This window comes from Tripterygium wilfordii, chromosome 1 (genome assembly GCF_013401445.1).
Source record: "Tripterygium wilfordii isolate XIE 37 chromosome 1, ASM1340144v1, whole genome shotgun sequence".
NCBI classification, from domain to species: domain Eukaryota; kingdom Viridiplantae; phylum Streptophyta; class Magnoliopsida; order Celastrales; family Celastraceae; genus Tripterygium; species Tripterygium wilfordii.
In genome coordinates, this window is record NC_052232.1 from 3,502,512 (window position 1) to 3,568,275 (window position 65,764).

General features: G+C 35.6%; 5 protein-coding genes and 1 long non-coding RNA gene across 7 annotated transcripts; 4 read left to right on the forward strand and 2 right to left on the reverse strand.

Annotated features, from left to right (window-relative positions):
- Positions 1 to 2,119: 2,119 nt before the first annotated feature.
- LOC120000786 (transcriptional corepressor LEUNIG_HOMOLOG-like) lies at positions 2,120 to 14,885 on the reverse strand. 2 transcript variants are annotated; one of them, XM_038848928.1, is made up of 18 exons: positions 14,622 to 14,885; positions 14,406 to 14,462; positions 14,195 to 14,292; positions 13,472 to 13,581; positions 13,093 to 13,373; positions 12,941 to 13,013; positions 12,744 to 12,855; positions 10,174 to 10,223; positions 9,792 to 10,070; positions 8,039 to 8,110; positions 7,553 to 7,783; positions 6,736 to 6,877; positions 6,542 to 6,651; positions 5,955 to 6,104; positions 3,675 to 3,830; positions 3,453 to 3,569; positions 3,124 to 3,321; positions 2,120 to 2,639 (listed from the first exon to the last, which is right to left on the reverse strand). In XM_038848928.1, the coding sequence occupies exons 2-18, from the start codon at positions 14,435 to 14,437 to the stop codon at positions 2,496 to 2,498; spliced, it is 2,355 nt and encodes a 784-aa protein (XP_038704856.1). In that variant the 5' UTR covers positions 14,438 to 14,462; positions 14,622 to 14,885; the 3' UTR covers positions 2,120 to 2,495. The 2 variants fall into 2 exon arrangements, with proteins under 2 accessions (XP_038704856.1, XP_038704848.1); XM_038848920.1 differs by having other exon boundaries at positions 14,617 to 14,884.
- Positions 14,886 to 27,415: 12,530 nt separating this feature from the next.
- Positions 27,416 to 31,985, reverse strand: LOC119995588. The gene is made up of 5 exons (XM_038842102.1): positions 31,917 to 31,985; positions 31,742 to 31,834; positions 30,751 to 31,611; positions 30,212 to 30,573; positions 27,416 to 28,577 (listed from the first exon to the last, which is right to left on the reverse strand). Exons 1-5 carry the CDS (start codon positions 31,983 to 31,985, stop codon positions 27,416 to 27,418), a joined length of 2,547 nt encoding a protein of 848 aa, XP_038698030.1.
- A 485-nt stretch (positions 31,986 to 32,470) lies between these two features.
- LOC119998711 (26S proteasome non-ATPase regulatory subunit 1 homolog A-like) lies at positions 32,471 to 40,509 on the forward strand. Its single transcript, XM_038846089.1, has 13 exons — positions 32,471 to 32,715; positions 35,295 to 35,364; positions 35,610 to 35,715; positions 36,016 to 36,124; positions 36,202 to 36,370; positions 36,697 to 37,172; positions 37,273 to 37,408; positions 37,541 to 37,789; positions 37,868 to 38,088; positions 38,179 to 38,437; positions 38,611 to 38,843; positions 38,943 to 39,462; positions 39,743 to 40,509. Exons 1-13 carry the CDS (start codon positions 32,570 to 32,572, stop codon positions 40,064 to 40,066), a joined length of 3,018 nt encoding a protein of 1,005 aa, XP_038702017.1. The 5' UTR covers positions 32,471 to 32,569; the 3' UTR covers positions 40,067 to 40,509.
- A 5,861-nt stretch (positions 40,510 to 46,370) lies between these two features.
- LOC120003431 (transcription factor FAMA-like) lies at positions 46,371 to 48,293 on the forward strand. Its single transcript, XM_038852424.1, has 4 exons — positions 46,371 to 46,541; positions 46,649 to 47,356; positions 47,432 to 47,887; positions 47,997 to 48,293. Exons 1-4 carry the CDS (start codon positions 46,518 to 46,520, stop codon positions 48,087 to 48,089), a joined length of 1,281 nt encoding a protein of 426 aa, XP_038708352.1. The 5' UTR covers positions 46,371 to 46,517; the 3' UTR covers positions 48,090 to 48,293.
- A 2,576-nt stretch (positions 48,294 to 50,869) lies between these two features.
- On the forward strand, positions 50,870 to 52,367 carry LOC119995591 (probable pectinesterase 29). Its single transcript, XM_038842107.1, has 5 exons — positions 50,870 to 51,048; positions 51,152 to 51,311; positions 51,393 to 51,599; positions 51,699 to 51,946; positions 52,208 to 52,367. Exons 1-5 carry the CDS (start codon positions 50,870 to 50,872, stop codon positions 52,365 to 52,367), a joined length of 954 nt encoding a protein of 317 aa, XP_038698035.1.
- An 8,141-nt stretch (positions 52,368 to 60,508) lies between these two features.
- Positions 60,509 to 61,934, forward strand: LOC119998877. The gene is made up of 3 exons (XR_005468309.1): positions 60,509 to 60,979; positions 61,070 to 61,193; positions 61,282 to 61,934. It is a non-coding gene; the product is annotated as an uncharacterized LOC119998877 (long non-coding RNA).
- The last annotated feature ends 3,830 nt before the right edge of the window (positions 61,935 to 65,764 follow it).

Here is a 65,764-nt window from a genome sequence, read left to right on the forward strand (position 1 = left end):
CAATGTCATATTACGTCTTCTTAGTTATGAACAGTGCTTGATATTATTGCCACTGCAATCAGTGCCTCCACCGTCGCATGAACATGTTACTATCACAATCGGGTTCATTAATAATAACCACTTTGTCCATGTTACCTTGACAGAGGGTTACCCGATGCCTCCCATTATGATTCAATGGTTTAGGTACATGTACGATTGCGCAGCTGCATGGGTTACACCGTATGCAGAACAACTTGCATCATACATTCATTTTGGACAAGTGCACAAGTGAACTTAATTTTGGACACAATTTCCAAAAGACAAATTAATATAAAAAAACACATTAATTATCTAAACAAAAAGACATTGTCATGTCAATAATAGGCAAGAAGCAGTGTCAGAGATCCAAAAACATCATGCATCCCTTCTTATGCCGGGTCAACCTTCTAGAATGATGTGTACAAGTGTGGTAGAGCTGGACCCCACATTTCATGTTTCTGACAAAGGGGGTGCAACAAGTAAAAAGGAGGGTGCAAAAATAAACGATGATTTTTTTTACCCCTTTTGTGGAGTTTATCAGCACAGATATTTGCGCATGTCAGTACTCAATAGAGCACTCATTGGGTATTTGTATTTTTCTCCAACAAGGAGTTGTGTTTTTGTTGGGCAAAATATAACATTTGGTCCCTCAACTATATCCCTAGTTTCACTTTCGTCCTCAAACTTTTTTTACTCTTAACTTCGTATTTCAACTATTGAAAAGTATATATTTCATCCTTCAAGTTAGAGAGTGGCCGGAAAAATCCAACGTTACATCTATTTGACATATCGGAGTAATCCTAGCTAACAAACTTTGACAAATGGGAATGATATTATCACTAAACTATTAATGTCTAGCACTTTTAGTATTTAAACTAGACAACAAAATAGTTTGGGAATTTTGAAGAGTCGGGTATTTTGGGGATTTTGTAAGATGACAAGTGCAAAATTCAAGCCAAGTGGGATGACAGGTGCAAAAATTATGTCAACTGGAATGTCACGTATGAATTTTCTGATGTCGGAATCATTTGAAGGACGAACGGGGTACCTTTGAATAGTTGAGGCATGATTTTAAAAATAAAAAATGTTTAAGGACAAAAATGAAATAAGTGTATAGTTGAGGGACCAAATGTCTATTTTTGCCATTTTTGTTGTTAGCAACTATTGCAACATATTTGAAATATAAGGATCCCAATCAAGAAATGAGAGGAAATGAGCGTCCCACTGAGCATGTCAAGTTGTGGCGTCCAACTAAGCATGTCAAGTTGTAGACAATAATTCATGCAAAATTTAAAATTGTAAAAAATTTCAAAACAATTTTTATTAGATGGAAAGTTGGGTTCGCATTCCTTTGATTCGCACACTTCTCTGTGCGCTATCCCATTACTAACGATTGGGATATATTTGACTTGATTTGAACTTGAGTTTGATTTTATTTGATTTTGGATTTGACATCTCTTTTACTTCAATCGGATATGATCTCTATTTGAAAGTGTTGATTTAAGGTTGATGTCATTGAGGCGTTTACTGGATTTGATGCCTTCGGTGTTTGGGAGGAGTTAACTTGATTTGGTGCCTATACATACATACATACATATACACACACTAAAATTCTCCTATACGACTATTAAATGTGGATCACTTTTTAAGAGTGTAGATAAGTAAAATGACAAATAAGGTAAAAAAAAAGTAATCGTTACAAAGTTTGAAAACTAAAAGCTTTATTTCAATTTCAATAGTATGTAATCAAAATAGAGGCTTATAGGAAATGTCGTACTAGAATTCGTCCACGAATTGTTCTTCACCTTCTTGATGAAGGCTTTATTCAGATCACTATTTCAATTTTCTTTTCCATTTTCGATGATAAAAAAAACTATTCGGGTTCTCACAAGAGATGTCAATTCCCAGTTGTAACTTGATACCATGTGTAAACATGATAAAAAAAACTATTCGGGTTCTCACAAGAGATGTCAGTTCCCAGTTGTAACTTGATACCATGTGTAAGCATAGTCTAGATAAACCACGCTTGATACTATTCATTATAATGAAAATATATAGTCTGGATAAATCAATAAACTCGCGCAATAACTCACAAATCATTCGCGCATGAGAAAATGTATATAGTAATGTGTGGAATTCGAAAGGACTATTGTAGTAAAGGATGAGTCCTTAAAATTGAGGTACATACCCTTTAGTAAATAGCACAACTTTCGCCATATTATCCATTCTAGTTCAACAAAACGATCCACACGCATAAAAGAAAATAACTGGAGCATTATGCATAATCAACTTCAAGAAATGAAACATAACCAAACCGTCAATTTTCCTCTTCGGAAACATTGTGCTCCCCTTATTGCATGATTAAGAAAGTAGGTAAATGAAAATGTGGAAAGTCGAGAATTGAATTTGATGGAGTTTGAGCATTACTTTGCCACGCCTAAAACTTGCAGAATTTGAAGCAACAAATGGAAGCAAACTCATTTCCAGATCTTAACAGATGTGTCGTGACTCGCAGAGGCAACAATGCTTGTTACTGGTGACTGCGCCAGAGCTGCTATCACACATTCGTGTGCTGGAACTGTCAGGAACTTGTTGTCAGCCATGCTCCACACCTCCATTGACTGTATAGACAAAGTTACCAAGCAAGGAAAGAAAAGAATAGTTATCATTTATATGTATGTTAGAATCAGAATAGTCGACATCAGAAAGTTCCATAAAGTATTGCCGTTGTTTATTATGTAAAAATAAAACAAGGCTCTCAAGTTGCCTGGACAAAACAGGGCAAAAAGATGTCTAGTATATTGTTTACTACAAAATATGGAACTGACACCAAAATCATTAGTTAAATTCAATCAAAAAAATTATTCTTAGGATGATGACGCACATATGCAAGAATACAGAGGACTACACAAAATCAAGTATTTATCGTTGGTTGTGCTTTAGGATGTAGTCACAAGGACCGATTTCATCTCTGTTGGAAAACCAAAATGGAAATTAAGACAGCAAAACAGTATACAACACTCTGTTCCAAAGAAAAAAAAATTTGACAGCCAAAATGTATTAGTTAGAACATCAAAATATAAGCGCTGCAATGCTAACTCTCACCTGGTAACCCCCTATTACCAAAAGAGAGGAATAGCTTGGATGGAAAACACATGAATGGAATTTGTTTCCACTGGCATTAACTTCATGAATACAATCTCCCGAGGTCAATGACCAAACTTTGACACACTCTTGACTAACAGATGCCAAATAATCTCCATTTGCATCCCAACAAATGGAATTAACCTGTGTGGAATGGCCCTGAAAAAGAAGAAAGCTTTATGGTCTACTCAGGAATTCAAGACAAAAAGTAATACCCACGAACATAACAATGAGCAAGGGGTGGTGTTTGGTTCTTTTGAACTTCTGAACCACAGAAAAAAGACTCGCACCCTTAACGTGAGCGTCTGTCTATCAGTTTCAACATCAAAGATGGCCACAACATTCTCTGCTGCGCCAGCTAGTAGCTGTCCAAGTCTTGGTTGAAATCTCACTTGTGCAGTAGCTCCCTGATTCACCAAGGAAAATGCCATTTAGAATAGATAAGAATTAGAGTTACCTGGGAATCAGGAACAAAGAAGAAACTAAAGTAACATGCAAGTTTCAATGCTCGCCTTTGATATGCGGGTGCAAGAATACTGACTGATACTCCAGAAGCGAATCTCATTGTTACCATCACAAGAGCAGAAAAGATCATTCTTGTTAGGATGGAAGTCAAGTGACATCACGTGTGATGTATGCCCTGTATAGGTCTGCAACGAATACCTTGGCTGAAAAAACAACCTTGTAAGTACAATAATATATGGTCCAGAAAGCACAACTGGAATTATGGTCCAGAAAGCACAACTGGAATTCGGTGACTTGTGACTGACAAAGTAACTTAGTGCAATTCCCCAAGATGGGCATCCCAAACACAATAAGTATCAGCAGTGTTGCGTAAATCCAGTCCACAATAAATGTAACAATAATAAGACTAAGCAAAAGAGTAAGCAAAAGAAACAAAATGCATGCAACAGAGCATCAGGGCCAGATCATGATAATTTGGGCCACCAGGCAACTTATTATTTTATTTTTCTTATCTTGTCATCTTCAGATTTGGGACATTTTATTTTGTCTTTCCATTATGCATTTTGTTTATTTAACTATAAGGGGAGATTGTAGAAGGAAAATTTATGATGAACGTCTTGATGGTTGAATTGAAGCTCAGGTTGCCTCCTCCTAGTTCTTGCTTCTTTTTCTTCTGCTTCAGAAATAATTGTTTTCTTTCTTGATTCTTCTCTCATCCAGATATATTACTCTTCAAAATAATTTTCTGGCAGATTCTCTGTCGGTGCTGCATCAGAGTAACTATGGAACGATTGAACAAAGTGTCAATATTAGAGATTTTTTTTTATAACGCTGTTGGAGCAATGTTGAGGATATAAAGATAAGAAAGTGAGAAATCAACTTAAGTAGAGACATGATGTGTGAGAAGAAAAAAGAAAGAATATGTAACAGGTAGATGGTTAAAGTAAAAGCAAAAGTGGCAATCTTTTAGGAAAATTTAGAGGTTTTAGGCCTTTTTTTCCTTTTAATACTCCCTCCGTCCCATATTGGTTGTCCTTATTTCTATTTTGGGATGTCCCAAAACTAGTGTCATTTTTCTTCATTAATTAACAATTTTGTTGTTGTATTTCAAAATTACTGTTGTTAACTTTAATTATTCTTGTTTCAAGGGAAAAAAAGTACCCCCATAAATAAGGGCAAATTTGGAATAACATTGTTATTTTGTGTGGTTGAATTGCATTAAATCATGTCTCCATAAAAAGTTGGATTTTCAAAGGATGATAGAGAAATTGGGACGGAGGGAGTAATAAGGTAACTGCGTGCCTTTGACTCCATGTACATTCCCAGGATTGTCCTACTCTCCCCAAACACTCTAGCAAGTCGCAAGGTGAGGTTTTAGGCCTTATGATTGGTCTAATGGGAGGAAAAAGAAGTTTGGCAATAAATGCATCAAATATTTGTCTTAACTGGGCCTCCCTAAAATTTCGGAGATATGAGAGAAAGTAAATAAGTTATTACTATTAAGGAATTTTAGAGAGATTCTAAGCCCTTGGAAAGAAAAATGGAATGACAAAACCTCATAAGATACAAAAATTTGAGTTTCTCGTATCACGTGTGAGACCAAAACAAGAATACAGCAAGGAAATAGAATGAGGCACATGATGCTCACTTATTGATCTCGAGCTGCTTAACTGAACTACCTTATAAACAAATGAATGTGCAGACGAAAGATATTTAAAAAAAGAAAGAAATCAAAAATATTTCAAATAACATCACTTAAATCTTGGAATTCAAAATACCAATAGTGCAAAGAATCTTTTAATTGGAAGGGACTACTCTCTCGTTTATATATTGGGCCAGCAAATAGGTGAGTAGTTATGTCAAAGCGACAATAATTTAAATAGGGTTCCAATCCGAGAATATACAAAAAAGATAAATTACTCTTTCAGAAAGTTAATCTACATGATAAGGCGGTAAGAAATGCAAATACAAACAAACTAGTATTGTTTTGACTAGAAAAAGAGCACACTTAATGTGATGTTAAAAAAAAAAGTAAACAACTCCAGTGCACAAGGCTCCCGAAGTGGGTGGGGTCAGGGCTGGATGTACGCAGGCTAACCCTCACATAAAATGTCTAGAGGTTTTCATCAATTGAACCTATGACCTCTAGGTTGCACCCGTACAACTCTATCACTGGGCCACATGTTCGCCTGTAGTTAATGTTACTGGATGCTAATAAAATATGAATGAAGATGAGACAAGTGATTTTGTCACAAAAATTATTTCTTTGAAAATTATGTTGAATATGAACAAGGGCTAGGAAATTAACGACTGGACTAAAAACTTGCCTCTGCAGAATCCCAGAGTCGTACACTAGCATCGAAGGATGATGTTGCAAGTTGAGTTGAATTTGGTCTGAAACGAACATCAGTGATTATATGAGTGTGTTCTTCTGGAGTGAACTCCGTTTGCAGAGTTTCCATGTTCCAAAGAACAACCTAGTGACAAAAATCATTAGCATGCAAGTATTTATTGGCAAAAACTTGATCATTTAGGGCTTTCAAAATTGTTTCGCATACTGAAATTAAGATATTCCAAACAAGAACTGCCAAAAAAAATATGCAGAACCCAAAACATTTTCAGGCTCAAGCTTCACTATTATTAAACCTACATGTCCCTGTTCATAAATCAATTTACAATGAGCTGTTGATTCTGTGTTAGAAAACTGAAAATAGGATATGCTTCCACGGCACAAGCCAGATGTGATACAAATACATTATAGGAATATTAGGTGCAGAAGATAGTAGCTTTTAATATAATTTTTTTCTTAAAATTATTTTTCAAGTATCAAGCTTCCACTTGCAAATTATTTCTGCCCTATTTGTAGTATGCACGAGAAGCTTCTGCTAATTGGCATGTAACAACGCAATAATACCTTCTTGTCATGCCCAGCACTAGCCAATACCTTCCCATCTGTAGAGAAATGACAGCAGACAACTTTTCCATTGCTTTTACGTATAGAACCAACTTCACTGAAGCTAAAACCTGAAATGGATGGAAGATGACAAAAGCTGTGGTCAGTTAGAAGTTTACACAACAAAGAAAATTTTCTAAGCATATAGTGGTTACCCTTTGAGGCTTCAGCATTATGTTCAGATGGGTTGCGTTTCAACGTGCCAAACACATCCCTTCCATCACCATCATCATGTGAGAGAAAAGATTCCACATTGTCATCCAAGGAACCAACATCTGCAAAATGTTCCAAGTCTTCCTGCAATTACAGGTTACATGATTACGCCATGATCTCAGCACAGAATGCTAATATTCACTGAGGACAAATAGAATCTATGAGGCTGAAAATTCAAAGCAACGAATTCAATAGTTGAATTGGACACATGAATATATGATCAACATTGGTAGCAACCGGATGGATCTACCATAGAACTCATTGACCATGCAGTGCAATCTTGACCATCAAGTTTTGGGTTTCAAACAATACGAACAAGAAAGTTTTGGGTTTTCAAACAAAACAAACAAGAACTTGGGACTTGCAACTAAGACTACAAAATTTTCTTTCCTCCAATAATATATCATATGTTAAAATTTTAAATTTTAAATTTTGAAACTTCTATTTTTTTGATACATGTACTCGGAGAACATCATTTATCTAATTTATTGTTTGTGTATTAGATTAATTTTAATAAACTAGAAAGAGTACTAAAAATTGTATTTCAATTGTATTATGGTTCTAACTCATTCCATAAAATGAACTACTTATATTTAATCACTTATTTTTTAATTCGTTGAAGGACACATGTCATATAAATACTCAAAAGGGACACTTGTCAATGGTGTGCACACTCAAGAAGTACATTTGTCAAACTAATAGAGACTATTTTAAAAGCCTGTGCTTCTAGAGAGAGGAGAGATTTGCAGCTGTACATACCAGAGGGTTTGTGGATGATGCAAGAGCAGCTGCTCCATCAGCAGCATACATCATTAAACCTTTTGACATGTTACTGCTATGCTGCAAATTGCCGGCAATAGCAACGCCCTCACCAGGAGTGTGAGTTGATGGAGTTGATGGTTGAGAGTTTGGAGAAGGACCTACTGTGTTTCCTGTACCAGTACTATTTGCTGGTCCTGAAGATGAAGCTCCTTTCCGTTTTCGGTTATTCTAATACACCATAAGCATGAAATAGTCATTATGTTTCGAACCACTACCGAAGGTTGAAAATTACAAGAAAAAAGTAATCGGGAACTTTTACTTTAATGGTTTTCTTTTTAATATGGCTACAGCGGTATTCAAAGATGTACCTCCCAAGTCCTAACAATGGAACATTGAGTTCCTTACAAATTTTATATTTCATTGGCAAAAGGAAAAAAAAAAATACTCCATATCCTTGTAACAAATGAATGAAGTGAACAGTACCTGTTGTGATTGTTGCTGCTGTAAAGGATCTTGTTGTTGAGAGGAAGATTGTTGCATATGCGGTGCGTTCATCTGCTCAAAGTAAAAAATTACCAAAAAGTTATGTCGCAAATGTAAAATAAAAAAATAAAAACATTAAGAATTGTCAATAATTTAAACCGCAACTTGTTCCCATTGTACCATACCAGCATCACATGACAAACCAGATTCCAAAAAGACGTAGAAAAGAATGAAGTCAGAAATTAAAATTCCCAAGTCAACATAGGAAATGACATGCATATCGTCAGATTATAGAATTGCACATAGTATATGGGATTACGTGCAAAGCATACATAAGTGTACAATGGAAATTATGGGCAATTGCGCACAACTGGGGCAAAGAGACAGCCAGCCACATCTGCATATACTTGAAAAATTTACCAGTCATGATGTGTGCAAGGGGCGTCGTTGCACAAACATTTTGTTTTGATGATCAGGAAGAAATTAGAGATCCAAAGGAAGAAGGGAAGTTGTAAGGAGCTGAAGATCAGATCTAGTTAAGCAAAGATGTAAAGAGACTTCAGGAAAATAGATGTGATGGTGACAAGTGCAAAGGAAATTCATGGGAAAGCTGTGAGGGTCTAAAATACTCAAAATTGAACAGAAAAATATAGAGAAGAATAGACAGTATATCATAGTTAAGCTAAAATAGAAGTTGTTATGAAGTGGATTAGTAATCAAACTCTGCCTATGAGAGAGCAATAGAGAGGAAAGTCACGAGGATGGAAGCAAATGCAAAAGGTAAGAACTAAGAATAGTATAGCAATTGGAGTTTGAATAGTCAAATCCAATTTCTAACTAAATCTCTTAACTACCGAAACACATATCCTCAAGATAATAAGAATTTTATTCTATGTGAGGGCTTCACAAAAATCAATAGAATCAAATGTTCCTCAAGAGGTAAGAGAGTTGGTAAGAGGTAAAAGGTTAACATGGTAAACAAAAAGAATGTACATAGACCTTGACCCCACACACTATGTGGAGAGGCTCTTTCCAGGAATTGAACCTATGACCTTTAGGTCTCTCACTCAGAGCACGTAATGCTTTTATTATGCTGATACTTCAAGTTAATATCGTTCTCATTTCTTCTGAACATTAAGCTATTTATATTTCCTCAATTTATCAATGTGCTCATAGTGTTTCTAATGTTTATTGTTGCTGCCATCTGATAAACAACTCATTTGTGTGCCTAATTGCTGTCAAGGACTGACATTCAACAGGCCCAAATTTCTTATAAAATTCGCTGCTGTATATAAAGGACTAAAAAATAAATACCATCAACACAAATTTCTCACCAATTGTACTGTTGCTACTTTGCACCTTCAAAATGAATATTCCCATCATTTTGATCATTGTTGATAACCCTACTTAAAAAAGAAAATACTACACTGAAATTTCTTCCGCAAAATAGCAGTTATATCCATGTTTCAAAACTAAGTGATAAATTTAACCACTTAAGCAGACATATGAGATACCAATTCCAGTCAGATTACGAGTATATGCACCCAAACCAACACCTTGCATATCCTACTGGGCCAAGGAGCTAGAGGAAATGCTAGATATATCTAAAAGATAACAACGGAAATAGAATGAGCTTGTCCAAAGCAGAACTGTCAACCAAGAAATAAAGAACAAGTTGTATCATTGTCATATACTATGAATCTGAGTCGAGATGTATACAAGTATCTTAGACTTGAACTTATGGGAATTTTACCTTCGATGAACTCGATTGCATTGGAGAACCTATAGATCCATCATTTACATTTGGTTGGCCGTCTTTTGCATTCAAAGTACCCCTGGATAGTCCCCTAAACCTTCCAGCATTCATATCTCCATAGACTGGTGAACTAAGTAGATTATTCTGTCCCTGGGCCTGTGCTAAGAGCTGTTGCTGCTGTTGCTGTGGCAAAAGCTGAAACTGACTAGAACCTTGTACTTGTAGGAAAGGCCTTTGAACTTGTGCTCCCAAAGTTGGCCTAATTTGTTCAATGCCCTGAAGGATTCAGCAAAAGCTTTAATTATTATGAAAAAATGATAAGACTATTTTAATTATTATGAAAAAATGTTCCAGGAAAGATAAGTCTATTTTAACATACAGTTAAAGGCCACCCTTTCAATGGAAGTCCACCAGATCCAGGGCTCAATCCTGGAGAAAATTTGATAACAATATATATTTCAAAAGGACATTAAAATAACATGTCATGAGGTCAGAACTGCACAAGTTTTGTTAGGAAACTCTTAACATACAGAACAACTATATTCAAACAAGAACCTAATATGCAAGGCAGGTCCCATGAGCTATTATAGTATATATTTAAGTACCAAGTCAAGGGCAGGTTCACTGGTTCTTCTATGTGGTTAGGAAGGCAGGAAGAAAAAAAGTGAGAGAATTGGCTCCACGAGATCATCTAGTCCTATTCTAGCACATAAATGATATGAAACTTTTAATCCCATTCTAGATTAGTTATCACAATTAGACACTGAGCCCAAAGCCATACTTAAGCTATGCTTTTTACCGTAAAAATCAGGACAGCAAGTTAATACTCGTAAACATTGGATGTTCATATTTTGACATATTAAGAGCATCCACATCAGATTACCTAAACATGGTTCTTTCTGTAAAATAGGGAACAAATATAGAGAACTAGTCAAAAAACAGCTCTACATATGATAGGTAATTTGATGCAGTGCTGGATGGATAGAGAATATGTAAAATAGGGAAAAGTTGCATTTTGTCGGTATTTTAGGGAATCTGTTAAGATAATCTGCTACAGCTACTCTAATAGCATGTAACACAAGGAAAAAAATTCAATGAAAGTAGAAATCACATACTACACCATCATAGGTTTGCACTTAAAGAGAAGGCCAGAACTTAAACAAGCACTTCCTCAAACTTAGTTATTGTTCTCAACAAATCCTTTCCTGGCTCAATAGTAAGGTTGCTCCTTCACATAGTGATGGGATCTTCAAGATTGACAAAGAATAACAGAGACCATACATATCAAGAATTAAAATAAAGCTTGATCTCAAGCTAAGTCCTGAAAGAAAAGTTCATAAGAAGTCTTGTTCATCTAGACCCTGGTTTCAAACAAAGGACCCTACTTCATGAAAATTTAACAAGTGATTTAAAAGACATTGTAAAATGGAACGGATAAACTTAAATGCACTCTTGTGTTGAATCTAAAGACGATCTCTTTATTTGGAACAGAATCTCTAAACTCCACCATACTGGATCAAGTATAAATGTCAACCAAAGAAGTTGTGGCTTTCTATCAACTCTAGGGAACAATCTTTTACTATTCCACCACTGATAAGAAATGAGCAAAGAACAGAATTTCAATTGGAATCAGTTAAGGGTCCCTTGGTCCCATTAAAACGCCATTTATATAAGTTTTAACTGTAGGGAAATGAAATTATCAGACCAAGAAAATGCTTGGCCACATTTTGTCAGTGGTCCAAGTGACCTTGTTCTACAACTTGAGTAAGCTGACCCAGCCATGTTGATGCCGATCAAAAATCATGGGATTTTGAATTATAGTTTATTTAGAAGTTTGGTCCTTTTCAATTGGTTTTAGGTCTTGTTTATTTTTTATTTAAGTTAGTATTATTGTTAGGACAATATTATAGGGTTTTATTTAAGTTTTAGACTCGATGGCATTATCGTAATTTTCAGGTTAGTGGGAAAAACGAGATTAGTTATTTACTTGTATTTTATTATGATATTTTAGGAAGTCTATTTCTTGGTGAACAAGTAGTATCTTTTAGGGGTAAATTAGGAGTCTGTTTGATTTCTTTTTAATATTGGTTTCCCAATAGGAGTGGTTTAGGGTTTCTCTATTTAAGGATTGTAACGTCTCGTGCTATAGACGACTTTTTAGACTTTTATTCAATAATAATACAACAGAATTTTCTGTTGGGTTTAAACCCTAGAGACTCCATTGAGTCGATTCTATCGTCCCTTCTTCTAATCTACACTTCAAATCTTTATTTTGCGATCTCTTATTGCTATCTTCAATTTTTCGCTGCATCACATGTGGCTGGAACTTCTCCAATTTTATAATACAAAAGAACAATCTATATCGCTAATACCTTCCATAAATTAACAGAGAAGACGAGTAGTGTACATTGTCGTAATCTTTACAAACCAGGACATTTTTTTCGTAACCGAGGAACCACCCAACCTAGCATACCCTTTAGACAGCTGAGTGGGCAAAACCAGAACATGTTAACATACATGACAGCCTCACTTATGAGGGCCATAAATCCTCTACAGGTTGGTTAATTTAGACAAATGGTGGGATCAATCAAACATTCCCCAAGCCTAAAAGCTGTGAAGCATGCTGGGAATGAGGTAAGGACCTGCGCTTGCGCTTTCTCCAGAGGTGTATATTGGCTGGCTGCTTCTAGGCAAACCTCCTGGCTAATATAATTATATCTTCTCTTCATAGACAAACTATAGATTTGAGATCCCAGAATATCAATTCAGGATGCGGATAGCATCTACATGAATTGCAAAATTCAGCCCTAAAAAATTAATTACTCAGCTCACATTTACTAATCAGATATAACAGATAGCCACCCTTTCACTTCAACTTTCTCATCATAATCTTTATTCTCTAAACAGGACAAGACACTTACAGAATCTAAACAGGGCACAGTAAGTTACCTGTATTTCCAATCCCAGGTTTTGATTGCATGATTCCCTGCCCATAAATCGAGGAAGGATCCATAGGCAAAGATCTCTGTGTGGCACCCAAGTTCATTTCACCTTTGATGTCCTAGAAAAAGCAATCAGAAACTAAATTGCAAAGAAAAATAAAATGAACAATAATGCAGTGGAATGAGATGTTATGTAGTGGTTACAGTGGTCTGTTGAGTAGATTGCATTTGTTGAAATGCTGCAGTCACACTTCCAGGGTTTCCTTGGACTAACTGACTGTTGGCACACAACAAAGGTTAAAATCCTCAAAGAAGTGAAAACAGCAAATACAGAGAGTAAATAAGGGTAAATTTACCCAGGATGGCTTCCTGCAGATTTTAGAAGGGCCATCCTAGCATCTAGAAGCGGTTGAGATGTCTCAGAATCCACTGAATTAGGGTGTTTCATGCGGTCCTCGTACATCTTTGCAGCCAATGCACTGGCATTTGACTGGCTCAGCATTCCTTCATAATTAACAGAATTTACGGGACCACCAAGGTTTGGATGATTAGGATCCCTTCGCTGAAACTGAGCTTGACGCATTAGTTGCAGCTGTTGCATTTGCAGTTGCTGCTCTTTATCTTTGTTTTGTTGTGCCTGCAAATCAACAACATGAGAAGACAGGAAGAGAAAAAACCAATTTAAGTTCCATCACAGGACATCAACTATGCAATGGCTATAAACTAGAATGCCACCTCAATGTAAGCAGCCGCAGACTCTGAATGTTTATCATTTGTCCTTGCAATAAAAATGTCCCAAAAGACAGACCACCATTCGAAAAGGAAGCCACCTGGAGCATCAATCGCTGCACATATATATATAAATAAAGTAGTTATGGATATATGTTAAAAAAACTGTCCCTAATCAAATGTGGGGGGTTGGGGGGATATGTGGTCACTGGTTGTGGAAGTAGGGGTGTGAGTTGAACGTTAGGGAAAATCATGAGAGGTGTAGCGCGGTTGGGTAAACCTCCAAAAAACTCTTAGGAGAAGCTTTTTCCAACACACCCAACTGGGCATTGGGAGGCTCAAGAATACCTTCTCCTTTAAAAAAGCCTTAATCCCTTACCCTCCCAAACAAGATTTTAACCAAACCCTCAGTTAGCCTCTCCTTCCTCCCAAACAAGCTTATAATAATCCCACAAATAACTTTTTTGAAGAAGAAAAAAACCTCATTTTAAAAAACCTTCAGACACTTCTACCCGTTAGGCTATGTAAAACAGATCCTGAGATAACTTAGTACTGCTGGAAAAACAAAAGTGAAAACAGTCTGAAGCACAAGTAAACCCTTTGTAGCCTGTCATACTCCCCAAAAACAAATTCACCATATCTAGCATGCATGAATTTGTACAAATCTTTTGCGCTTTCAATTTTATCACACTTGAAATAATTTGAGTCAAATTCCTATGCAAATATTACCAACTGGATCCGGGGAGACTTTCCCTTCGTTCATGAAGGACTTTGCAGTGTTGTGTAATTTTTTCTTCACCAGGTAATCATAAATGTACACATCAAGCCTGCGCAATAAATCAAATAACAGACACGATAAATTTCCATCAAAGAGAATTAATCAGAAGAATCATCAATCAAAAAAGCAACCAAATTGAGAAAAAGAAGTTGAAAAAATTACATCTTATCAGCTTCCCAATTACTCTGCGCCATGGATTCAGCTCAAAAAACAAACGAACTGCTCATAATTCCATAAATAAAATTCAAATTCTCAATTAGATTCGCAATTGGAATTTTATTTACTATAATCACTGAATGCTCAAACGATAATAGGTACATAAATACAATAAATGGTAGATGAATAAATTGAAACTGCATTGATAAGAACTAACCTTACGGCCTGCGACTCCAATGGATCAAACCTTGTATCAAAAATCGGTCTTATGGCGTCGACGATCCCCGAATTAAAACATGAAAATAAGAAGATATATTAATTTTTGTACCCCTAATTCTATCGGAGGTGTTCGATTCTCTGCAGAAAGGAACATCCAGAAAAAATTAGGGTTTGTGATCGGGGAATTTGGGTCTTCGAGCAGCACGGAAGGATAATCACAAGGGGGAGTTTTTGAAATGTTCCGAAGCTGAGGTTTGAAAATCCGAAGCTCTGCTACGTAGTCCGAAGCAGAGGCTCGTTGCCCTTGGTTTGGCAGTAACGGTGCAGGCCTGAAAATTGGATGATTAGTTTAATGATTATTAACCGTCGGATTTTACAGGGGATGATCTAGGATGCTTATATTTGCAACAATAAACTTGTTTTAAGATAAATAGAATTATATATTTATTAATTTTCAAAAGTTAAATTTGGTTGAACCCGAACCCGGCCGGACGAAATTAATATAAAAATTTAGACGAAAGGACAAAATTCGATGTCAAGTTCCAATAGGGCCATCAATACAAAATTTAGAAATAAGGACAAAAATTTTAAGATTAATTAGCAATAACTCCCTTAAATGAAATTTTTATTCCAATAAGTCCACTATAAGTTTTTTCAACCCATAAGCTTCATAATTCTGTAAGTGAATAAGATTTATTCCATTAACGACAAATTATCTAAAAAAATATTTTATCGACCATACTACCAGTAACCATTGTTTTATTTATAAATTTCAACAATTAAATATCTTTTTTGACGTCAATGTGATTGGATAATAATAACTCATTCATTCGAGTTTCGATTGAGATGATTTTTAAACATTCGAAAGAATACTCAAAACCCCATATAATTTTGTCTAATACATTTTTGAACATTAAAACATTTTAAAGGTCAAATCAAGACAAAAGTATGCATATCAGAACTGTGTTTTCGAAGTCAATGTATTCGGACAGCCATAATTCATTCTTATGAGCTATGATTGGGACGATTTTTATAACGTTTAAAAGAATGCTTGAAGACCCATAGAATTGTATCTAATATAATTTTGGAGACTCGACTATTTTAAAGGTCAAATCGAGACTCAAAATGTATACGTCGGAGTTGTGTTTTTAACATCAACGTTTTCAGAGATTTTCAAATATTCGTATACGCTTGAACTCTATAAATTTCTTAACAAACAAGTTCAAACATGAAAAAATTAAGTTTGGCTAAGCTCGGCTAGACTCTGCTCATTTGTGCTGCTAAAAATTTTCAATAAATTTCTCACTTTATCTATCATGTTGGCAATGAGATATCTAGCACTATAATAAATTTTCAAAATAATTGTACAAACGGTTATATAAACCGCGGATAAAACTTTAGCTGCAATTATGAATTTCATTAAAACTACGATCAAAATTGTTGTACCAACGGTCACATAAACCGCGGATAAAACCTTAGCCACATTTTCACAACCAACAGTTATCTAACCGCGGAAAAAATTGTTACCTACGAATTTTTACATGTATTGTCGTGGTTATAACCGTAGGTTGAGGCGTTTTCTATTGTAATGTAGGTATATCCAATATTTAAATATTCATTATTTTCATACCAAATATTACAATATGATACATATTTTAGTAGCCTCTAAACATAGTAATTGATTAAAACAAATTCTATATGTTTCGACATATCAACTCCTATAAAACTCTTCTCATTCCATGACATCCATACATCACATAATGAACTTCTTATATTTGTCATAGCTATAAGGTTCAATACTTCTGTTGCTAATTGTTGATATGGTGAGACATGGTAAAGGTCATCCAAGGATAGAGAGAAAGAAGATGGATAATGAAAACGATCTCCAAGTAATCGTTTCACACATAAGTGGTGTTTGTAAAAAAAGACTTGTAAACTTTTCACTCTATATGGCATTGTAGCTACCGTTAAAGGTTATGTGAGATAAACTAAGGGTCGTCAAAAGATAGAGATAAAGAAGAAGGCGGGTATTGTTGCATCTGAGTCTCTCAACCATGGCAATGGGCTAACGATTCTTCAGCATCCTATTGTTGGCATTCAGGGTCTGCTTTGGAAGGATTTTATTGGAGTTGCTTGGCCTAGGCGGGTATTACAAGTAGAGGTTTAATCCTTTGGTTTGTTTGTGGGTATTCCCCCTCCTAGTATCAAAAAAACAAAAAGAAAAAGGCGGAGGATAGTGAAACAAGTAGTCAAGTCTCCAAGTAACCTTCTCAAATCACATAAATGGTGTTCTGAAGAATGCCAGCGAACTTTACACTCTATTTGACAATACTGTCATAATATTCTCATCAGGGAAAAAATATTTTCATTTAAAAGAAACTTGATCCATTGTCTTGTTGTGTCAGTTGTCTCTGCCCATTGTCTTGTTTCAATGTACACAGTCTTATTGGATTTAATTTATAATAATATATAAGTGTGTGCAACTTTTTGATATGTTATGTGTCGTTATTAAAAGCGTGAGAAAATGCTCTAAGCTGAGACTTTTGTAATTAAATTGATTAATTAATTTCAGAATGCAGCTAAAGAAAAGAAAATTAAGGAAAACTATCAGCAAGTAAAGAATTAACTTATGAAAGTTAATACGAAAAACCCATGCGAACAAAAGAAATTGTTTACTCAAAAAATGGTATGCCAATTTTTTCTAATTAAAAAATGATGTTTCTTTGTTGCATTACCTATACTATGAAAATCTGTGTAGAGCCTATTATTTATTTACTTACAATTTGACGATTTTCAAAAAAGCGGTTGTTCCCTAGTAAAACATTACGATTGTAATTCTAAGACACGTTAACTGCTCGACCATAAGTCCTACATTTTTTATTTTAATAATTAATTCATTGTGCTATTTTATTATCCTTATTAATTGTGATGATATACATACATTATTTGGTTGAATTTTATGATTGCATGTGTTAGTTGACTGAGCCTACGCTTGTTAACAAAAACGTGAAGAAAATCATAAATCCTCTGAACTATTAGAAATTCCCTATTTTTGTTAACAGTTACAATTTAAATTTTGAGTCATAGGAATTTACAAAAATATGAAGAAAATCATAAATCTTATGAATTATCAATAATCCTCTCCTTTTGTTGACAGTTACAATTTAAATTTCAAATCAGAAATCATCTAAATAGTCCATAAGAATTTATAAAAATATGAAGAAAACTAGAAATCCTCTGATTATTAACAGTTACAGTTTTAATTTTAATACATTTCCTCTGAATAGTCCAGAGGAATTTACAAAAATATAAAGAAAATAAGAAATCCTTTGAATGTTAAAAACTACAGTTTAATTTTAATACATTTCCTCTGAATAGTCCAGAGGAATTTACGCATCCTTTCAATTTGAAATATAATTTTCAATCAGATATTTCTCCAATCATTGAAAATTTACATAAAAATTAGAATTACAGGATTATTTCAATTAAAGAACAAAGTACAGACCTTAGAAGCGTGACAACTTGCAGTGCTACATCTAATTCAACGATGTAGTAATTGATTTCGTAATAGTTTTGGAATTATTCCGAGGGAATTAGTCCCCTGAATATTAAGAAGTGAAAAAGTTGTCCAAGTAGAGGTTTTGGACGTTACCAAGGAGAATAATTTGTAACGTATTTATTGTTTTCTATCTGAGGGTAAAATTATCATTAACTTTATAATATAGTTAAATTTGTCCTTAATGAGCTAAACTTCAATTAGTGGTACTTTTCATATATATATATATATATGTAGAAATTCTCCTATGTGGATAAAAAATGTTGACCAATTTTGTGGACTTGTTTTTCAACCGTAGATGCGGTGGGTTCTAGAGTAAATGTGTGGCCCCCACTTATGTTTTGCTTTATTACAATCATTGGATTTTGATCCACACTTTTTGATCCACTTAGGAGAATTTCTGTATATATATGATCTACTACTGCAAATTATGTAAATTCTAATCAATAAACCATATATAGGAGCATTTCAAAGAATGCAATGATTCAGGGATATATCAGAATCACATTCTTGGGTGAGTGAGGCGTCATCTAACGGTATTACAATCCGAAACTTGTTCTCAATCAGGTTTATGCTGCTAATTAGATCCACCAATAATCTTAGAAGAACTATTACAAGAAGTTGTAAATAAGTCAAAACATGTGTTCTCCTTACAGTACTCTCAACCAGTACCTCCAAAACTATAGGCAAACTAGGAAAAAGATAGAAAATGAAGAAGATTGCTTCGATACTTTCTCAAAATGAAAAATAAGTATCTCCGAATAGACCAATGACTTGTGACACTGTGCGATGCTGAAATCGGCATAGTGATTTATTCAGCAGTTGGGATGCCTTTCTCTTTTGGACTTCCCTCCATCAAATCAATTGCCCACCGAGATATTTATACGACAAAACACTCCAGCAAATTATAGTAATAATCCTAACACATTGATTAGCGTCCCTGAGAGGGTTAAGATTATAATTTATTGGAGTGTTTTTGTCCCAATAATCGGTTAGCAATTTTTTTGATAGAGTGATGGCCAAAAGAGAAAGGTATTCCCGATGATGAAAACATCACTATGCTAATTTCAGCACCACTTAGAGTGACCAAGTAGTTCGCCTTCTTATAGATGGTTGCTTTTCGTTTCGAGAAGGCAATGAAACCATTCTCAATTTCAATCTTTCCACAACCTCTCCTAGGCTTCCCTCAACGAATGGATGTGATGGTTCCTTTTGGTTTAGTTGTTGTATAAATACTACAAGAAAGGTAGATTAAAGAGGCAATTTTTATATTTTCCATATTTGCGTTCATTTCAAAATTCTGCTTAAAATCAATAGGTATCCGAGCCTCATGTAAAGTGAAGTTTTCACTCTTTGATGTTACTTACCATTACGATTACGTACAAATTATAATCATATAATAAATTTCTTTTGAATAATTTTTGTAATAAAGTTACTAATTAGTATATTCTTCTTTTGTTCTTGCCTCAAACAAAAAATATTTACGTGAAAATTTTTTTGGGTAAATTCTCACATACTTGTCCCGTTATTAGTAAAGGTTTCGCATGTGGTAAATGACAATTTGTTCGACTTTGTGCCTGTATAAAGTAGGGGGTAGGTGGTGCAAGAGTTTTGGTAAAATTCACCAATTTTAATTTATATACCAACCATATTTAGAAGATATATTTTCTAGAAGCTTGCATACCAGTATAGTATTTTGCAATCCTCCAAATGTAATAGACTTATCGAAAATTGAAAAAGTCAAATACATTGAAATATATCATCATATATACATAGTATAAACACAGAATAAATAAATTCTTTTGGATTTCTATGCATGTGTGATGTCACACAATTGTGGGAGAGAATATTGGACCCCACAACGTTGCATATTACTACGGTGAGATTTGACATACTTTTGCTGTTAGTTGACTAGTTTAGCTTTAAGTGTTCCTCTTTCATTGGTCTACTGTGATTAATTACCTTAAATGAGTGAATTAACAATAACATTTTATCAACATGTAGAGATTAAAATTTATCTGCATTATATGTTGTTTGTGATTTTGTTATGATTAGTGCACATTGGAATTTATCTTCACTAAATTTATTCGTATTAGTTTATCTACATTATATATGTTGTGGTTTTGTTATTATTAATATATATTGAAATTTGTATGCAATCTCTGTTGTAGTTTTGTTTTGGTTAGTATATATTGAAATTTATTTGCACTAAATTTACATTGCAGATAAATTATATACATTGTATATAAATTAAATGCTTTGGCTCTGCATATAAATAGTTTTTATGTCATGCATAAATTACATGCAGTGTAGATAAATTCATTGTAGTGCGTCATGTATTTTGAGAGAAATCATTTTTAAGTTTCGTTTAAAAAAGAAAAAAAGACAAAACTAATGATGTCATGCGTTGTGAAAAATGTGAGAAAGGTGCCTATGCATATGATGTAATTTCTTTAAATGTAAATGGCATATATGTAACTTTGCAATCTCTGTCCTTATTCTTAATTTTTTTCAAGCGGTCTTTATTGGAACACATCTTATTGGTTTTGTTATGTAATTGCCCAAATTTTATAAGATGAGCCCGTTTGGCAAGTCATTTTGGCAAACCATAGCATATGTTAGTAACCAAATAAATAGTCATTTTTTGACTCCAATACCAAACAAACAATCATCTACCTTCCCCTTATTAATGAAATTCCAAAACTACCATCCCTATACCATCATCCACAGCGACTCACTGCCAACCCCGACCATCTCGACCATAGGGCTTGGTAGAGGCAGTCATGGCAACCTTGCGAGCTCCTTCTCTGATGACACAGTGCCCCTCTAGTCTTTGGTCTTTGACAAATCCTCTTTCTCAGAACTCTTCTTCTTCCTCTTTAAACTCCCAAGTGCCTCAAAAATGTTGGTGTTGTTCAGCATAGGCTATGGTGGCATCGGCCCCACTACACTTCTCTGACGATGTAGCCAAGTTGTTGGGAGTAGTGGGTGATACGAACCATGTTCGAACCTTAACCTTGCAAAAATGATGGAAATGGCAGATGGAAGAAATACAAAGAAAAAGAAAGAGAAACAATGTGCAATTTCATTCACAATATCAATTCTGAGAAACACCAAACCGACTTTGCCCTTAAGAGTAGAACAAACCCCACGTGACAGGCATGTGCCAATCACCCAAAATACCTAATATAACCCTAGGATCATATCAATAGGAAGAAGGATTCATGAGTTGTTGACTTTGTTTATCAATTTCTTTGCATTTATCGTAAAAAGGAGAAGCGAAAATTATTAATTTTAGAATAAATTGTAATAAGTTATTGTTGGTTCCAAATTAACCTTACTAGCAAGTGTACTAGTCGACAACTACAGCACAATGATAAGCAAGGGTCGAATCCACAGGGACGGAGTTATGTCTAATCCAAATGTATACTCGTATGTATGTATGGACAATGCAAACAAAAGTGAAGTTTCACTCAAGTTCGTTTGGTTTAGTAATTAAACTAAAGACAAGCAAATAGTAAAGTGTTTTTGGTATTTCTTAGAATAAGGATGCGAATTATGCTAATGCACACTATCACTAACGTAACTAAAATGAATGAGATGAGTTAATGAATATGAGATGAACACCAAGGCTTCGGAATCCCCCTTGGGAAATGACTTGCAAGGAGATAAATTCACACACATATTTGCTAATTCGGGCATAATGAATCCGTACCTAAGTCGGTCTTAGCACACTTAAGCCAAATCTCCCTAAAATCGATTACTAGCCATCTTATTGGTCTAGGTCGGATATTCCTAAATACATTCTAGCCATCTTATTGGTCTAAACATGCATAGGAATTCATGAAGTTCTATGGAGATTAGGATTCATACAAATTGTCACCTAATTAAAGGGAGACACATTCATAATCAAGCGTTTCAAGAAGCATAATCTACTTGACATATTACCGTCTAAGCAAATTCTTCAAACAATTTCATCCAAAAACCTAAAGTGTTGGCCAAACACAACAAGCATGAAGAAATTGCAATCAAACATAGAAACATAAGATTTATACCCAAATCAACTCATATATATATAAATCAAGTCATACACAAAGTCATTAAACCCAAGGCTTCATCCTAGCCTTGGCAAAAGTAGTTTAGTTACACGTAGAGAGAGAAAGACACAAAGAGTTAAGAGAGTGGCATGAATAAACCCCAAATATTGAGATAATCCAAGTTGGGTTGAAGAATTCTTCCTCCAAGCTCCAAGAATCCCTTTTCCCCTCTGTTTTCGCTCTCCAGAAAGTCTATTCGAAGTGTCAAAAGTGTCCTGCGGCTAGGGCAAACCGCGAATTAAAGCTGGCCCAAAAGCTATTTTTTGCGCCTAGGCGTGCCACGCCTAGGCGTAAGCTCATATTTCCGGTTCTCTTCAAATCAATGCTCCCTGGACTGGGTGGATGGAATTATTCTGGGCGTGCATAAATTCTGCACCTAGGCGCACCTCACCTAGGCGTGAGCCTAGGCACACTTCTTCACCAAAATCTCCAGATCTGCCCTGGGAAATTCAAATGACCATAACTTCTCCATATGACCTCCGATTTGAGTGATTTTGGAGTCCACGGAAAGATTGAGATGTCTAGTTTTCAATGCCTTTTGTTTTGCTTAATTACAATAACTTGACAGAAAGTTATGACTATTTGAACACACTACGGTCGGTGGACATTTTCTTCAATTCAGCCCCTTTTCCGCCGCTTTTCATCCAAACTGCAATCAACCTATCAAAATACAAATCAATACATAAATATACTCATTATTTATCAAAAGGAAGCCTAAGAGGGGGAGATTTCTATCAAAAACAATAGGTATTATCATACCTATCAGTTATTAATCTATTAATAAAATAAATAAATTGATCTTAAAATATGTAAGATTGTTGTAATTTTTTATACAATAATATTCATCACGACACATGAAGAACCACACAATGTCTTATTTATGACCAAGCATTTCAAGGGTTATATACATTCACCAAATTAAATCACCAATAACATTGTCATTGACAATAATACGAAGAAATGATGGTAAGCCTTCAAGGCTTGTTTCCCCTCGGAAAGGATCGAGATGAAAACCAAAGCTTACCATTCAAGCAATTTGATGGCTCAAAAGTGTTTCGAGATAAAAAGGATGAGAAATCCCTACCTCAAAGTGAACTCCCAATTCTCACCAAGAAAGCAAAGTCTACTCCACAATAATTCACTAACCTATTCAATAAAATAAATACTATTAAAATTCCATACTCGAAAATATATCAATTTCCACAAAATCCATATTCTACCTTAATTCTCTAAGGTTAAACAATTAAAATCCTATCACAATATTATTTTTCATCTCAACCCAACCTTAATTAGAATAATTTAAATCAATTACCCTTAGCTTGAAGCTTGTTAGTGCCACCAAATCAAGAATTCCAAGTCTCCTCTTGGATTAGTTCAAGAACCACACTAAATCTAGTAATATAAGAAGATTATAATCTAATTTTGAGTTATTGGACAAATAAACTCTCATTGAATCAAAATCCCCAAAACCCATTTAACTCCTAACCCTAGAGCCAATAGTTTACCTTAATCCTTCTCTTTTTGTAGACAATGAAGTGTGTGTAAGTTTCAACTTAGGAGTACTCTTCCTAGTCGAAAAACAAGTTGAAGATTCGTCGGAATCTGGGTTGGATTTGGGTGGTGAGTAGTTGTGGAGCTTCTCTTTTTTGTAAAATGACTTCAGGTGAAGGGTCTGCGCCATAGTTATGAATAGTGTCCATTGTCAGAGATAATCTTGGCAGGACTCCATACACCAGAAGGATCCTCTCTTCTGTCCAACACATCCACTATAGTCCCAACAAAAGCACATAAACCAATATGAGAGTGAGTATTTTGTGGTTGTCTCTAAACTAACAACAATTTCCATATGAAAGCAACCATTACTTTGCATTCTTGGCTTACAATACCAGAAGCTTTAAAAGTCGTGTCCATTCGGATGGGTCACAACCCATTGCATGTCACAACCTTCTCTACATATTTTTTCCTTTATTCAAAATAAAAACTCTTCCTATTTTGAAAATATCCAACAAAAGCTCATCTTCATTATTTTCATTACATTGATATAGAACCCTTTGATCCTTAACTCCTCCCATAAGTAAATAACCTCTCTCTTTGTAATCCTTACAAATGTCTAGTTGATAATCAAACTTAGCAAAAACTCTAATGTCAGTAGTAAACATGTGGACTCCTGTTTATCCATTCGTCAAGAAGATCCATGAAGCCCTGACACAGATCGGTCCAAATCCTTTAGCAGACCCTGATCTCGGTAACTTGTCTTAGGTTTTTGTTTTCAAGATTATTAGTCAACCTGGAAGCAATTTGTGAATCAATCATCGCAAGCACATTAGCAAGCTTAGAATGAACAAAGGTGTGCAAGTTTTCCAAAGTGACAGAGATTTGTGCAACTTTTTCTTCGAGAATTGAAACTCGATTTTCAAGAATCTCATCAACAAATGATACTTGATTATCCATGGCGTGTGTGGAGGAGTGAGATGCACAGGAAGGAAATCGTAGGCTCCGATACCAATTGATACGAACCCCGTTTGAACCTTAACCTTGCAAAGAAGATAGAAATGACAGATGAAAGAAATACAAAGAAAAAGAAAGAGAGACAGTGTGTAATTTCATTCACAATATCAATTATGAGAAACACCAAACCAACTTTGCCCTTAAGAGAAGAACAAACCCCACATGAGAGGCATGTGCCAATTAACTAAAATGACCAATATAACCCTAGGTCCCTAGGATCATATTAGTGGGAAAGAAAGATTCATGAGTTGTTGACTTTGTTTATCAATTTCTTTACATTTATTGGAAAAGGAGAAGAGGAAATTATTAATCTTAAAATAAATTGTAAGAAGCTATTAATCTATGAGAAAATTAAATATTGGTCTCTTATTGAAGAGTTTTGTTCCAAGAATGACACTCTTAAAAGTTTTATTGCATAAAGTTCATGTAATTTGAACTAATATTCCAAAAAGGACAAAAAGTTAAAATATATGGTTTTATTGTCTAAAATACCCTCATCTTTATCCTCAAACATGACACATGCCTCCTTCACATGATTCATCTCTGACCTCCGTCAGAAGCTTCGTCTCCGTCGTCAGAAACTTCTTCTCCGCCCCTCATGGCTTATTCAAGAGTTCTATGGCATTTTTTAGTGATTTTTCATCCCGATTTTTGTTGTATTTGAACTAGATCTACTTATACTCACCATGAGACCTATAGATCTTGTTGTTTTCGTTTGATCTTTCATCACATCATTATTTTTGACATTTTTTATGGTGATTTTCATGGTTTTTTGGGATCTACAGACTACAAGTGATATGTTATCTGTTTCGATTAATTTGATATCTGCCATGATGTTATCTGTCTTACTGAATGTTATCTGTCTTGTTAAAATATTATCCGTCTTTAATGAAATGTTATTTGTTTGAAGTTTCGAAATAGATAACATGTCGAAACAAATCGTAACAAATATAATATCTGCAGATTCAAATCAAATTTCAAAAGGAAAAAAAGAGTTCGAAAAAGCAACAAAACCTTAAAGATGATGCGCCTTTGTCTGTGGAGTTGATTGGAGGCGTTGGTAGTCGTCGGCGTTGGCCATATTGGCCAGTCTAGCTCTTTTTCAAACGGTGGTTGTGATTTCATGAAGCTTTTCCGGCGACTCAAGTGACAATCGACTATGGGTGATGGCTGAGCTTTGATCGGGCTGACCTAGAGCTTCATTTCAGTAGTCGGTTCGTCGAAAACGATGGCTGGACGGCCAACTTCCAATATGGTAGGTTTTGTCCTTTTTTCTAAAGTTTTTTTTAGACTGTCCTTGTCGAAATACAACTTTTAGTTTTTGACCTTATAGGTAAAAACCCCTTAGTCTATTAATAAAAACCCCTTAATTTATTAATAAAATAAATAAATTAATCTTAAAATATGTAAGATTGTTTTTTTTAGAATAAAATACCATTGTATTAAAGCATCACACCACAATAAAAAGAGGAGTAACCTCCTTGAGAGACATTACAAGATAAAAACACTCCTAAATCAAGAGTAAATGATTTGCCCAAAACAATAATAGGTGCCACAAACAATTAAAATAGAGATAAATCTCATTTGAAGAGGCAGGCAGGGGTCATGGAGTAGTAAAATTACGATTAGGAAATGCATTAGAACCTTGCCAGAGAATAGAGTATGTTTTGCAGCCTTGAGATGAATCCTTCACAAACTTGATCAGAGTGGCCAAAAGGCGGCCATCGTTGTTGACGTCGGATAAAACCTCACAGACGCTCAAAAAAATCAAATATGAGCTAGAGAGGGGCCAAAACGCCCAATAGATGGAGGAAAACATCATATCTGAGGAGGGACCATCAAATCTAGAAAGAAACCATAAAACAAAAGAAAAAAAACACACAGAAAATAACAAGGTGGAGGTGGAGGTGGAGGTGGAGGTGGAGGTGGAGGTGGACATGGTTGTGGAGGTGGGGATGGAGGTGAAGGTGGAGATGAGTGGGGGAGAAGGAGGAGGAGGAAGAGAAAGGTCCTCTCCTCCAAATTTTTTTCCTTTAGGTAGAGAGAATTTAGGAGAGAGATAAGAGAGAGAATAATCGTTCATAAAAATAAAAGGAATTTGGTATTCAAACCTCTTTTTTCGGTAAATACACCCCCATGTCAGAGATTCCTTTATAATATTTCACTTTTGCAGATTTTTTTTTTTTTAAAATTTTTTTTGTTTAAATGACCCTTCATGTCAGAGATCCATGTCACTTCTTCCCTTTGCAGACAATTTTTTTATTTTTTAAATATTTTTTTTGTTTGAATGACACTTCATGTCAGAGATTCCATGCCACTTCTTCTTTTGATTATCAGTTCAGTGGGGTCCATATCAATTTGACATGAATTGATAAATTATCCCTCATATCCCCTTCCTTCAATCCTGTTTATCTTCAAAGAAAAACATCATATGCTGCTTACGTTTGAACATTTGCCAACCCTTTGATCATCATCCTCTTCAATTAACATAATCATTTGTAGGCTTCACAACTCTATAATTATTTGACATCTCTTTTAATTCGAAATTATTTGACAAATAAAGTTCTCTAAAAATTATTTACTATAATAAAGTAAAATAATTATTTTATTGAATCACATTAATACATGTTACATCACTAATCTTCTAACACAATAGTTTCGGGAGGGAACCTAGAACGAGTATGCTGTATATACGCATCAAGTTGTTCCATATAAGATGTAGCCCATGTAGCTGCACAATCATACCGAAAGTGTTTCCATTGATACATAATGGGAGGCATCGGATAACCCTCTGTCAATGCAACCCGAACGTAATGATTATTATTTACGTGCCCAATAGCTATAGCAACATGTTGGTATAGCGGTGGAGGAGTTGATCGAAGTGGCAAATATGTCAAGCTCTGTAACTGATTAAGAACGTGTAGTATGACATTATACCTCGAAGCAATTAAGAGACCCTTGTCTGGCATTGTCATCCAGTGCTCAATCGGTGCTCCTCTATCTGTTGCAAAGAAGTTCAATGAGTTTTGAATATGATATGCTCGCTCTTCACTGCCAAATATTGCAACATATTGATCCCAGAATGTGTTCAACTCTTCCATCAAGTTATACAGGATGGTAGCCCATGCATCTTTGCCAAGACGAAGACAGACAGCTATTGCTCGAAAGCTGCAATTTCCATCAGGTATTACATCTTCTACTTGTTTGATGTAATCTTGCAATATAGGTGAAAATTGACGAACATAGCCATCTACGGAGTAGTTTATCCTTTCAGACCTTGAACTCATTTGTGCAGACAAATTTCCCTGAATCGATGTGCCTGACTTCAAGTTCGAGATAGGACATTCGTATCTATAACTGTGTCTACTTGGTTCTTTATCTTGAATAACTGCCTTTTGCTTTGAGATGGGGCGGTCGTATGAATAACTATGTCTATTTGGTTCTTGATCATGAATAACTGTCGTTTGCTTGGTATTCACCACCCTGTTCTTCGTTGGTGGGCGTCCACGAGTATTTGTCTTAACAGCTGGTTCTTGAACAGAAGTTGTAGACGGTTTGATTATCTCCCTCAGCTTCCTTAGTAGACTGAATTTACCCGGTCTGGACTGCTTCTTAAATTGTTCTGTGAATATTTGTACCTCGATGGCACAATCAATGTCATCATTGAGTAGAGAAACACATGGCGACAAGTCAAGTTTCCTCCAAAATGCATCAATGGAAGCAAGTGGTATAGGTCGACCATCATTCACATGTATTGCAATCTCGTGGGCACATGGTAGACCGTAGCATTTTCTATACCTGCATCCGCAGGCATATGAATCTTGTCCAATGATAGGTATGATAATACCTATTGTTTTCTGTAGAAATCTCCCCCTCTTAAGCTTCTTTTTGATAAATAATGAGTGTATTTATGTGTTGATTTGTATTTTGATAGGTTGATTGCGGTTTGGATGAAAAGCGATGGAAAAGGGGCTGAATTGAAGAAAATGTCCACCGACCTTCGTGTGTTCAAATAGTCATAACTTTCTATCAAGTTATTGCAATCGAGCGACATAAAAGGTATTGGAAACTAGACATCTCAAGCTTTCCGTAAACTCTAAAATCATGCAAATCGGAGGTCATATGGAGAAGTTATGGTCATTTGAAGATTCCCAGGGCAGAGCTAGAAATTTTGGTGAAGTGTGCCTAGGCGTGCGCCTAGGCGTGGCTCGCCTAGGCGCACCATTTGTGCACGCCTAGAATCATTTCTGCACGCCCAGTCCAGAGAGCATTTGACGTGAAGATGATTGAAAGTATGTACCACGCCTAGGATTGCGCTTAGGCGTGTGCCTGGGCGTGCGCCTAGGCGTGAATTCAACACGCCTAGGCGCACAAAACAGCTTTTGGACAAGTTTTAATTTGCGATTTGCCCTAGCCGTACAAAAACTTTTGGACTTCGAACAGATTTTCTGGAGAGTGAAAATAGAGGGGGAAGGTGATTCTTGGAGCTAGGAGGAGAGATTCTTCAGCTCAACTTGGATCTACTCAACTCATTGGGTTTATTCATGTTTTTCTCATCTATCTTCTTGTGTTTTTCTCTCCTTATGTGTAACTAAACCACTTTTGCCAAGGCTAGGATGAAGCCTTGAGTTTGATGACTTTGTGTATGACTTGATTTATATATATATGAGTTGATTTGGGTATAAATCTTGTGTTTCTATGTTTGATTGCAATTTCTTCACGCTTGTTGTGTTTGGCCAACATTTTAGGTTTTTGGATGAAATTGTTTGAAGAATTTGCTTAGACGATAATATGTCAAGTAGATTATGCTTCTTGAAACTCTTGATTATGAATGTGTCTCCCTTTAATTAGGTGACAATTTATATGAATCCTAATCTCCATGGAACTTCATGAATTCCTTTGCATGTTTAGACCAATAAGATGGCTAGAATGTATTTAGGAATATCCGACCTAAACCAATAAGATGGCTAGTAATCGATTTTAGGGAGATTTGGCTTAAGTGCGCTAAAGCCGTCTTAGGTACGGATTCGTTATGCCCGAATTAGCAAATATGTGTGTGAATTTGTTTCATTGCAAGTCATTTCCCAAGGGGGATTCCGAAGCCTTGGTGTTCATCTCATATTCATTAACTCATCTCATTCATATTAGTCGCATTAGTGATAGTTTGCATTAGTGTAATTTTCATCCTTATTCTAAGAAAATACCAAAAACACTTTACTATTTGCTTGTCTTTAGTTTAATTACTGAACCAAACAAACTTGAGTTGATCTTTATTTTGTTTGCATTGTACATACATACATACAAGTATACATTTGGATTAGACATAACTCCGTCCCTGTGGATTCGACCCTTGCTTATCATTGTGCTGTAGTCGTCGACTAGTACACTTGCTAGTAAGGTTAATTTAGACCCAACATCCAACAACTTCATACCGCTCAAATTCAGTCAAAATTAGATCCAATGTGTAGATGGAAACAAAACTCCATAATTCTTGGAAGTGCTGGGTTCTGAATCGATGTTGTATGATATTTCTACTTTTCTCCAGACTAGCTTTGATCGATGAAATTTGATTTCGAATGAGCTCATGAATGAACAATACCGAAGACTTCAAGTTCGACTGTGTTGAACCCAAATAGCGTTTCAACTTGGCATGCTGACTCTCCACTCTGTTAGTAATCTGGTTCCCGAAATGCAAATAGCTATCGGTCCAAGCAGTTACAAACATCTCCTTATATGGTGTCAACCATATGGTTTCGATGTAATTAACCGCAGTTGGATGGTTTTGTAAAATTACCTGCATATATGACAAGTTGCATAGATACACTGACTCATTTTTTGATTCCAACAACGTTTTCCACATGGAGTAGAAAGAATTCCACAATTGCTTTTCTCTTAGTAATGACTTGCAGTTCTTGACGATGCTATTATAAATATGCCAGGTACAAAGTAATTTCGTAGCATTTGAAAATACCACTGCACACGAGTTCATAAGCGCCAACTCCCTGTCCGTGACAATAACTCTCGGAGCAGTGCACTCTTCCATTGTTGACCGTAAACACCTTAAAGCCCATGTGTAGTTCTCCTCTTTTTCTGAGTTCAAGTACACGAACGCTATGCAATATGTCATATTTGTGGAAGTCACACCAACAATCTCGAGGAGAGGCATCCTAAACCGGTTTGTCTTGTACGTTGCATCCATCAATAACACATGCGGGAATGCACGCAATAATTCCAACGAGCCTGGATATGCAAAGAACAAATCTTCGAGCTCATTAGTTAAAGCATTGGTACGATGATAGAAAATGTACCCAGACTCGTGTAGGAAGCTCATAAGAATCTGCATTTCAGATCTATCAGCTTTCTCTGCCGCCCGAATCTTCTTGCGTGCATTGTATATAGTATCAATTATGGATGCATTGTAGGGATCATGGTTCTTCAACGAATTCAATATATTTCGGGGCTTCACGAAATTCTTTGACATATCTACGAGTATCTCATTTTCAACAGCAGATAATCGACCGACATACGGGTGTCCCTCCATAAATAATGTCGCAGCATGGTTATGCTTTCCACATAGCACCCTTAACATCCAATCATCATCTGTTTTCAATTTCACTCCTTTCAGTCTGAAAGGACAATCTATTTTTTTGGTGCCAGTAAATTTTGTCGACAACGTCTTATTTTTGTATGTGCCACCGCGATCACAATGTAACTGCAATTTGGGTCTTTTTCCGAATCCACCAATCTCTGACCTTTTAATGACAATGATAAATCCCAAATTACGTCCAGTGTCTTGAACCCAATCAATTAAGGATTGACGCGATTTGAATACCTGATGATATAGTAATTAATATAGAAATTAAGAAAGTTAGTCAGGAATGAAATGTTAATGTGTGAAATTTAACCCTAAAATTGAATCTTAAAGCCAATAAATTTCGTGGTAAATCGCAGCATTATCATACCATGTTAGTGAAAAATTCATTTATAAAATCAACGTCTATATTGTCTTCACTTTCTTCCACATGTTCGTCTTCTTGTTTTATGAAAATATCATCCTGCCAATAATAGATATTCACCTTATCATATGCAATTAATAAAAATATTTTATGAAAAAGTAAAAAAAATATGTATATTTACTTGACCGTCACTAGAACCATTTGACAATTGCAGATCTTCGACCCAACTTCGTAAGTGATCCAAATTCATTTTTGTCTGAAATGGCGAAAATAAGATAGGGAGAATGGAAGAAGTGGAGAGCAACTCTACTTATAATAGAAAAAATTATAACCGTTAAAATTTGAACGTTAAAACAAATAGAGCCGTTGCAAATAGAGCAAGATAAAGCCAAAAAAAAAAGTGGTTCTGAAATCATGTAATTTTTTATGAGTTCAAGTGAGTTGACAAGTCATAGGGTGATGTATCTACATTAGAGTGGTTTTATTATTTGACAAGTGAGTTGACAAGTCATAGGGTGATGTAGCTATATTTTAGAGTGGTTTTACATACAGTTTAGAGTAGGTTTATTTACAGGTACCCAAAATAAAATATGTAAGATTTTTGTAAACAGTTAAATTGTTGTAATTTTTTTGTAGATCATTTTTTTAAATTTTTTTTAGGAAATACTGTTCAAAAAAAAAAAGGAAAGCGCCACCTATCAATAGTCTCGCTCTCGAATATAAAATCTGAATCGGACACAGAATTCTCACTCTCTACAAAACCTCCTCTCCAAGCAATCTTGTCGACGAAATCGAAATCCAAGAGACGCTCCGTAAATCTTTGGCAGGTCCGACATGGCGACAGCAATGGTGACCTCCGCCGGTGGGCTATTGGCGATGCTCAACGAAAGCCATCCTTTGCTGAAGCAGCACGCTCTCTCTAACCTAAACAATTGTGTCGACCAGTTCTGGCCTGAGATCTCCACCAGCGTACCCATCATGTAATCTATCTTGCTCTCCAACATTTCTTACTTTCTTGTTTGTTAGGGTTAGGATTTTGCGTATACTCGATCTGAGAGGCTGTGAAATTTTGGAACTTTGTTATGGGTATTTCCGCGTTTGGTTTGAAAGAAATAAGTTGTACCACTGATTCTAATCATGGAGTTTACTCACTGGGCTGACTTTCTACGTGTGGAGTGTTCGGGCAAAAGTGCGTTTGTATTGTGAAATTTTGTTAATTTTTCCATGTTCGCTGTTTGTATTATAAATTTTTGTTTGTAGAGGAACGGGAAATACTAATTTATTGGCCGCAATGAGTTTTTTAAGTGTTCGAAGCTCTAATTAGTAATGGCAGTCATGATTTTTAAGTCAATTAATCAGCCGCTTGAACATTAAAAAGCGTTTTACTTTGTCAAGCTTGTGTGGTATCATGATTTCAAAATATTAGTTTTTTATACATATGTTTGGCTCTTTTGTTTTGGTCGAAATATTATGGGTTTGCTGAGATTGTGCATAGCATTTTACATTCTTCTCTATCAAGGTCTACTTTTCTGCTCTGGTGTTGTAGTTCATATTTGGGATTTTCTGAGGGTAGTATATATGGATTAATACTGTTTTGCTAATACGTGAGGCCTCTTGGTTAGACCTTTCTTCCTTGCTGAAAGATTTTTATCACTTGCATGATAACTCAGTTTTTTGCTGATGGTCTAAACTTGTCTGGAAATTATTTTTTCCTGGAATGGTTGAAGTTTTATTAAGGTAATAAGGAAGTGAAAAGAAACTACAGAGAGGGTAGCTCAATGGCCTCCCGAAAATTGTTACAAATAGGAGAACCGGAGAAGACCATAGTTACTGCAAATAGGAGAAGACCATAGTTAGGTAGTGTAAAACATATTATCACGAAACCATCAAGTGATTGATAGAAATTCCCACATCGGAAGGATAGGGAAGTTAAGTGCTGTTTATAAGGAGGACAAATGTCACTCCTTAATATGTCCAATAGGTTTTCACAAGAGCCCATGAAACATTGGTATTGTGGGGGCCCATTGGACTACAGCCGGTTCGTGGGCGTCGGCTCAGTAAAGCGGGGGTTATTGATAGAAACTCCTACATCGGAAAGATAGGGGAGTTAAGTGCTGTTTATAAGGAGGACAAATGCCACTCCTTAACATGTGCAATAGGTTTTCACAAGAGCCCATGAAACATTGATATTGTGGATGCCCATTGGAGTACAGCCGGTTTGTGGGCGCGTGCACCCATGGATGCGGGTTGGGTCTGTTGAACTGATAGGGTGGGGAAAAACTGGTATGGAGGGGTCCTTATCAGTGATCAATCCTAGGATGGTCTAAACTTGTCTGGAAATTATTTTTTCTTGGAATGGTTGAAGTTTTATTAAGGTAATAAGGAGGTGAAAAGAAACTACAGAGAGGGCAGCTCAATGGCCTCCTGAAAATAGTTACAAATAGGATAACTGGGGAAGACCATAGTTAGGTAGTGTAAAACAAATTATCAGGAAACCATCAACTGATGAACCCTAGGAATTGAAAATTCTGTTGGTTCTCCCATGCCAGAAATGGGGTGGACAAGGGAATTAGCTGAATGCTTTTCCTTTTGGACGGCCCTGTAGCTATGGAATTCCAAGCTAACAGGTCTCTCCAATGAACTACTAGTAACCCAATCGATCCCTTAACCAGTTTCAGTGGCGGAGCAGCTGAGGAGGATGTGTTTAACAGAGACCTCCTTTGCAGAGGCTGAATCTCTTCACAATTGAGAAACTTCTCCTTTGTAAATTAGGATTCTGAAAAGAACTTCCCAAGGAAAGAAACTACCTTGGGAGGGACTTTCGACTTCCAAATCTGATGCCAATGATCATGGTTTTAACTTACATTGAACCCCCTTTTCATCAGAGTTTCCCAAGAAAAAGTTATATTTGGGGTACTTCCAGTATTGCTTGTTCACCACTTCAGGGTTACAAGAAACTTTTATTAACATTATTCTAGAAGGTTATAAGGTAGTCAACTTCCCAGTCTTGCGCAGCTCTTGTGTAATTGATATTCTGGTTAAGGACGTGGCTATATAAAGACCTGATGTTGACATTTATAAGTAGGAAGAAAATATAGATTGGGAAATTCCCTTTTGAGCGTCTGTTGGCTTAACCAGTGTTTCGACCAGAACCAGATTAGATTCCCTCTTCTAACCTTAATAAGTTATAAGCTATAACATACTTGAGAAATTGAGTCGTCCCAACCTTTCCAAATTTAAATCTGTAAACCAGTTACCAGTGCTATGGGCTTCCCATTTTGGATTAGACTTTAGAGATCCACCCATTGCAGTGAATTCCATATTTTGTTACTTTGAAAATATTAGCTAAGGATTTTGGATTGTTTACTTGTGCCGAGATAACTTCATATATTTCAGTGTACTGGGCCCAATTGTGGCTTAAATATTAATTTTAATTGATTGGCTACTAGAGCTCTCTAATGACAGTGAAGTTTAATTTCTGACGGTGGATGTTCTTGTTAATAGGACATTTTTGTGGGATGGGATGTTAACAGCATTTTCCCCCTCTTTTTTTAAACAGAGAAAGCTTATATGAAGATGAAGAGTTTGACCAGCATCAAAGACAACTTGCTGCATTGCTTGTTTCTAAGGTCATTAACAAAATTTTCTTCTTTCTTCTACAATTCTGTCATTTTTATTATGTTAGGATAGTGTAAATGTCTCACTGTACATATCGATTCTTAGGTGTGAACTTTATCGTCTTGTTACCTGCAGAGGCATCTTTTTCTTGTTGGTGCTTAAGAAATAGTTTTAATTCTGCTATATTATTTCCCTACCACCTCCCCGCTCCTTTAATACATTTTTTTTCTTCAATTTTACTGTCCTCTTTCCTCAGGTCTTCTATTACTTGGGTGAACTGAACGATTCATTATCATATGCGCTTGGAGCAGGTTCCCTGTTTGATGTTTCTGAGGATTCTGATTATGTTCACACTCTTCTTGGTAAGTACAATTATTGGCTTTTCTGTTCATTATTGTTTCGTCGGTAGTTTGTTTACTTGATTATTGTCAGAACTTTGGGTCTGGTTGTGCTGTGTTTAGATATTAGTGGAGTTTAAGAAAGCCCAATCAAAGGAAAATATCCAACTGATTATTTGTTAAAATGTTTCATTATGATTACATTTTATAGTTCAGTATAAATTTAATTTCTTAGTGTGTTTATTGCTTTGCGGAAGTATGAAGTTGCATTGGACTGCTGTCTGTTCACTTACCTGAAATTTTTGGTTCTGTTTCCATCATCAGCAAAGGCTATAGATGAATATGCCAGTCTGAAGACTAAGTCCATGGAGTCCAGTGATGCTGTAAACATAGACCCCAGGTTGGAGGCGATTGTGGAGAGAATGCTGGACAAGTATGTAGAGCTGTTCCATTGTCTTTTGGTTTTGTTGGTCTTCTTGGTCTTCCCCCTCTCTTACCATACTTCTTTAGTTGTATTCTTGATGGAAAGTACCAACAAGCCATGGGGATCGCAATTGAATGTCGAAGATTGGACAAACTTGAGGAAGCAATAACAAGAAGTGATAATGTTCACGGAACACTATCTTACTGTATTAATGTCTCTCATTCCTTTGTCAATCGCAGGGAATACCGTAATGAGGTAAGAATATCCCTGTCAAATCACTCCAAAGATACATAGATCAGTTGATAGGGAGACCGACATGAAATTGCTAGAGCTACTTAGATGATATGTTTAGCAGCTGTGTTGATTAATGAATTCCACTTTTGCAAGTTATTAGCAAGAGCATTTTGCTTTTTAATATGTCCTGGAATGTCTTATTGATGTTTCTGGATGGAGAGGTGGATAAATTCTCTCCATTTTTTCTTTTGGTTCTCTTCATCTTACCTGTATACATTAGTAGTGCTTTTTTTTGATGAATTTTTTCGATAAACCAAATGGTTGCTTCTTTTTTGTTTCCCCTACAGGTTCTTCGTCTTCTTGTTAAAGTGCATAAAAAAATGCCTTCTCTTGATTATCTGAGCATTTGCCAATGTCTGATGTTCTTGGGTGAACCTGAAGGTGTTGCAAACATATTGGAAAAGCTTCTGCGCTCTGAAAATAAGGACGATGCTCTCCTAGCATTTCAAATAGCCTTTGATCTTTTGGAGAATGAGCACCAGTCTTTTCTTCTAAATGTGAGAGATCATCTTTCGGCACCAAAGTCTCAACTGCTGGAAGCTGTGCAGCCAGGGTCGACCAATCCAGATGCTGTTCAAAGTGAAAATGCAACCACTCCAGAGGATGTTCAAATGATAGATGGGACTCCTGCTTCAACAGAGAGTTCACGTGAAACAGATCCAAAAGAAGTGATATATGGTGAGAGGCTGACCAAAGTTAAGGCAATCTTGTCTGGAGAGACAGCAATACAGTTGGCGCTACAATTTTTATACAGTCATAACAAGTATGGTGATTGATTTATTTATGGTTGCTAAAGCTATTTAAGTAAGATAAGTTTTCATCCTTAATAAACAGTCAATACTTGATCTTATGATTTCTTATAGGTCGGATCTTCTTATCCTGAAGACAATTAAGCAGTCTGTTGAGATGAGAAATAGTGTGTGTCACAGTGCAACAATTTATGCTAATGCAATTATGCATGCTGGAACAACTGTAGATACATTTCTCAGAGAGAATCTGGTGAGAAATAGTTCATTATTTTTTTTTCTTTTATTTGTTTATTAAAGCACATCACATAAAGCACATCATATGTTTACGTTGTTATGGTAGACAAACTAATTTTTTACCTGTACCGCCTGAATCAACTTTCAGGACTGGTTGAGCAGAGCTACAAATTGGGCAAAATTTAGTGCAACAGCTGGGCTTGGTGTTATTCACAGAGGCCATCTGCAGCAGGGGAGGTCATTGATGGCACCGTACTTGCCCCAAGCTGGGGCTGGTGGTGGTGGTAGTCCCTATTCAGAAGGTGGTGCCCTCTATGCACTGGGTCTCATTCATGCAAACCATGGGGAGGGAATCAAACAGTTTCTTCGAGATAGCCTCCGTAACGCTAGTGTGGAGGTGCTCATTTCTCCAAGTTCAAATGCTGGTTGGTTCAGGTTTAGGAAATAGATATCTTATGTAATTTCTTTTGTGCAGGTTATTCAACATGGTGCATGTTTAGGTCTTGGTTTGGCAGCTTTAGGAACTGCTGATGAAGATATCTATGATGACATCAAAAGCGTTCTCTATACTGACAGTGCTGTTGCTGGCGAAGCTGCTGGCATTAGTATGGGCCTACTTATGGTTGGAACTGCCAGTGAGAAGGCCAGTGAGATGCTTGCTTATGCTCATGAGACACAACACGAGAAGATTATTAGGTAAAGTTGATTTTTGTGGTCTGTATGTTTCTCCAAGACTTAAATTTAGCATTGTTTTCCCTTTCTTTACACAGTTTTTATATGTTGTAGAGGTTTAGCATTGGGGATAGCCCTTACTGTCTATGGTAGAGAAGAAGAAGCAGACACATTAATTGAGCAGATGACTCGGGATCAAGATCCCATTCTGCGTTATGGCGGTATGTATGCCCTGGCGCTGGCCTACAGTGGAACAGCAAATAACAAGGCGATCCGGCAGCTGCTGCACTTTGCTGTATCTGATGTTAGTGACGATGTCAGGAGGACTGCTGTACTAGCACTTGGGTTTGTACTTTATTCTGAGCCCGAGCAGGTTGGTGCCTGTGTCTCTTTCACTTGCGTATCTACTCCCCTATCCCCATATTTTCCATTCCTGATCCAATATAATATGTCCTGCTCATTTTATCTGCTATTTTGATATGTGTGGGTATTAATGGTGGGAGTATATGAACTGCTTTAGATCTCACAAAGCTGTTAAAACTGCAGACCCCTCGAATTGTTTCTCTACTGTCCGAGTCTTACAACCCACATGTTAGATATGGCGCTGCTCTTGCCGTAGGTATCTCTTGTGCGGGCACCGGTCTCCGTGAGGCTATAGCATTGCTGGAGCCCCTAACTTCAGATGTTGTAGATTTTGTTCGTCAAGGTGCCCTCATTGCAATGGCAATGGTCATGGTCCAGATAAATGAAGCTAGTGATTCTCGTGTTGGAGCATTTAGGTATTCATTTTTACAGGCTTTCCCCCTCGTTTCTGAAAATTTTGCTTGAAATTTCTATTATTGTTATCGTTTTCTTTTATTTTGGGTCTTTTCTTATAGGCGACAATTGGAAAAAATTATTCTCGATAAGCATGAAGACACTATGAGCAAGATGGGAGCAATCCTAGCCTCGGGAATCCTTGATGCTGGAGGAAGGAATGTGACTATTAGGTTACTTTCCAAGGCGAAACATAATAAGATTACTGCTGTTGTTGGCCTTGCTGTCTTCAGCCAGTTTTGGTACTGGTATCCCCTTATCTATTTCATAAGTCTTTCTTTCTCTCCTACGGCTCTTATTGGACTGAATTCTGATCTGAAAGTTCCAAAGTTTGAGTTTTTATCACATGCCAAACCGTCACTGTTTGAGTATCCAAAACCAACGACTGTACCTACCGCCACCTCGGCTGTAAAACTCCCCACTGCAGTTTTGTCAACATCAGCAAAGGCCAAAGCTAGGGCCAAGAAAGAGGCAGACCTGAAGGCTAATGCTGAAAAGGCAGCAGCGGTGGAGTCTTCATCTGCTGGCCCAAATACTGGAAAAGGAAAATCATTTAGTGAGAAAGATGGAGACTCCATGCAGGTATGTATATTTTTGTGCCTCTCTCTGTGTGCGCGCGCACTTGTGTGCATGCATGTATACGCACATGCCGCTATCTATTGATTTGCTAAAGATTTTATAATCACATCTTTCTTGTAGTTCTGAGTGACAAGTTTGGGCCTTATTTTGTCGATAAAATTCAGAAGTATTAATGATATAATCTTGAAAGTAGATTGAACTTCTTGTGCCTCTTACTTGTGACTTGAAATTGGCAAAAAAAGATCCATAACACGTTTTAATGCTGTCCAATTTATTTAAACAGGTTGACAGCCAGCCAGAGAAGAAAGCAGAGCCTGAGCCTTCTTTTGAAATTTTGACCAACCCAGCCAGGGTGACTCCGGCTCAGGAGAAAGTGGTTAAATTTCTAGAAGACAGCAGATATGTGCCAGTGAAGTTGGCGCCTTCAGGGTTTGTCCTCCTAAGGGACTTACGACCTACTGAGCCTGAGGTACTTTCTCTTACAGATTCACCTTCATCTACTGCAACACCTGGTGGTGGATCAGCTACAGGACAACAGGGTTCTGCGTCGACCATGGCCATCGACGATGAACCTCAGCCTCCTCAGCCCTTTGAGTACACATCTTGATTCTGGTGGTGGTTTCTGTACTAAAAACGATGATTTACTTCGTGGAGTCGGAATCTAGCAGAGATATGACCAACCACTTTCATAAACTGTTTCATTTTCATGTCTGAATTGAAAGGAGGAAGCGGCAGTTTGTCAGGTGACTTGGTGATATTCTTAGTAATACCTTTTCCTGTAAGGGTCATTGATTTGGCTTCAAATCCAGTTTCAAGTATATTTTCCTCCTTTCCTAGAAGCTTAGTGGTGGTTTTCCATTGGCAGTGGTTTCTCTGCCCTAGCTGACGGTGATTGATACCTGCGCGGTTTTAATTATTGTGTAACTTAAAGAACATTCTTAAATTGTATTCGATTTTAGGGGCTGCATCTCACATTTGTACTATGTTATTATGTTTTTTTACTCCTTAATTTGAACACGTTGCTCCGGTAAACTAGTGTTTTGCTTTGAAGAATTGGCAGATATGAGGTATTTGGTTAAAGTCTGGTTTGCATTCATACTTACAAGGTTGACCAATTGATTCGCGGCCCTTGAATGCCCAAGGCGTTCTTGGGGTGATTTGGAAGTTCCTATAGGTGGAGATGATGGGATTGGTACATGAATTTTCTTCTCTTTTGTTGTAAATTTGCTCTAAGGGTTGAAAGGGAGATTGTGCATCAAACTATTCGCAGCTTGATCCTCCCGGCGATCCCAAATAAGAGAATCCTAGGATACTCGTCGACTCTAACTATTGTCAGTGTATGATCCATATTAGATTTGATCAACTGGCATATGTAGGTTTTTTCATGGAATGTTTCGATCCCTCATCCCCTTCCCCATTACTTAGAAAAAGTGAGACACTAGTTCAAGCACAAGATACTATCATTACTGTTTAAACATCCAACATGTAATCGCAATGACCCAATTTAGTGGTGGAGCCATTAAGGGATGAGGGGAGGGCCATGGTGATAAGTCCATATATTCTCTCATTTTATTACTCTTTAAACTTGGTTTTTGTTAGATGATTGATTTTAAAAAGGACTTATTACTTTATTTTCTTCATTTTTAGTTTTCTTGAGCATGTGGATGGTTTTTGATGAAAAACGGTTGATTGTGTATATTTTGAAGAACCGTCAATTGGAGAATGAAGCCAAGACCTTGAAGAATGTTGGAGAATATTTTGAAAATTTTCGGTGAAGTCAATTGACCTAGAATTTGAAGAAAAGTTGAGTTGAATTATGATCTCGGCAGAACTGCGCTACCTGTAAAGAAGTGGGTCTAGAAGTTTTCACAGAATTTTGCTAGACGTATGAGATAGCCCTAGAAAGGTAAGACATCAGACTTCAATTATTTTTGGAGATTTGTCTGAATGGCGGAACATGGGAAAAACGTTCGAGACATCCAGCAATATAGTTTCTTAATCAAAAAAGAAGACAACCTCTTTCCTTTTTGTTGGGTTTATTGTTTTGGAAACCAAGGGTAACGTGAGGTTTCCTTGGAGTTTTAGTATTTGTTTTAGAGGAAGTTTAGGGTTTGAAAGAGGTTATTTAAAGAGGACTTCATAAATTCTCACACATGTTTAGATGTTCAACACTCGGACATTCAACCGACTTTTCTAGGGTGTTCTCCAACCTTTCTTATGGTTTTCATCTATGATTATGTGTAACTAAATGCTTTTGCTAGGGTGTGATGAAGTCTTTATATGATTCTATAGTTTGTTTATTATTCTTATCTTTGCTTGCTCTTTTGATGTTGGATTTCTAATCACCGTGTTATATACTTGTTTGATTGCTTGGATGATTGGCCACCAACTAAGTTCTTAATTAAGTAATTTGATGCAAGCTCATGTAGATACCATATGGGGTTTAGGACCAGCTTCTTGTGATTAGAAATTGTGAATGCCTAGGGTAGATACCATACTTCAAGGGCGGATGTATTAACAGGAAATCACCCACCCTCACTATTGGATTTTCTTAATATTAATGATAGATCATGCATCATTAAAAAATTGGGCCTAATTGCCCACCCTAACTTTAGGACTTTTTGTTCTATATTAATGATATATCATGGATTATAAAATAATTGGGCCTATTGAAATCTTAGCCCATCAATACTTGAAAGGATGGGTTAGAAATCCAAACCAAACTCTTCATCTTCTACCCAAAAGATCCTACTATCCATGTCTTTCACTAAAATTACAACTTAAATCAACTACACATTTTTAAAAAATTTATCTAGAGTTTACCCCTTTTTATGCTAACAATCATAATGCGACTTGTGGAAAGTATGATACTTATAAATTATGGAGCTTTGGTCGGAGCTGTCATATAAGATGGACTGGAGGACCCTCTTGATCTGGTCGGATACTTAGTTGTGAACTTTGATAAATAAATTTTTGATGCTATTCCAAATGAAAATATCATAGAACGATTACAAAATGTGAAAAGTTGTGGAGCACAATTAGTAAATCAACTTTCAATTATTATTTATCAGATTATAACAACTTTTGATTTTTAGTGTTGTTTTTCATCATTTTGAAGTCATAATTAACAAGCAAAAAAATAAATAAATTTCAGGGGCGTTGCCCCCGAACCCCCATATGATTTTGTCCATCCTGAGTTAAAATCCTGCATCCACCCCTGCCATACTCCTAGGGTTTCCATGGCATGTTAATGAATTCTTGAACTTAAGGATATCTTGCATGTTCATATTAGATACCATAACCAAATTGCATGTTAAGCTAAACGAATTAGCCTAGATACCATAGGTAATTCATGTCTTAGTGGATTCATCAACAACATTGATTGAGTAGATTAAAGGTGAGGTAATCAACAACTAGAGAGGATTATTAAGATGGATTCATTGTCCTAGTGCTTTCATAAATTTGTTTTCTCAACCAAAATCAACAAGTTTGTGTTTTCTTTTCTTCGTTACTTTAATTTCATTGCTTGCTATCTACAATCAACCATCTCTCAAGAATCGTTTCTTTTGCTAAGTTTAGTGTAGTAGTTAGTCGTATTGTTTGTCCAATTCTTGTGGTTCGACCTCGTACTTGCATAACCTATTTTACTACGGTCTTGTACATTTACGAGTATTTTAATTTGAGATTTTGTTTGCTTTTTTTTTGAGTGATCAAAAATTGCTATAACACGCCCCCTAAATTTTTGAATTTTTGAATGTGTATATATATACACATATATAACTTTGTAGTGTCATATAAACAATACATATTTCTTAAAATACACATTAATTTGCCCTCTAAATTTTAAAACATTCTTTACTGCATATATATAAATATATAATATTTGTAATGTGATATAAACTATACATTTTTCCAGATACGTGTATTTCTCCTCATTAGTCCCTTAAATTTTTGAAAATTTTTCTTTATACATCATATATATTGTGTTTATAAAGAAAATGCCCACGATGGCACAACCCAGAGCCAGCCTCCCCACCATCTCAGCCCATTGGGCCGTGGCAGTTCCCAGCCCACCTTCCTGGAAAAGGCTGGACAATGAGTTGAAGACTTGGGCAAGCTTATAAACTAGACACCAAGCCCCTCAACAATCGATGTGGGATTTTTTATCCCTTTAACACCTTTTAACACTCCCCCGGACTCGTGGACTGGGTACCAAAGCCCACGACCCAACGAGTGGAAATTTTTTTATCGGGGACGAGCCCACCTGCTTCGATACCATGAAGAAAATGCCCACGATGGCACAACCCAGAGCCAGCCTCCCCACCATCTCAGCCCATTGGGCCGTGGCAGTTCCCAGCCCACCTTCCTGGAAAAGGCTGGACAATGAGTTGAAGACTTGGGCAAGCTTATAAACTAGACACCAAGCCCCTCAACAATCGATGTGGGATTTTTTATCCCTTTAACACCTTTTAACAGTATATTATCAAATACTTATATTTATAATAACTATATAATATGTATGGTTAATATAGAAATTATAGTTATTAATTGATACACACTCGTATTAATATAGGAGAACAAATATTGATTCACTATGATGATAGATGATTTATATTCAAAGAAAGATTGTCGAGAACAACTTAAATGATTATTTCTTTTGTTATCTTGAACATTTTATGTTTTAATTTGTGATGTATAATTTAATGACTATATAGATCTTTGCTTATTCTTGGTATTTTTCATTAAATAGCCCTAAACAAAAATTTGGGATGCTGCCCGAAATCCCGTTAATATTTGTCCCCATAAATTCATGACTCTGCCACTAACCCAATTACAAGAGCGAAGCTTTTCCAAGTTCCAATTGAGTTATATTCCCCAAGCTAAATGAGTCATGCATTAAGGAGTCAGATGCCTTATCCTCTTCCATTTTTAAACCCTAAACGATAATTTAGAAATTAACGAAACAAACGGCTTTTAAAAGTGTTTAAGAAACATTTATATGGGACGAAAATGTCCTATTTTTTCAAATAGGTCTTTGACATGTCAATTTATATATATATAACTGAGGATCCACAAGGCTTCTCCTTAATTCAAGGTGTCACGTGGACGTCTTTACAAAAAAATCTACATAGACAAAAGAAAATTTTAAAATATATTATAAAACTTTAAGAACCACAACCACACACATAAATATATTGCAAAACTTTAATACCCACATCCACATTCATACACTTTAAGACCCATAACCACACTCATACAGTTAATAGTATTCAAATAATTTTAAAATTATATTGAATTGTATGAGAATTTAATGTTTCATAGGAGTGGTTTGATGTTGTTTTGGTTTCTCAAAGGTCATGTATTGCTAATTATGAGAGTCTTTTGATATTACTCAATTAATGAAATTCATTTGTAGTATTTAGTTTGAAAATATTTTGTGTGTTTTTGGCATTGATTACCATCATTTTGTGGGAATTTTTGTGTGTTTTTGATGTATTTTGTGTGTTTTTGTAATATTTAGTTGATGTATTGTGCATGTTTAGAGTTTGGTCAGGTTTAGTAGTCTGTTTGGATTGCAACATACACAACATGAGAGGCTTTTCTCATGCTATATGCCTATATTGTTCTAATATGTAAGTAAATTCAGCCCATTTGGTATTGGAACATGTAAGTGGTGATAGGAAAGCACGGTAGAATTCAATGAGTTGTTGAAGGTCAAAGTGATTATAGGCACAAATCTACCAGTCATACATAACATTTCAAAAATATAAATTAAAAAATCTTATTCTAAAAATATTAAGAATTTTATTCCAAAAATATCATTTCAAAAATACTACTTATGCTATATTGTACTTCTCGATATTAAATGTCACTTTGTAGAGATTGTTGTACTAACCATACAATATTGTCTCATAAACATGTCTTTGGTGACCTATAACACTTTGTAAATACTAGCGACGCAAATAAAAATTGATAAACTCTTAGCATACTTATTCCTTATGCATCAAATTTCTTACACCCTATTAGAAAAATTTTTTCTTCGCAAATTAAAAAAGTATTGTACATATTTTATCTTCATCTCACAATCATCTCTATTTTCTACAATTAAAGCTCTACTACTCTTCATGTTAACAAAGTATCGAAAAGCTTCCACACATCTCTATTTTCCAATCAAAATATGTGCCGCGCGAAGCGCGGGCATGCAACTAGTTGAATGTCAAACGGAGACAAAGTCAATATGGACTAATTACATCATTTAAATTTCATTTTAATCCTGTACTATTGTTTAAATAATGAATTTCAGAAAAAAGCAAGTAATGAACGGATTTGGAGCTCCGCAATAGACTTAAAATTGTAGAGTCTATAATTTGAATTCAATGATTTTGGGAGGTATACCACATCACACCACATTTTTGTTTTTTCATTTTTAAAATATGTATGATTTTTTCTCCACCGTTAGGTTGAAATTGTAGACTCTAAGGAATTGTCGAGCCCCCAAATCCGTAATCAAAGATGTTGACAAGTAAAAAAATTACTCATGTCACGGAAACCAAATTACATATCAATTAATGTGTTGAATTTAAAAGTTGGAAAGTTTTATCAAAATGTATAGATATATAGTGCAGCAGCCTCCATGATTTAATTAATTAGAGTCATGAAAAGTAGTGGTAAAGTAAATCTAGAGAGAGCGGTTGGTTGTATATTTGCCTGTGAATGTTGAGTCTCACACACACAAATAATGTGATTGTGAGGTGGACATTACTCCAAAAGGCTCCTCATCTCAAAACCCAACTCTCATATGCAACCCCTGGTCCATTATATACATACACATATACATACATACATGCACATATAAGAAACCCACTTTGTTTCTCACCTTAATTTGTCTTATAAGAGACTACAACTACATCAATACTGTCCAAAACTTACCAATATCTCTGATATTACTTTGTGTTTCAGGGGGAAGACCAAACTGGGGGAAATTTTCACTAGGGCTTGTCCTTACATGAATTGAGCTCAACTAGGGTTTTCGATAAAAGTTATCGGTACATGTAGTAATGGAGAAAGAAGAGAAATACCAGGTAATATATATTGTAAGCTAGCTTATATCTTATCATCATCATCTTTTGGCACTGTTTGTTTGTGTTTGTTGATAAATCTTTTCATCATCAACAACATGCTCTTACAGGCAAGTTTTATGGGTAGTCTAGATTACTCTCTAGACCACCACCACCACCATCAAAACAACCTCATTAAGCCGCGAATCGGGGAAACTTCCGGCGAGAATAACGACGACAACAATAGTGGAATGATTGATTACATGTTAAATCAACCTCATGACCAACAACAAATATATTCTTCTGGGTTTTGTACTCCAAGTAATTCTCTTGATAAGTTGAGCTTTGCGGATGTGATGCAATTCGCAGATTTCGGATCCAAGTTGGGTGTGAATCATCAAAACAAAGTATCATCCGAAGAAGAAGAAACTGCAATGATTGATCCGGTTTGCTTCCTCAAGTTTCCAGTCTTGAACGAAAAGGAAGAAGATCCATCATCTCTAATGGTGCCTCATCCTCAATCAGTTATTGGAGAGATGATCAATGGAGAGAGGTTGATTCAAGGATTGAATATTAATGGTCATGATGATATGGAAGGAGGAGAAGATGCAAAAGAGATGAATGATGAAGCTAGGGTTTCGAATCCAGAGAAGAATACTATTAATCCTTTGCCTGTGGAAGTGAAGAACAAGAGAAAAAGACCAAGAAGTATAAAAACAAGTGAAGAGGTTGAGAGCCAGAGAATGACTCATATTGCTGTTGAAAGAAATAGAAGGAAGCAAATGAATGAGCATCTTCGCGTCTTGAGATCCCTCATGCCTGGCTCGTATGTTCAAAGGGTAAACTTATCAGATATTTCGTTTCTTGTTCTATGATTGAATATGATCAATTGGGGTAATTAAATTAATTTGTAGGGAGATCAAGCATCGATTATCGGAGGAGCAATTGAATTTGTGAGAGAGTTAGAGCAACTTCTTCAATGCCTAGAATCACAGAAAAGAAGAAGAATCTATGGAGAAGCAGCTACTCCAAGACATATGGTTGCTTCAGGAGATACCTCTCAGCTTGCAAACATTCAACAACAACCACAAACACCATTTCTACCTCCAATGCCTCTTACAAATCAAGTTAATGAAGAGGCAATGAATTTTGAGATCGGACTCCGGGAGGAGAAGGCGGAGAGTAAATCATGTTTGGCTGATGTTGAAGTGAAGGTGTTAGGGTTTGATGCCATAATCAAGATTCTATCAAGGAGGAGGCCAGGGCAGCTTGTCAAGACCATTGCAGCACTTGAAGATTTGCAACTTAGTATACTTCACACCAATATCACCACTATCGAACAAACTGTTCTCTACTCCTTCAATGTCAAGGTATATATATATGTATGTATATATTAATTATCTGTACCATTTTTTCACTTATATATATGTGTGTGTGTGTGTGTCTATAAATATATGTTAATGAATTGTGTTTCTGTAGGTGACAAGTGAATCAAGGTTCACAGCAGAAGATATAGCAAGCTCAGTTCAACATATATTCAGTTTCATACATGCAAACACCAGCATAGGATGATGAGCTGTTGCATAAATGCTCTTGTCCAAGATCTATCTTTGTTGGATTATTTGTCTCATCATGATAAGTACATTGTTAATTTTATTGGATTCTCTCTCTCTTTTTTTTTGTGGATTTCTGTATTTGAAATATTTTTTTCAGTTCTATTTTGAGAAATTAAATAGATAGAAATATACGTTATATATAGTTTCCATTAAAGGAAACGTGTATTAAATTGGGCTAATTGGGAAATTGTAAAATCAATCTAATTTCTATCAAATTAATATGAGAATTTTTTTTATGTGCAATCTCAATCTCTCGTTTGTCATTGTTTTATCATAAAACTTTTATGCACAGATTTATATGGAGGGGGGGGGGGGGGGGGGAGAGAGAGATATGTAGTGGAATGATTTGTACAAAACGATTATGCAGTAAAAGGTCAACGGGTCCCGTACCTTCTTGCAGTCGGTTGACTTGTCGCAAATTCTTCAAAACATTTTGGAGGTATTCGGCTGCTCCCATCAAATATATTTATGTATATGTTGGCATGCTCATACATATATATAGAGAGAGTGTTTTTTTTTTTTTTTGGGTCCTCTAATTAATTATTTTTGGATTTGAGTTGGGTTCATTCACCTCCACCCCTAATTGTCATCCTATTTTTCGTCACAACTTTATGTGTGTGTACGAAGGTTGGAATATGTGTGGTATTGGTTGCCTACTTGGTTTAGATACCAAGATTGGCAAGACAAACACACCCGAATCATTAGTTAGAATGATAATGATGGTGTGTATTATCTTGATAATTAGGATTCGAATCACCCTCTCCGTTTTAAAAAAGACTGTCATGATAGGAAACTCTGCACAAAAATTTATGTATGGTATAAAAATAATAATTTAACTTTTTAATATTTAAATGTGAAAAGGCTCTATACACAGAGGAAAGTAGATATTTGTTTTTTGGTATGTAGCAAAATATTTGTTAGAATAATGCAAAGCAGCCAAGTGCTATATTTTTAGAAATTACGTAAAATACAAGAAAGGAGAGAAATTTGTTTTGTGCAAACTATGTAAAAAGTGGAGAACAACATGGCATAAAACACAAAAAGAAAATTAAAGAAAAGAAAAAAAAATTTGTTTTTTCTTTTTCTTGTGCATGTGCATGTGTTTGCTGACTACACAGCCAAATATAGAGTGATTACTCATCTTTGGTCTAGTGGCATCAAAATTGAGGTATATATAGATATACACACACACATGCGAGTACCTTCATCTATCTATCTATCTATATACTATATATAGTGGGTGAGGCAAGCTGGCTTGTCGACACGTGGTTAGCCAACTTGTTGACACCTGTCTTATATTTTTCTGAGTGAGATTTGGTTGGTATTTAATGAATTGGTGGAGAGTAGTTTAGACTTTTTAAAAGTGAGATTATTTTGAGTTTGGTTGTATCAATCTTATATGATCAAGAGTTTGGGGTGGGGAGAATTAGCTAAAGTTTGAAATAAAATTCATATCTTTGAGAGCATTGAGCTGCATCATCGGTGCAGCGAACATGCTAGTATAGTACATAGTATACAGACTCCAAAAAGTCGTAAATATTGCTCCAAAACAGTAGAGCATCGTTTTTGAAATAGCCAGGGCAACAATACTTCCATGTGTGTGTTAAAGTCCTTTTGGAAGCTAATACTACAAGAACTTCTAGGCATCTTTTCCACTTCATCCATGTACAACTAAGCGGCCACATCAATGGCTTTCACCTTTAAGTGACCTAATTGCAAACGTTTAAATTTTTCAATGACCTATTTATACTAAACTCCAACCAAATGTACATGTTTAAATAACTAAATATATATACTTGCATGACAATTGAATTAAGTGCAATCACTTTTTTTTTGGTGCAAGGCAAAAGTGTTATTAAGTGCAATCGCTTAATTAGAAAGGCCACTTAAATATTTTTTTCCTCCACACCAATATACATATACGCCTGATAGGAGAATTTCTATATTATATGCGTACTTTAAATTAATCATTTAAACTGCATATCTATATTTTCACTATTGATTTGAAACATGTAGAATCCAAAGTAGTGGGTCACACTTGTCATTTCGCTTATCCACACACTTCTTAAAAAGTGGTGCGCATTTTAAGTGCATACAGGATAATTTCTATATATAGACAAAAACTTAAATATATATTAAAAGTGAATAAATCATGGTTTTTGACCATAATTGATCAATACCATCTAATAAGTCAATGACCCCCATGTTTTAGGCCCATTAATATGGCCAATATCCAAAATTCTAACTATTGGAACCTAAAAGCTCCAAGTCCATTCAACTTTTTGTAACCGTCTTTTCATGAATTTTACCTAACTCATTTATGACCTATATTGTCTTTTCTCATTTAATTTAAAATTTAAAATTTAAAAATTCTTGTGCTTATTCTATATATGGATTATGCCTCTAGGAGCAAACGATTGTTTCATTTCACACACAAGACACTTTTTCACACTCAGGCTAATTAATCCCTTAATTCATGGAATATTTATTGAATCAAATTAAACATGATTAATCATCAAAACCCATAAATTAAGGACTGTTGAGTTTCCATGGTTAATTTGCCTGAAAAAGTCTCTCTCTTTTTTTGTTTTCATATACCCAAAACATTACATATTCTCTTTCTTCTCTCAATCAGTTACGACTTCTTCTTATTCTTCTTCTTGATCATTTTGTGATTTTCTGAACATGTACTCATCTTCTTTGAAATGGTACTTATTTTTATCTTTTGTTCTCTTGATGGGTTTTCAATCAGGACTACTTTTACTTGCTAATGGTGAATTCAACAGAAACTTCAAATCAATCCGTGTGGATCCTTCAGGCCATGGAAATTTCTCAAGCATCCAGTCTGCCATAGATTCCGTCCAACCAAACAACAAATATTGGACATATATCAATATCAAGGCTGGTATATACAGGTAATGTTTGTGTTTGTATATATACATACATCTCTCCATAATTCTTATTTTTTTTGGCTATTTAATTAGACTCTTACGGATACGGATATGTGTATGTGTATAGAGAGAAGGTTTCAATCCCAAGAGACAAGCCATATATTGTTCTCAAAGGAGAAGGAAGACAGAGTACAATGATTGTTTGGAATGATCATGAATCTCTTGAACAAAGCCCTACTTTCTCTTCTCGTGCGGATAACATTGTTGTCAGAAGAATCTCCTTTGTGGTAAGAAATTAAGTCATCTAATTTTAACTTTGATTTTTTGTGTGTGTATGGACTTAATTTTTTGCTTTAATTTTTGAATAGAACTCATACAACAGTCCCTACAGCAAAAACCCTAGAGTACCAGCTGTGGCAGCCTTGATAGCCGGTGACAAGTCTTCCTTCTACAGATGTCGGTTCTCCGGCCTACAAGACACGTTGTGGGACGTTCAAGGTCGACATTACTTCAAGAAATGCACAATCCAGGGGGCCGTTGATTTTATTTTCGGCAATGGCCAGTCAATTTACGAGGTACATTTTTACTTTGAAAATACAGATGTACGCAGTCTTACTCCAACATTATATATAGAGTGGCATGATTCTGCATTTGATTGACTTTATATTTCGTAGAATTGCGAGATAGAAGTGCTTGGAAGCGAGTTGGAGCCTGGTCTTCAAGGGTATATCACAGCACAAGGAAGAAGCAATCCAAATGATCCAAATGGGTTTGTGTTCAAAGAATGTATAATTACTGGGAGTGGTTCAGCATACTTGGGGAGGCCATGGAGAGATTATGCAAGAGTCTTGTTCTACAATTCAAATCTCACTAACATTATTCATCCTCAAGGTTGGGATGCTTGGAATTCTGCTGGTCATGAGTGAGTTCTTTGCCACAACTCATCATTAACCAATTCTTTGAATTAATCACTACAAGAAAACATCAAATATTTTTGTGACGGAATGTTTACGAAGGATTTTGCATTGGCTTTGTGATGGAAAAATATATGATCAACTGAAACTAGACGTTTAATATATGTTATATACGATTAATCATAGTAAGAACAAGTTAATTATTGTGTTTAGGAAGAGTGGATTATGCCTAATTCTTTTACTAATCTGCTTATATATATGCTTGGTAGGAACCAATTAACCTTTGCGGAGCATGGCAACTTCGGACTCGGATCTGCAAGTTTTGCCAGAGTGAAATGGGAAAAAAAGCTGGACTTGAAGGAATTGTATGAATTGGTTAGCACAAGTTTCATTGATGGTGAAAATTGGATTATTAACCAACCACCATAATTTTCTTTTAGGACTAATGTTGTACATACCATTAGCAGCATTTTGTTTATTTCTTTCATGGTTTTTTAAATAATTTATGGATTAAGAAACAAAGTAAATTCTTTTGAATTTGACAACAATATATGTAATTCTTCGACAACCAGTATGAGAGTGGACACCCATGCCATGTCTACTCATCTCAATATGACTTGTTTCCACTAAATATAATTTTTCGTCCCTCAACTATATGTAAGTGGTTTCGTTTTCATTCTAAACTATTTTGCTCCCAATTTCATTATTCAACTATGAGAAAGTACCTATTTCATCATTCAAGTAAAAAATTGACTAGAAAATCTTGCGTGACATCTATAGCACATCAAAAAAAATTTATGTGGCAAATTTTGACAAACTTCAACGTTATGTTCATAAACTATACAAATGTAACATTTTTCATCTCTCAACTATGCAAAAAATAATTATTTTATCTCTTAAAATCACATTAAGACATAAAGTGTAGAAATCAAAACCAAACCAAAGACAATTATGTAATGAAAGTGAGGTTCATTTTTATTAGGGTTTCCTTTATTGTCATTTACTATGATTTACCAACTCATTCTTTTTGTACGGAAAAATATAACTCATTATTTTTTTTACGAACAAATATTTGGACATTTTTTTGGCTATTGAAACAATTTTATCTAAGCCAATCTTTGTTGTAAAAAATGTAAAGAGAACATTTGAGGGACGGAAATGGTGCCTTTGGCACAGATTTGTTTCATCTTCACTCAATTATCTAATTTTACTTATGTAAAAATCTGTGCCAAATGCGCCTTTTCTTTTACAACATTTTTTACAACATTGGGACCCACACCAAAAATTACAATCCTTTTATTTTAAAATATTTTGTGTGGGTCCCATACCTTTTGTATAAAGTATTTTCATTTTCAACGTGAGACCCATCCAAAAATTAAAGTTTTTATTAGTTAACAGATTTTAGAAAATATTAATACTTAATAAATTTTTAATAAAAAATTGGGTTTAAACTTAATATCTCCATAAAAATTAATAATAATTAGAAATTAATTATATTTATTCATTTATAATTATAATAATTAATATTTTTGTTGAAATAAAGTAATTAAAATTAAAAAATACAAATAAATTATACTTATAAATTAATAATTATAATTCTAAATTAATAATTATACTTATAAAATACTTCTAAATTATTATGTTTATTCATTAATAATAATTAATACAAATAAGTTTTATACACAGCTTAACCGTTAACAACAATAAAACTTTCACCAAAACTCACAACTTATTTCATAACTTTAAGCTTAGTTTTTTTCTCACAACTTAACAGGTAGTGTTGAAAATCAACACAACCCACTACAAGAAAACAACTATTTAGCAACGAACATTTGCGACAAAAATTTTTCCGTTGCAAATTATAGATTTTGCAACGGAATATTCAGAAATTTCCGTCGCTAAAGTTTGTTGAAATTTAAGAAAATTTTACGACGGAAGTTTTTGTTGTAAAAAAATTCGTCGCAAATGCAATTGCAGTTTATGGGGCGAATTCTCGCCAACATTTGCAATAGATTTAGCAACGGATTTAGTGACGGACTCAAATTCAATCGCTAAATCCTATCCTCTGACACCATTCCCAAAAAATCTTACTGTTCACATTTGCGACGGAAATAATTCCGTTGCTAAATTACACAAGAATATACTTTTTCCACCACAATTTAGCAACGAAAATAATTTTGTTGCAAATTTCGTCGCTAATCTTTATCTTCTGACACAATAATCTACTTTTTCTGGCACAAATTAACAACAGAAATGATTCCGTTGCAAATTTCATCGCTAAATTTTATCTTCTGACACAAGAATTTACTTTTCTGTCACAAAGTTTGCGACTGACTCAAATTCGTTGCAAATGTCGTCGCTAATATGTCATAAAATTATTTTAATATATCATTGCTGTCTCTTTTTTGCCCATTTCTCTCTTTGTTCATTCTGTTCTTTCCCTTCATCCTCATTGCTTCATCTTTTTTCTTTGATAATGGAGGTTCCTGAGTCTCGTAAATGGATGTACAACATGGTCGGTCCCAATCGAATGGGACCTAGTGATGAGTTTTTTAGTGGTGTTGAAGAGTTCATTTCTTATGGTGTGGAAATAATCCAGATTTGTGGAGACGGGAACTATAAGGTGTCCATGCGTGAGGTGTAAATGCACAAGATTTCAGGGGTTGAATGGTATAAGGGTGCACTTATACAGAAAAGGTTTTCAGCCTGGATATTATTACTAGACAGCTTATGGTGAAGAAATGCCTGAAATTTCCACTATGGTGACTGCCGATGTTGAAGCAGATGCTATAAATTATTATTGACAAGACAATAATCAGGTTAATTTCAATCCATACGAGCAGATGGTGATGGACGCTGCTGACCTTCGGTTGGGAATGAGTTCTTACAAGGAGAAGATAACAACCAATATGTTGTGTCGGAACCTCTTAATCCCGATGCGCAAGCTTTCATTGACATGTTGTCTATTGCACAAGCTTCACTAGGCGACGGATGTGAGTCACACTCAGAGTTGTCAGTTGCGATGAGGTTATTAAACATTAAAGTTGACTACAATATGCCTCAAGGTTGTTTCGATGACGTTGTTCATCTAATGAAAGAGACTATACCGGAAGATAATAGGATGCCTACGGACTTCTATCAAACCAAGAAGTCGGTGTCTAAACTCGGACTTGGGTATCAATGAATCGATTATTGTACGAATGGTTGTATGATTTACTATAAGGATGACGCAAATGAGAGGCAGTGTAAATTTTGCGAGGCAGACCATTATAAACCTCAGAGAATTGGACGACGAAATTACAAGGATATTCCAGTTAAACGTATCTGGTACATGCCTCTGATTCCCAGACTTCAGAGACTTTATAGTTCAACAGTTATAGCAAAGGAGATGAGATGGCATTATGAGCATCGAAGCTAGTCCAAGAACCTGTGTCATCCATCAGATGGAGAAGCATGGAAACACTTTGACCGAACATATCAAGATTTTTCTTCAGACTCGCGAAATATAAGATTAGGTTTGTGTGCGGATGGATTCACTCCTTTTGGACAATCTGGTAAGAAATATTCATGTTGGCCTGTCATTTTGACTCCTTATAATTTACCACATGGGATGTGCATGAAAAGGGAGTTTATGTTCCTGACAATAATCATTTCGGGTCCTCAAAATCTAAAGAGCAAGAGCAAAATCGATGTTTATCTACAACCTCTAATAGATGAGCTCAATCAGTTATGGTGCGAAGATGTGATAACCTACGATGTGCACATAAAAGAAAATTTTGTTGTGAGAGCTGCATTGATGTGGACTATCAACGACTTTCCTGCCTATGGTTTGCTGTCTGGATGGATGACTCAGGGGAAATTAGCATGTCCTTACTGCATGGTGCGTTCAAAGGCGTTTACCTTGAAAAATGGTAGAAAAAATTCATGGTTTGATTGTCACATACAATCTTTGGATACGACACATCCTTTTAGGTGGAACAAAGATGCATTTTTCAAAAATCGAATTGAGAGATCAGAACCTCCTCCACGTTTGTCAGAGGAAGAAGTATTGGCATGAGTTTGAAACTTTCCAAAGATCACTGATAAGGCCTATTATCATTGCCCAGATATGACCAAGAGTATAATTGAACCAAGAAGAGCATCTTCTAGGATTTGCCTTACTGGCATAATAATCAAATACGACATAACCTGGATGTCATGCATATTGAGTATAATGTCTTTGATAACGTTTTCAATACGTGTATGAACATTAAGGGGAAAACAAAGGATAATGCTAAGTCGCGATTGGACCTTCCCCTTTACTATAAACACAGAATTTTATAGTTGGTGGAGAATGACAACGATAAATCTCTCAAACCGAAAGCACAATTTTGTCTCAACATGGAGCAGAAAAGGGTTGTTTGTCATTGGGTCTCTAATTTGAAGTTGCCAGACCTATGCCTCCAACCTCGGCACGTGCGTAGACATGAGAGAAGGAAAGCTGTTCGGAATGAAAAGTCATGACTGTCATGTTTTCATGGAGCGACTTCTTCCAATTGCATTTAGGGCATTGTTGGAGCCCATTTGGGCTACCATTACTGAGTTGAGTCACTTTTGTAGAGATAAATGTTCAACTACATTGCGAGAGGATCAATTGATCATCATGGAGGTGAATATTCCTGTGATCCTTTCTAAATTGGAGCGTATATTTCCCCCCATCTTTCTTTGATTCTATGGAACATCTCCTGATACATCTATCATTCGAAGCAAGGATGGGTGGGCCTGTACAATACAAATGGATGTATCCTTTTGAAAGGTATTTTTGCTTATATTATATGATTTGTCATATTATTATGTATGTCAATTGAATTAATATTGTGTTCGATTGACTTTTGTTATAGGTTCTTTCACTTCCTAAAGAAGAAGATTAAAAATAAATCTCGTGTAGAAGGATTTATTTGTGAAGCATATATTGTCGAAGAGACATCAACATTTGCTTCGTATTATTTTGAACCACATGTGAGCTCTCGATGAACCAGAGTGCCTCGAAATGATGACGGTGGTACTTTCAACCCGGAATTCCCTACCATTTCGATCTTCAATCAACCTGGTCATCTTGCTAGTAAGGCTGGTAGGCATAATCCTCACTGATAAAGAATATGATGCAACAACATTATATGTGTTTCTGAATTGTGATATTGTCCAACCTTTTATAAAGTAAGCTACTACTAAATTATATTGGAATTATAAAGTGATGTTAATTTAATCGAACGATTGATGTGAATTCTATATATGTTTTGCAGCCTGTTTACATGTTTCGTGCGAGCATCAACACCTACATTATCAGACGACAAAGTTGACTATGAAATTGAGAAAGGTTTCGCATCATGGTTCAGACAGTATATAAGTATCTATCATTTGTCGTTACAAGACACTATTTTATTTCGCTGGACTAATATATTATAAATTAACTTATCCCTTTTATGTTTAAGGTTTATGACCCACAAAACATGATTACCGATGAACTTATACGAGACGTGTCTAAAGGACCATTGAGGAGGGTTCAGATATGGAATACGTATTATGTCAATGGATACAAATTTGAAACTGATGCCAGAAGTGAAGGCAAGTCAACTACCAACAATGGTGTACGCATACGGGGAACCGATTATGGACAGTCATAATATGACTACTACGGAATTCTGAAAGAGATTGTTCAATTGGATTTCCTAGGACTACTGAAAAAAAAATTGTAACTTTTAATTGTGAGTGGTTTGACCCAACTCCTAATCGAGGAACGTGAATCCATAAGCAGTATGGGATTGTCGATGTGAAACGTAGAGGGAAGTACAAAAAGTTTGATCCATTTATAATTGCACAACAAGCGGAGCAAGTATACTTTGCTCCTTATCCAGAATGGATACGTGATCGACAAGATTGGTGGGTCGTGATTAAGATGAAAGCGAGGCACACAATTACTGCAGAATTGAAGCAAATGGATGACGCCTTTCAAGACGAAGAAGTCATAGTTTCTCAAGTTAGAGGAGATACTGATAAAATAGAGTCTCGTCGACAATGAAGTTGAACCTGATGAAGTGGATTCTGATTCTCCAATGCAAATGATTGAGGAAGAAAAATGATTCTCCAATGCAAATGATGATGATGAAGAAGAAAAATCGAAATTTGATGATTCTGAGACAGAGGAAGAGCTGGAAGATGATTAACAATGTGTTTATTTATTTGATGAATATTAGACTTTTATTAATTGTATGAATTCCCCGTCAATTTAAGATGGTTTAAATGAATGATTGCATATATAAGATATATTATATATACATATAAAGAATATCATATAATTTACATATAAATTATATATATACGCATAAAAATATATTATAATTATTTAATATATATCAATACTCAAATTTTACCCGCACAAATACCCGCAAATACACAAATTTTACCCTCACAAATTTTCAAAACCCAAATTGTGAAACCATTATTCATTCTGTCTCTCGCATTGAAGACGCTCTCGCCTCTCGATCTCGCACTTGTCTCTCACACTCGTATCTTTGCCACTGGTATATGCTCTCGTCTTTGGTATGTGCTCTCTGTTTGTATGAACAGCACACTCATGTTCACTATCACTGTATGTGCTCGTGTCTCTTGCACTCCTATATTGCATTGTTGTTTCTTCAAGTTTTCATTAATTTACTCTTCATTCATTAATTTACCTAGGTCAATTAAAATTGTGGATGCGTGATTGTTTTTCCTGGTTGGTATTGTAGAGATTAGGTCTGACTGGTCCAACACTCGCATCATGTCCACTTTGATTCCTAACCCAAATGTCCATTGTAATTTGGCAAGAGCTTACATCATAACTTCTTTTAAATATTCACCAGGTGGCCTCAATTTAGTTTTCCAAGTTTCAATATTCTCACTTCCAAATGCTTGAAAAAAGTTCGGATTGGTGAACAACTATCTTTGGTGAGGTTTGTCCATTTGAAAACCCTATAGCTTAAATCTTGTTTCGATTTATTGATTGTATTTGAATTCTGATTTTGCCTGACATTTTGGAAGAAAGGGTAAAGGTTTCTTGGCCACTGTCAGCTAGGGAGGCTGTTGTGCCCTATTTTTTGCTCGAGTACTTCCAACAGGACCTAATTGTCATTCTCCTCAATACGGTAACCACTTAATATTGGGAATTTACAACAATTCATTTGCATTTAATTTTTTTCGTTTGATGTCTTTCTACCATTTGAATGATATCTAAAGAAAGCTAAGAAGCTTAATTTCAGATTGCTGATTTGGAGGGCAAATCATGTTGTAAGGATTGATTTGGTGGGGGGGCTTTGTCATACAAAAGGTAACTTCAGAGAGAAGCTACTTTAGGTGAGTAATGGTTGGTTTATTTGTCATATGAAACTTGTACCCAACACACACAGGCATTGTCCCCTAAGAAAAAGAAAAGAAAAGGTGGTCATTAGTTTTTGTGTTGCAACATGCTGAGGTAGCTTGTTGAAGGTCAGGAAATTTAGATATAGATCTGCTTGCAATAATAGATACGAATTATTCCCTTAGTTAAAATAATGAATTTTTTACTTTAGTTCTCTACAAAAAATACACTTGGCCGAGCTTCCTAATTACGTTATTGTTAAACTCTCCTTCACTATGACTGATACTTGTATTGTGCCTTTTGTGTTTGGCTCAATTTTGTAATAGAAGGCATGCTCAGATACCTCTAACAGTGGGTTTGTTTCAGAAGCTAATGCTCAGGTACACTTTCATTCATCATCTCATGAAACATAATTGTTTTCCGTATTGCACCTCAAATATAATTATATGCCCTAATGAAAATGAATTACTAGTAGTTGCTAACGTGCTTCTGCTTATATTGTTATTTTTTTTCCCACCTTCAAATCAAGTTCTCTGGCCCTTCTTTTGCACTTGCCCTCTCTCTCTCACGTGCATGCATTGATTTGCCCAAGACAATAAAGAGTTAATATTACAGAAGGATCATTTGCACAGTGCCATTCTCTTCTTCAAGGTGAGTTATACTATATTATTTAGCGAATTTGAGTAATTTGAATAGCTATTTTCAGCTATTGTTTTTTTACATTGATTTCAGGATTACTGATTCCTTTTTTTGATTTGAAATTCATCAAAGCAAAACAAAGGTATTTGTTTTTCTTTTTCTTCTCATGTGAATTTTTCTTGGGAAAGCGCTAAGACATTACTAGGACTTGTTTTCTTAGCATTCTTCTTCTTCTCAGAATCTTTTGGCTTGAAAAAATAACATAATTTATTTATAAAAAACTTCAAAGGCAACAAGTTGTCCATCCTTAAGTTTGTATTATAATATACTCTTATGCTTGTTCTTCTAAAATTAAAACCAACTGATGATCATCAAGCTGGTCTGATATATGGAGGCCGTTTTGCTTATCATTCTTAGTTAGGAAAAAGGTCTGCGTGTTGGTACTCAGTTTGCAAAATTGATTTTATACTTATCAAAAATATTGTTTTCTTCATCTGCCTATATGTACTAATTAAATATGAAAGAACTATATATATATACATATATATATATATATGATTGCTACTTTTTCATGAATATACTGTTTTGAATACTAGCTGCCTTTAAGATATAGTGTAATTTGCATAACTAAACTATTGTTTAGCTTTCATTACTAGGAGATGGCTACTGATCAGTTGATCGACCGTGGTCATACTATATCCGGTCGAGGTCGTGTCTCTTGCCGTGGCAGACCCATCATAGGGAATGTGGCATATTCGCACCCTAGTGTCATAGCCTCCTCGCCATCCTCTGTGAATTCTATTGAACCAACCAATCAATATCATCATACTTTATCATCTCCTAGTCACTTCACTGCTGATATGCTGATAGGGGTTTCACCTCCACCTATCCCTCATATCCCACATGCACCCAGCACGCAGGGCCCACCATTGGACACAGAGGGTGCCAGTGGCTCTTCTTCCTAGAATATTGGGGTTGTGCCTCCTCAAAATAGCCTTATATTGATACGGCCTGCTTCGGCTGCTCTGTAAGTACATTTTTCATTACTCTTATTTTAGTATACATTTTTTACAAAAGCATTTATGTGACTAATATGTTCTCATTTGTTAATTCATAGTTTTGATCCTTTTGATGTTACTTGGAAGATAAGCGAGATCATAAAGATCAAGTATGAACGAGCCGTGACACAATGGAGTGATTTTACTCCCGAGGAAAAAGAATGTTACTTTAAGGAGTTCAAGGTAAGTATAAAATATAAATTGAAAATGTTCTCCTTTAATGAATTTTTTCACCAATGCTTCACAATGTTAACTTTTTCTTATCTTGCAGAGTAAATTTACATGGGACCCTTCTCATGATGTTGCAATAAAGAAACTGTGGAATAAGAAGAGTGGAGAATTATTTCGGGGCATGATACATAGGGCACGAGAAAACCCCACCAAAGTTGTCTAGATCCCCATTGCAGTCCTTTCTGAACTTCAACGTATTTGGGATGGACCAGAGTACAAGAAGAAAAGGGAACAGGGGAAGAAAAATCGAGCATTTGAGGATAGTTGTTCTCACATTGGTGGCTCTATTCCTCACACGGAGTATCGTAAGAGAATGATAAATTTTGAGTAAATTTAACAATTTCAATTTTTATCTTATTTAAACTTTAAATATCATATGTCTTTTGCAATTTTAATTGTAGAAGGTGGAACTTGGCTGGGATCCCACCAAGGCAGAGGTATTTGTTCGCACTCGTTGAAAAAAGAGTATGCAATAGTTAGTCGATGGACGAGCAACAACTACAATTGTAAGTATTTAAATTTATATTTGAATAAAGGTAAAAGTTGATAACAATCAAAAATCGTATAATGCATATAAGACATAATAGTTATTACTCTGTTAAATATAAGAAACTATATTCTTATATGATTGCCTGTTAAATATACTGTGAAATATATTGGTTGTGGTAGGTAAAAGATGATAAAAATTCAAGAGAAAGTGTAGTACCCGGTTTTCGTCCGGTCAAAAAAATACAAAATACAAAAATAATAATAATAAAAACAAATATATTAAAAATATATATATATCATATAAAAAATATAAAAAAAAAATATAAAAAAAAATATAAAAAAGAAGGAAAAGATAAAGTGGCCGAAAGTAGGGTAAAAAAAAAAGGAAGTGAAAAGGGGAAGGAAAAGAGAAAGAAAAGGAAAAAAGGGGGAGAAAAGAAGAATAAAAAGAGGAGGGAGGCGTGAGAAAAGAAGGTAGAAGAAAAACAAAAAAAAGGGAGAAAAAGAAGAAAGGAGGAGATTTGGAGAGAGCAATCGAGCAAAAAAAAAACAAGAAGAAGTTTGGTTTTCTTTGTCTCCTTGAGAAGGTAAGGACTCAAATTCCTTGATTCAAATTGGGTTTTATTCTATGTGTTTGTTCGGACTCGTTGCCAATATGTTTACGTTATTGTTCAAACCTTTTGCTCGTAGATTTGGTTCATGACGTGGGTTTTTTTGTTTTGTTCGATGTTGATGATGATTGACTGAGGTTATTCCTTGTTTTTACCCTGCTAGTTGTAATAGATTTGCTGGTTTTTGTGCCGGATTTGGTCTTGTAATTTTCAAGTTCTATATAGAATGATAATCGGTGGTATTGGTACTGGATTTGGACTTGGTTTTGCAATATGGGATTCGGATTTGACTCGTTCATAATTAGTCAATATGGCATGCTAATATACTGAATATATTTGTTGTTTGTTTGAGTATATTTTGATGTCCGGTTTGAGTATAATTGATGTTTTGTATATATGTTTTTATTCAAAACCCGGCAACATTAGGAATCAGTTGTATAGGTTTTTTGGTTTAGAGATTTATGTTTATATGTGTATGGTATGTGTATGTATACATGGTTTGGATGTGTATACGCATATATTGTATATATGTTTATATGTATATGTAAATCTTTAAGTATGTGTTTGGTTTGATATTATATACCCATATTGACCCCCATTTTTGTGTTTGTTTGTTGGGTTTGGATTGAGTTGAACATCATTTGGGCCGGGATCAAGGAGAGCTTGAATAATTTTAGGATTTTGCTTAAGATATTCTTTATTCTTTGTTTAAGTATGTATATTTGGCCCTTATGTTGGATATATCACCCCCATTAACATGTATAACTTGGACATTAATTATTTGGATTTTTATTTATTTTATTATAAGTATATGAGTTTAAAATTGAATATAGGTCATTTCAATTAAGGAAATCATAAGTTGGTTCCCTTTATTTGAATTATGGACCTTATTTGATTTCATTTATGAATTTGCCATAAAGTTGGCAATAATAGATGACACTTTTTCAAATAATCATTTACACCATAAGTTGGTGTTTAAAATTAACCTACCAAAAGTTGGTAGGGCATTCTATTGAATAAACCATAAGTTGGTATCTAAAATTAAACCTACCAAAAGTTGGTAGGACATTTTATCATTTAACACCATAAGTTGGTGTTTAAAATTAAACCTACCAAAAGTTGGTAGGACATTTTATCATTAACACCATAAGTTGGTGTTTAAAATTAAATCTACCAAAAGTTGGTAGTGTGGCTCCAAATAAAACTATCATAAGTTTTAGTAATATTACAATTTTTTTTTTAATGCTATCATAAGTTGGTAGTATTCTTACAAATCTTTTCCCAAAACTATCATAAGTTGATAGTGTTATTTCAAACCCATTTCCAAGTAAAAACCATCATAAATTGATAGTGATATTCCAAGCTTTTTTTTTCGAACACTATCATAAGTTGATAAGTGTGTTGAAAGTAATAATTCAAACTTTAACAATTATATCTTGCAAAGAGCAAGTATCCATAAGATAGCCATGAAATTAATTAGGGTAACCGTTTTCAAACGGGAGTTGTGGGGTGCCCAACACCTTCCCCACACTCAATCGATCCCCGTACCCTTTTCTCTGGTTCGCAAGTTTTTTTTGGTGTCCAATTGCACTTTAAATCAATTGGTGGCGACTCTAAACATTTTTCATCCTCAAATGCCGGTCTGCGTCGTGACCCCGGTTGCGACAACTGGCGACTCTACTGGGGAAATCAGGTTTTTTAAACCTAAGAGGGTCAAGCCCATATGATTAATTGATTGGCTATGGTTACTTCTTTTTGTATGACTAATTGTTTGTTTCCTTTATATGTTAGAGATGTGGATTTATTTTGTTGTGGTAAAGTATCTGTCATCTCATACATTTACACTCACTGTAGCCTACAAGCCAGGCTTTGCCTTTAGTATTAGAGAGGGTTGACCACTATTCTCGTGAGATTCTGTCTCCGCATGGGTAGTGGAAGATATCCTCACCGGATCGACTTCCCTTAAAAGTTAAGGGAGGAGCTTTTGTCCCAATAGTTGGGATTTTAAAAGCAACATGATCTGGGACCTCGCGGAGTAGTTAGATAAACTTACCCCTGCACTTTATAAAGCCCTAGATCCATGGCCGAAAACCTCCAGAAATTTAGGTTACCCCATGTAATGGCATGTTTTATTTTTGTGTGATTTATTCATTTGCAGCTGATGTTTTGTTGTACACATTCTTAATTGTAATTTCCATTACTGGTTTCCTTTCCCATGGAATTCACATAGGCACAGTCATTGCAATTTGGTTTGATAATATTGTCAAAACATCTTTCAATTGAAACAGGATGGCGTCAAGGGTGTCCGTATATGAAAAGGTGGACATCTATGACGTAAGAGATGAGTTGAGCAGAATGCAATCCGAGCATGGAGATAGTTTGAAAGAGGATGTCTTATTACCAAGGGTAATGAAGACAGAATTTCAGAGTCACACATTGCCACGTCTGATAAGTTTATGGGCAAAGGAAAGTCCGCAGTTAAGCCCGGAGTTCTCAAAAAAATATGGTCTCATAGGGAGTCTGCTAAGGGTCGATACACCAGTGACATTGCTTCAAGCAGCCATTTCATATTGGGATCCGGCATATAGGTGCTTCACATTTGGGCAAATAGATTTCTCACCCACAATTGAGGAATATGCTCAGTTACTACAATTGGAGCCTCATAATACAAAAATGTATTACTTCCAGGAAAACATGTCAGCTGAAAAAATTATTGCCAAGATGTTGGGATGTGAGAGTGAGAATGTCAAGAGGATGGGTTCATTCAAAGGGAGCAAGTGGTGTTTTCCAATTGAGGAATTGATGAAATATGTGGAGGGAAAGCCGAAGACAACATTGAGACAGTCAGCATTGGCACTTGCAATATATGGAGCTATATTATTTCCTTGCACTCAAGGATATGTGGAAGGGAGAGTGATCAAGCTTTTTAATCAGGTAGATCGCGGTGTGAACCCAGTTCCTGCAATAATATGTGAAACAATTCGTTCGCTCAACTTTTGTCGTCGCAATATAAAAGCAAGGTTCAATGGATGTTCAGCTTTGCTCGGAATCTGGTTAGTAAGTCACATTAAATACTGTAAGGAGCTTGATTTTCCAAAGATTGGCTTTAAGGATCATACGCGGCCAGAAAGAAGACCGATATTGGAGTTCACAGAGGCAAAGTGGAAACCTGGCCACCCGAATATTGGAGAATGGGAAAAGATCTTGCAATCCCTGGATGTTCGCAGTGTAGAAAGAAAATCACCTTGGTTTTTGCCTGACACATTTCTATATAGGTGTGGAGATTTTCCTTGGTTCCCTCTTTTAGGCCCGTGGGGAGCTGTCAGTCAAGCACCAGCATTAGTATTTAGGCAAATAGGGTCTAATCCTTGTATTCCAGCAACACATGGGTTGTTAGATCTTAATTTTTCTTATGATGATGGA

Excerpts from the sequence above, each read along its gene's own strand:
- LOC120000786 (XM_038848928.1), bottom strand. The coding sequence starts at position 14,437 with ATGGCGCAGAGTAATTGGGAAGCTGATAAGAT. Across the intron at positions 12,856-12,940 it reads AATCTACTCAACAGACCACT|GACATCAAAGGTGAAATGAA; the intron begins GTAACCACTACA and ends TGCTTTTTCTAG. Across the intron at positions 7,784-8,038 it reads AGCAGCAACAATCACAACAG|AATAACCGAAAACGGAAAGG; the intron begins GTACTGTTCACT and ends ATGGTGTATTAG.
- LOC119995588 (XM_038842102.1), bottom strand. The coding sequence starts at position 31,985 with ATGAATTTGGATCACTTACGAAGTTGGGTCGAAGATCTGCAATTGTCA. Across the intron at positions 31,612-31,741 it reads ATGAATTTTTCACTAACATG|GTATTCAAATCGCGTCAATC; the intron begins GTATGATAATGC and ends CTATATCATCAG. Across the intron at positions 28,578-30,211 it reads ATTTTGACTGAATTTGAGCG|GTATAGAAAATGCTACGGTC; the intron begins GTATGAAGTTGT and ends CTGCGGATGCAG.
- LOC119998711 (XM_038846089.1), top strand. The coding sequence starts at position 32,570 with ATGGCGACAGCAATGGTGACCTCCGCCGGTGGGCTATTGGCGATGCTC. Across the intron at positions 35,365-35,609 it reads CTGCATTGCTTGTTTCTAAG|GTCTTCTATTACTTGGGTGA; the intron begins GTCATTAACAAA and ends CTCTTTCCTCAG. Across the intron at positions 36,125-36,201 it reads GTGGAGAGAATGCTGGACAA|TTGTATTCTTGATGGAAAGT; the intron begins GTATGTAGAGCT and ends ATACTTCTTTAG.
- LOC120003431 (XM_038852424.1), top strand. The coding sequence starts at position 46,518 with ATGGAGAAAGAAGAGAAATACCAG. Across the intron at positions 46,542-46,648 it reads AGAAAGAAGAGAAATACCAG|GCAAGTTTTATGGGTAGTCT; the intron begins GTAATATATATT and ends ATGCTCTTACAG. Across the intron at positions 47,357-47,431 it reads CTGGCTCGTATGTTCAAAGG|GGAGATCAAGCATCGATTAT; the intron begins GTAAACTTATCA and ends ATTAATTTGTAG.
- LOC119995591 (XM_038842107.1), top strand. The coding sequence starts at position 50,870 with ATGGGTTTTCAATCAGGACTACTTTTACTTGCTAATGGTGAATTCAAC. Across the intron at positions 51,049-51,151 it reads ATCAAGGCTGGTATATACAG|AGAGAAGGTTTCAATCCCAA; the intron begins GTAATGTTTGTG and ends GTATGTGTATAG. Across the intron at positions 51,312-51,392 it reads TCAGAAGAATCTCCTTTGTG|AACTCATACAACAGTCCCTA; the intron begins GTAAGAAATTAA and ends ATTTTTGAATAG.